This window comes from Haliotis rufescens, unplaced genomic scaffold (assembly GCF_023055435.1).
Source record: "Haliotis rufescens isolate VD_foot unplaced genomic scaffold, xgHalRufe1.0.p SCAF_3, whole genome shotgun sequence".
NCBI classification, from domain to species: Eukaryota; Metazoa; Mollusca; class Gastropoda; order Lepetellida; family Haliotidae; genus Haliotis; species Haliotis rufescens.
The window spans coordinates 16,849,045-16,921,133 of record NW_025964001.1 but is presented as its reverse complement, the minus strand read 5'-3'; the positions used below and the strand labels follow the sequence as shown (position 1 = coordinate 16,921,133).

Here is a 72,089-nt window from a genome sequence, read left to right as displayed (position 1 = left end):
CGCCAGGAACAGTCTTCCCCTGAAAACAGAAGATATTAATGGTTTACTTCGGAAGGATTTAGTTTTGTCAAAACAAATCGCAGCCCCGGGGAACCACAAGTGAGTCAGAATTTGATCAAGAATTAACTAATATGTGACAAAAACTGTGTGCATTTGTGAATTATCTATATTTTCTTACTTGATAAGGATTGCCGGTGTGTGGCTGCAAACTCAGTTACTGGAAATTGTTGATGGCAAAAAGTAGGCATGAATAATGGAATCAGGTTCCCGTTTATCAGCCTTCAGAAATGCGTGTGGTAACGCAAATTACTGATGTAATATACACTATGGTGGAATAAATGTATTAGTGTTGATATAATTCACTGAAAGGAAATTATGTTAATATTACATTGTGCATGCTTCTTACAAGAAACACGTGTTCGTTGGTGCTGGGTGAAAATGGTGTTATCATATGAGCTCTAGTTCGTCATTACTCCAAGAAGTTACCTAAAAAAGAATATAATATTTATTATATTTGCAAGTTGGTTTGCCTGTCCAATTGATCAGTATTATGAAATTATAGGGATGATTGATTAAATTTCATAGCATGAATTTGATCAGATCAGAATTATGCAATTAACACCATAAGAGAATGCATCCATGTACTGGATAGAGTAAATCTTTAAAAAATATTTCCTTTCATGCTATTATGATTTTTATTTTAATATAATTTAAACCGAATCCCTCATGATAGAGATGTGTGATCGTTATTCATTAAAACTTTACATTTCTTTCCTATGATGTTTTATAAACTATTGATGCTCACGGTATCATATATGCCTACTTGCCTACTGAAGAATACAAAGTGTTCATTGTACCAACGTATTTAGAAACTTCATCAACTATTTTTTTCAACGGAAATAAAAAAATATGTTCACAGTGTAAACCAGTTGTACAATTAGACAATGGCCATCACATTGGTTATATTATATTTGAATTATTATTTTGGCCAGATGTATCAATAAATAGTTATAAAAAAATTACTAAATTATATTGCCTTCAAACAGCACTGCGTACAGCTGCAATCATAATTTAAAGACGCGTGAATATGAGTAAATTTAATTTTGACTTTTCAAATAAATCTCCTCTCGATTTTCCACACTATTGTGCACAGGCCGTTATGACAGACCTTAGAAGCCCTATAACATGCTTCATTGCGATAGGAAAAGTCTTGATACACGGACGCATATGTGTAATTGATGAAGAGATGCAACATTTAGTTAGGTCAGCGACTATAACGACTCTCAAGCCGAAATTAAATAAACCAATTAACAGACTTGCTTAAAATTCATAGAATTTTAATCCAATTGAGAATTTCCATAAGTACACATTGCAAGTAGATCGCGACCTCTGGCGTGGAAAATAGGGTGCTTTGGATCAACGCCACCTCATTACCGTCGTGTCAATAACACAATGTAAACTGTAGCCTTTCTCATTTGTCACTTTCTTTGTCCAGGGAATAAAAAACCCAACAAAGCCACCCCCCAAAGAAGATTCCAAGACTCCAATGTGATACACTATCAGTGGTAGTGGCCCAACAGCAGATGGTTTCAAAACGAGGCCTTCGAGCAATACGAAAACTGGGATCTTCTGTCGAAACACGGAGCCTCTCACCACCAATTTTCTTCCGCGCTACAAACGAGGACCCGCAACTCGCCAGGACCCTAATTTCACAGAGGCAAAGTTTGTTACAACTCTTTATGCGCACGCAACCAAGCGACGAGAAACTTGTCAACTAGGCTAAGCCGATGCCTGAATAATTGTCTGCGTGAAATTCGCGCATTGAATTTCGCCCGATTCATTCACAAAGGGAAATGGCCCGCGCCTAATATGTGTTCTACCTGATCATTGTGTCGCCAAACTGTGATACTCGCTACTATAACAGAGATGCCACTCTGGGACCACTCGTTTCTGAGCGTCATGGAAACGAAGTAGAAAGGGGGGTTATTGTAGTAGGAGCTCTTATGCAATATGTTTTTCTGTCCTAATTATCATGTAGTTATTGAAACGTGAATATTAATGGTATTAAATGGGTTATAATGTCGCTGTGCTCGAACGAACTGGTTTAACATCAATGAATATTACATTTGTGAACGAAGACATTATCGAAGTGTTGAAGTTCTCCCGATCGGATTTTTTTTCTATTTTTCACATTTTGCCGAAAACCTTCCTACAAACAAATCCGACTAACAATTTATAGAGGCTCAAATCTGTTAGAGCGGCTCATGTGCTAAAAAGGTACTTGAACTTGAATTAAAGCCGTACTAGATTATTTAATTATGAATAATCAGGGGAAGTAACTCTTCCATTTAACCGAAAGTTATGTCCCCTTTCATCATCCAACACCATCTGTAAAGAATACAAAAAATATGCAATTTCATCTCTGATAGGATTGATCAGAACCAACCAAACCCGCGAGACTGGGCGATCATTGATGCAAACGTTAGGTTGATATCAATCATCCTTACGCAACCAAAACAATTGTCAAACATCCTTATCACAAACTCTACGCAAGGAACTTGTCACAGGTGCATAAGGACGATAGTGAAACTGACACTGTCTTGTTTCAGCTCATGTAGACGGTTACTCGCAATGGGACCGCTGACTGCATTAGCTTAACAATGAAATAGGCAAATCGATCCGTGTCTGTTTCATACTCTACAGCAATGTGTTTTCTTCTCCATAATGTTATTGTCTATGTCCATATCACGCGAGCACGTTCGATAACTCCACACAGCACGCTAGAACAATACATGGAGGTGTGATTGAGAGAACTCGAAGAATAATCAACCAAGAACTGTTTACAAAATAAACTCATGCAATGCAGTCAAAAGGCCTCTTCAAACTAAAGTATACTTTCAGCGTCAGATTTGTGTTGTAACTTAACATATGTTTATTTTCACTCAAGAGGTTTCGCCTAATAAGGGCAATTTATACTAACTTCGCTGCACCTGCCTTCAAGAGCGACGCTAATTGAAACAGCTAACACATTAAAGGAGCCAGCTTGTTAAACCATGTTTACGTCGAGTGGACTCTATTTACTAACCTTAGAATTTTTAAAATCGATAATGTTTTTTGCATCTGACATTTATTTTGATTGACAACTGGTACAAGTGTACCTAGCAACCCCTGATGTTTTGAAAACGTGAATATATATGTGATATTCATTCACATATGCCTTTTTCGTATCAGGCTTTCTTATGTAATTTCGGGGCCTCGAAAATACTCATGTTATTTATAAGGCTGTTTTGATGAAACTGATTATGTGAATCCAAGATTCTGTTTTGACCTTTAAAACTCAAAACATTTCTTTTGATGATGCTTTCACTTAATTATTTCGTATGAACATTTTTGAATATCTTTACTACTGTTTCTCTCATTACCCTCATAAAATCATGTAGAATCGTAAATTCCATTCTTACATGTTTATCTGTGAAAGATTGTCACATTTGTAATTGGACACTGAAAGCCGATTTTCTATACTTGGATAAAATAGTTCATAAATCTTTAATCAACATTTTATTGAACCGTATTCTTTGAAAAAGGTCTATAAAGAATAGGAATGTCCGCGAACATCGCTAACATACTGTTAACTCCCTCTTGTAAAGTTCGAATTGAAAAGTTTGAAAAGTTAGACATTGACATACTGTCCCCAGGGCCCAGGTAGTATCAGAATCGATTACATGTTGTCAGTTTTTCCATTTACTTCGAATCGCATCGTATGTGAGGTCAGCATCCAAATATTTGCATATTTGGCCTTAAAAACCAGAAGTTGGACAAAATTGACATGTGCAATGAATCCCACGTTTGCCTTTCATGTGATGAAATCATCCAATTTCACTATCTGTCACTACACAGCTTGCACGAACATCACGAACCGCGCTGAAATCAGGTGTCATGAACATTGTGTTTATTGAGTTAATAATTTGCCTATCATTCCGAGAAGCTGGGAGTGTAAGGTATATAGCCCTTGGCAAAATTGAAATAAAACACTAACACCCATGAGACAAGCAGAATAGTAAATATACTGCCGCGGGCACACAAGCAATTTAAGTTTCTCACCTCGAGTAGGCAACAATTGTTGAGATGACATCCCGTTTTGTTATCGCTTGCTATGGCTTGTCATTGCAATTATATCATGTCATTTTAATTACTGGACCGTAAAGTATTAAGGACTGTTGTAAATGGATCATAGTCGAGCGTAACTCTATATTTAGGCACCCGATCGAATCAGGCGCATATTCCAATTACAGAATTTGCAACAGCGATGATATGTCAACAAAAACGTTTAAACATTTATTGAGTGCAGTATTGACGTTGTCTTCAATTATTTACATTTTTACATGAATGGAATTTTTTCTCAGGGGCGCTAGTCATTTGAGGTTTCCATTTCATCTGTACAGTATTATATGAAAATAAGATACTATTACACTCGTACAGCATCGCCCTGCTGTAATTTCACGCCTTTTATCCCCAAACAAAATCCAATAATTGTCATTAAAGACTAAATGTGGCATTAAAACTATTGGTCCTACGACCGTTTATCTTTAATGCACCATCTCTGAACACGAGGCCGATGCTGCAGTATTCAATGTATTCATGCGCGCAATCAGCCCCGTGTTCATGGACTGTGGAGACACCACGCCGAGCTGAGCGTATTCCCGCGTCCGACCCTAACAAATGCTTGGAGGTCACCGCTGAATTTAATGAATCCGGGGTCACGACTATATTTGTTTTGCATAAAGCCGACTGTCACGGGTACAACTTAATTCGGGTTGGGCTCCGCCTCTCTAATCACTCGATCAGACCGCCATTGAAAAGAGGCTCGCATCCGTGGCAGTTGGCGCATGCGCAACAAGCCTCTCAGCTGGCAGGCTAGCGAGATTGAAGGTAAAGGGGGTAACAGTAACTGCATTATCGTCTTGTCTGTCGGGGTAATTCCGCGCTGTTCCTGCTGTGAGGGATATGAAGTCATTGTGTTTCAACCATCTGTACACTTAAAGCCAGCAGAATGTACGATTATGCCCTTCAGAGAACCAGCACTCAAGAGAGAAGATCCAAGCTTTCAAATTCCAGCTCAGTTTTAGAAGCAGACATGGATTTTGTAATGGTCACTGGTCAAAAGTTGAAAGTAGTGTAATTGAATTTTTTTTATTCAGCTGATATTGTAGACGCCAGGGGTTTTCTTTTCATTTCTGTATGATATTTTTTTGAAATGCTAAAGATTAGATTTTTTTAAAAACTGACACCTTACTTGTGTGTTTTTAGATCTCCTTGATTCCAATAATTTCCCGTACTCTGCTTATATAGCAGATATTTCTTATTATTGTGGAAAGGGTATTGTCGCTTTTATCTATATCAAGAATCCACATGAAATTGTCATTTCTTGAATACCTTTCAAATGATTGCAACAGTCGTTACACTGTTCTATGAAGACAAAGGGATTAAAGACGATGCGTATTACATTTTCTGCAGAATTCTTTACAAAATAATTTCGCTCTTCAGTCATTTCAGTTATCATTGTTGCTTATTTGAAGGTGTGATGAACGGAATTGCTTGAAAAATATAAATAATCAAACCAAAAGACCAAGTATTTTGTCATGCAGGCATGACATTCTGCAATGCCCCTGCGTATTTAGTATAGCTAACGATACAACACAACAATGGAGTAGTGAAACAGTTAGGTTTTTTCATGTTGCTTTTCTGCCAACAATTTGTCTGGTATTATAAGAAACGTATTGCACGTGGACCTCAATCCAACAATATTTGCATGTTTCGTCATTACAATGGACAAGTCGTCCTGCTCAGCCTGTGCGGGTTAAAACAAGTATAAACCACTCAGATGCAGTCAAGCAAACCGACACAATAATCATTTTCAAAATGTAGTAACAATTAGCAATGAATCCTAGTTGCTGCGCTTTCTTTTGATGTCATTGTCTTGCCGGCAACACCTTGCTTAACAACTTTCTTAAGTCTGGTGCGCAAGTCTGGTGACGCACGTGCAACGAGGTTAAAGTTTTGACCTAGGAAACGAGCCAAACTAATGCTAGGTCTCCTACGACTTCTGACGCTACTTTTGCTTACTCCTGCTGACAGCGGGCATTGATGAAAATGCTACTTATCACCGAATGTACCTGCCCCCCCGCGAAGGGAGGGGCGGATACGCACTGGAGTTACCCCCTCTCCAAAACCCTTGACTGCACAGAAACAACGCATGTTCAGCGGTGACACTCGCTATCGGGCTGAGTTGCTTTCAAACCGGCATAAAGCTCAGTTCGACTATATACTGACTTCAGCTTGGTGTGATTGTAGCAATTTGATGAAAAAGAATAGAAAATCGACCCCTTTCCTGATGTTTTGTTGAATTTAGTTTTTCGGGTGGTACTTGAAAAACTCACGTTAAGAATTTTGCTGCGTCTGAAACACGTGTTTTCCGTGAAAGGTGTTTATAGAAAACCAGCCTGACTAATCAGAAGTCGGAATTTAAGGTTTTTTTAAATATGGCAACAGTTCGATTTAATTTAGGTTGAAAAAGAGTCATGTTTGTCTAGTGCGTGCATATTTGCTAGTTAGATTTGGGAGTAATCGTTTGCGTTGTGCGAAATGTTTCTAAGGTGAGTCTTAGTATGTGCTAATTGTACAGTACTTTGTTGTTGACTCATAGCATTGACATTCAATAATTTTGCACCTTTGTCGCATCCAGTATAGAAACTTCAAACCATTTGTTGAAGTTTCACCTGCTTCTCCGATTGATTAATATATTACACCACTGTTTATGTAATAGTTAAACCTTCAAGTTCCTTTCTGTTACATGAAGATAAAATCATTGGAGTATTGTATTGCTAATATTAATATAAAATTGCAGTACACACTTAACATGTCTTCTTCGCCATTTCCATCATTTAAAACTTCATGCAATAGAATCAACCATGTCATAATGCATTTATAAGAGACCATTCCATTCGATGTTGTTACCGTTAAAATAGTAACATAATGTTGAACCGTATGCTTTGATTGATTACCGGAGAAATAGGTAGCGGCGATTGATTTATGGAGATCGATAACCACTCGAAGATGGTTAAATATTGATTCCAGATGCAACATATGCTATATATACACATGACACTGATTCGTACTACAGTGGTTTGAATCAATGGCTGGGGTAATACTAAAAAAATCAAAGTTCACGCTAAGTTTTCAGAGAGATTCAGACCACCGGTCCAGGATGAGCCAAATGTTCCAACATTACATATCGATTTATCCATAACGTATTTGCAAGCACCCTTGGTGAGACAGACCACAAACCAGTTGTTACAAAACCACTTGATGTATAATGTTAAAGGAACAAGTACAACCACTGCAAAGTACATCACAGTCACTACACGAGAAAAGCAAACAAGTATATCAACTGATAATGTTTGGGCTTGATAATTTGTGAATGACGTAAGTTTCCCAAACCAAACTTTGATCTCAAGCAAAACGTTTATGTTATTTAGAAAAGGGAGTGTTTAAGATACTACAAAGTGAGTTTCACAAGACGTTTGTTTTAGGTATTGAACTTCAACGTTAAAACGAGATGTGACGCATATTGATTATCAGTGGTGGTATTTCTCTTAATCTAATATTAATATATGCCATTCTAATAGATGACAGTAATTCCAGTAGAAGGAAGCGTGTCTTCAAAGATTTTGTCGCTTTTATTCACAGAAGAAACCTCTCCTGTCATGTTAGTCCCATAATCATGGTACGCCCTTCTTCTGAAACATTTTATTATATAATTTCTAATACTTCAAATGTGTGTTCATTGCCAAAGCAATGCACGTGGAGGGGGTTTCTGTCAAAACAATTTAATAATATTTGCAATGATATGCATGCTCAGGTATATTTGTCATGTTGTTGTCATGTTGTTTTCATTATATTATGTACAATATGTACATATTCTACCGTACAAAAATAGAATGAATATGAAATCCCACAAGCATAAATCTATTTATTTAGTTACGCTATTACAATGGAAACATTTTAGGGTATATAATCAATGTCTTGCCTAAAGCTGTAGAGGTATTCATATTATTTCGATAATTTTAAAAAAATAAACAAAAATAGAAAATGTAAACATAGGTTCAGCATATATATAGGTCCGTGGGTTCAGTAAACCCGAATTGCCGAATATGCGATTTATTATATTATGGTATCCATCATCATTAGCAATGACGAAATATTGACAACAGATACAAATAATTGTAGTTAGCATTGTATATAGTAGAATCAATAAGATGAGTCTAATTTAACAACGAATGTCGACGTGAACATTGTCTGAAGAAGTAGGAAATCACGCTTTGTGTTCTAGTCATACCAAACAAACTTCATATCTAAAGTCCGCAAACATCACAATACATAAGTGCAATTTGAGCTTATAGCAGGGCGTTGCTAATATTACAATACCGTGGAGTTAAATAAAAATTCTACTCGGTTCCTGGTTTCACAATTTAATAGGTTTTTGCCGCTGTCAAGTGACGTAAATTCAATTACATGCACTCTTCCGCGGTGGACTATATTGTGTCTGATGGATGGAGACAAGGGAGTAATCAGGTTAGATGTTTTTGCCCTCTGAGAGTATCTCGTTAGAAGCTGACAACTTGACTTTAGATCAACTTACAGTTATCCCACAAACAGAGGGTTGAACGCTCTGGAGAATACTCGTCACAACTATTTTATACATTTCAAGGATACCTTTAAGAGACGCGTTCATTGAAAATTGGAGGCATAAATGAAGGTTGGAGGCATAAATGAAGGATAGACACAACTGAATAGTAACTACAACTGTACAGTGTAGCATATATCACCTAAACACCATATTTCATATGTGGTTACCTGGATAGTCCACTATAGTTCATAATGTGATAGTATAAAGTTTAACAGCAAATGAATTGTTTATGTTGCTGTTGTTACACATATGTTTTCACATGGTTTCAATTCACACTTTGTTTACAATATACATCAACCAATCAGACGACGCAGTGCTTCCCTTAGAATGTAGACAACACATTTAGAATATGCTAAGGCCTGTTTAAAATTACACATCAACCTATCTTCTATATAATCTGGTAGAATTCACACATATTCCTTACATGTTTAAGAATACACCAACATGTTGATTATATATATAATGAATTATATGTCGGAGATGGCAAACCAAATGGCTCAGACTAAACCCATGTTAGGCCATGGGACTTTAGTATGCATATAGAGATGTCACATCTCAATATGATTACATTTATGCGTGGGCTTTACATATGTAATGTAATGTTATGAGGAGATAAAGTACAGAGGAAACACATATGGTATTTGTTGCATGCATTGCGAAGAAACACTGCTTATAATGTACACACCAATATGTTATGTTTTCATATCAATAGTGTCAATGAATCATACTTCTGTGCCTGTAACAAGATTAAAATTAATCATTCGTGTCAGGTATATTTAGATTCAGTTTAACGAATTACTTAATCCACGAAAGAAATATACATGTATACTATCTCTGGGGGTGAAACTCATTTGTGACTCTCTCGAATGTTGCTCCACCATTAATACTAATAATATCCAAAATTATATGATAACAACTTTTGAGCCGAGAAAACACGTGTTTCCAAACCTTTTCGGCACAATTATTTATTTATCTCACATTAAATTTTACATTCATCTAATGTCATCATTTCATTTTAATATTATTTATAGTGTGGCAAAGTAAGAACATTTATCTTAATAACGGATTTATTCATTAATGATGTTAATAAATACATTGTACTTGTACGAATGAATTCATTATGAAGCAAAATTAACCCTTTTGATATAAGTTTACTCACCTGTCGCGTAATTAATGTTTGCGTGTTATTGTTTCTCTTTTGGAATTATAAGTTTCAGATTTCAGATTTTAAATACACAACAGCGAAATTGGAAAATATGAAAATTTTTATTGACGCTTATAAATGGTATTCTGTTGGCAACATGTATAAGACATCAGTGTGTTAAACTTCCCGTAAACGTATTCAAGGCATTTGTGTTTGCAGCATTTTTCAATCATAAAAATAAACTGCAGTTGAACAATTGACAAACAAAGTTGAGCATATATAACAACCAGCAGGGAAAGCTAAACAGTGAAATTTAAATACCATGATTGTGTTTAAGCTGGCATATGTAAAACGTGATTTATAATGGACAGTGAAGTGCAGCTGTACGTATGGAAAGCGATTTCTGCAGAAATCCGTGTACGCTATCTATATGAGATCAACAATTACATTGATTTGACGTGGTTAAAATGTTTGGGTTACTTATATTTGAAATGTGTTTATACTTCAGGTGGAAATGAGATGAATTATATGGCACTCTATGTGTAATGGGTGATATGTACATGCCTTACTTGAAACGTTGAAGGAATGAATCATTGCTAGGACATCAAACGAAATATGGTTCAAACAGTTCAGATAATATAACAACTAAATGCAACTAAAATATCGAAAAGGGTTATATTTTGAGTATGAAATAGTTAAAATAGACCTGACGTTAACGAGATGCGAAATACATATTTATGTCTGTTAAGCATTGGTAGATGTGGATATATGGTGCGCACATTCTTGATTAGCCATAAAACATTCCACAACGGATGATTTACTTTCTCTAGAGTTTTTTGTATCTGCTGAAAGAACAGTGGTGGATGGTTCACGTTGCCTCTTTGTTGACATTGATAAAGTGTCGTATTTGCATATGTTCACGTTGATAAAGCTTGGCGTGCATACTCCACTGTATAAGAATATAAATCGTTGCAGTATATATTAAAAACATAAATTATGTGTAACAAAACTGAACGTGTAATGCTTCGAGAAACTATCTGAACTCTTACACAAACAGCGCATAACCGAAAGTACATTGGATTTCGAAATTGAACCAGAAAAGGGGTGGTTAAAACTCATCGCATTTTATCAAATTTTTACCAGCGCATTTGGCCAAAAGGTCAAGTTAGTGAGACCCTAACGTTTCACCCTCTGCCCCCAAGTAACTCGTCGCATGTCATTTGCCCGATACTCCTAATGGGGTAGCGAACAAACTGAATTATCATCGCGCGAGAGGGATATGTCAAGCTGGATCTGAGGCGTCCATATTATCCTTCATTTTATATCCATATCTTGCACCAATCATGGGAAATATTATTCGCGAGAGTCTGTAATTTTCTTTACATGGTTCTTGGATCTTAGATTGAATTTCGAGGCCCCCGGCGGAATTAGGTTTTTGAGCAGGGGAGTTTATCAGCGAGCGGAGCTCTTCAGCTAAAGGAGACGAAATGCACTCAGCTCTTCTCCTCGCGGAGGTAAAAACCGTCTCTCTGTCTTCTTCCTCCCTCCCATCGAATTATGGCGAAATTTGTCCCATCACTACTGTTAAACATTCCCTATCACATAAGAAGCCATTGAAGATACCCAAGGGGCTTCAAAATAAACATTACATGAATGGCAAACTATGCATTTACGAGTTTGGCATATATTTCGTCTTGAGAGCGTCTCTGAGACTTGTTGAGAGCTAGAAACCATATAGTGGTTTAGGCCATCATGGTTCTATCATCAGACCGGAGTTATAATGTCAGAGTAAGAGGACTATAGCCCTGGGCTGTCATGCTCTTCAGCAAATATTTTCGGTGTTTGATAATCATCGAAATTCACATAGTTAGCGTTGCAATTTGTCACAATTGATTCTACCCCCACGGTAAGGCTCAGCTCGTAATAAACTATGCCCTCTCTGCTAGGGCTTAGATCTCGCATGTAGCCACTCCAGTGAAATTGTTATTAACTGCCGCTTGGCGCCAAACGAAGGATAGAGGGTCCTTCGAGGTGAAAAAATAATAAGTGATTTTCTTCCAATGAATGGAATAACTTGCCTGTAGTTATGGCCGAACGGTGTAGACGATATATCGTAATTTTCAGTGGAAGAAAAGATTGATTCCACGATACTTATTCCCATGATGCCTCAAAATATGCTGGGTGAAGCTTTCTCTAAATTCTGCTTCCCATAAAAGCATCTTTTAAAGGAATCTGTAGAGCATATTCTTGTAAATATAACATTGGGACATGGTATAAAAAATATAAACATACAAAACCCGTATTTACATTATGTTACTTGGAGTCTGATGATGATGATGTAATTTTTCTTTTCAAGTGGACATGTGGTATATGTATCATTGTAACAGAATTTATAGCTTATACAAAATGAGTTCGCAATTATGTACAACAGATTATAAATTAAGACGCTAATACTTCAGGCACGTGTACTCTTATCAATGTTACATGTAAAACAATCCATGGCCAGTAACGTTAAACCGATGAATTAAGGAACAATGTAATAATATAAAGATGCGCATGGAGTGATCAGCCTGTGTGTATGATTATTATTATTAGTATTATTTACTATTTACAGATTAAAATAAAAAATGCAGCAAAGAGGGTTTGGGTGATCCTGGCACAGTCCTGACTGGCTAGGCTCATCATCTGCTCAGGTCCCTTGGTCCATCTACACGCAGCCCAGTCAGCGAACGGGACTTCTCCCAGAAAGCGCTGCCTAGTTAAACCCATCTAGAACTTTTCGGAGATCGTGAAGACTCCCCAACACTGCAGCCTTCTGCATTACCCAGATTGTCAGAACGGCTGTATTCTTGGGTGCAAACCCGGGTACTCACCCAGTGTCTGTCAGCAGATTTGGAGGTACCAAACCCAAGGCACCGAGAAAAATGGGAAGTCAGACAACTTGGTACTTGGGATGCAAGCATTTCGAAAGCGAGTTCCGCATATTTTCCATGGTTGTCCTGAATCTTGACAATCACATTAGTGTCAAAAGGGACAGAATTCAATGTTATAAATGATTTAACTGGATTTATCAAAAAGGACAAGATCAGGTTTGTTGGCCTGGATAGGTCTGAGGCTGCATACGGGCCTATTCCAAAGCAATTTGTATATATTATTTTCCATGACACCCTCTACATATTCTGGGGCGTATCATGGATGGGCCTCTGTGTCAAAACCACAAGGATGGCGAAGACTGTGATATAAGCATCGAGCCACTCCATCGTGTCGCTTACGATACTGTGCTTGTGTCAAAGCGGGACATCCACTGACAATGTGTTGTACAATCTCATTAAATTCATTGCATAATCTACATTTCATATTTACATTTAGATGCAAAATCACACATTGACGGTTTCGAGTGGGACGTAAATGGTCTTGAGCAGCAAACAAAAAGCCTTCTGTTTCACTTTTCAGGACTCTGCAGGGGTTGCTGATAGTCTCAACACACTGCACATAATCTCGATGCAGTGGTCGTACAGATAGCCTCTCCTTGAAGAACTGAGTCTGGGCCGATTTGATACGGAAGACACTCATTTCTGTACCGTCCAGCAGTACAGAACCATCAACAAAATCAAAACTGACATTGCGATTATGTCCCACATCCTTGGCTCTTTTAAGAAAACTGTGGAATGCCTTGTTTTCATCATGAGTCTTGACATGCTTCACAATATGATCCTCAGACAAACAAATGTGTACAAAAGTGCACAATACAGTCAAATAATGAAGAGCCTCCGCGTTAATCAAACAACGCCCTCCAATTATGATTGGTATATATAGGCGATTGAGGGAAGAGCAAAGGTGGTGGATCTATTGTCTGACATGATTCTTCGTGTGAGGGTGTCAATACCCTGAATCTCCTGTTTCGTCCAATCAACAGCACCAAAAGAATACGCATAAGTATTTGTGGCTTTGACTTTATTGCGGGCGTTCGACACTGAACACCAGATTTTCTTTAGTCTACATACATGTATGTACTCTGCCCGAAGTTTGTCCTTGATATGGACATTCTGGAGTTTGTCCCTAACCTGCATTCCGAGGTACGTATAGGCCTGACCTTCCAAGAGATGGTTAGTAACTCCTCTCCTAAGTAAACTGACTGATCCTTCCTCTTCTACGTTGCCACGTTTCACATGAAGAATGGTGCATTTGTCGAATCCAAAGGACATCCCAATATCATAAGAAAAGGACTCGACAAGGAGAATTTGTTTTTTCAATGTGGATCCTGCACTGGCAATAAGTTCAAGGTCATCCATGTAAAGGAGGTGAGTAAGGGGTGTTGGGGGTCTGTGCTGAGAAGGTCCCGGATGATAACCTCCCTCTTTGCTAAGCAAAAAGCTTAAAGGATTTAGTGACAACCAGAAAAGCACAGGACTGAAAGAATCGCCCTGAAATATTCCTTTTCTAACAGAAATGGGTTCCGAAGTCACCACCTGCCCCTGCGAATACATCTCAAGTTGAGTTGACCAGCAATTCATAAAAGACTTGAGTAAAACAAGTAGTCGCTCGGGGAGGTCAATACATTTCAGTGACTGCAAAATTCATTCGTGAGGTACAGAATCATAAGCTTTTCTGTAGTCTATCCAACACATTGAGAGGTTACAGTGGTAAGTTTTAGCCTCTTCAAAGATCATTTTCTGACCCAGAAATTGATCCTTACAACCCCAACATCCCTTTGTGGCTCCCTTCTGCTCCATGTAGATAATGTCATTCGAAGTGCAGTACGATGACACGAGATCTATAGGACACCCTGTAAATTAATATTATTATCATTATTATAATCATTATTATTATTATTATTATTATTATTATTATTATTTCCATGCTGGATGTGCACCATTATTATCCCTATTAATGGATTAGTGTGAATTTCATTCTATAGTCACCTATCTCAAATCCTATTGCCATCTCATCCGACAAGGTACCCATTCACTCTTTGGTGACCAGAGGCATCTTTCGAACAAGTGCCATACCAAAGGAGACACTACATCATGTACTTCAGTGAGGAACGAAGTCCTAGAAACTCTCGTGGGTCCACCCATCCATTTATTCTCCGCGACAAACCTTTGCCTGATTCAGGACCTGCGCGTGGTACATAGGACCATGTGCCACCCTATGTATACGACGTCTGGGTTCTCTAAATGCCTTATAGACCTCGATAAGGGTCATAAACAACGAATAAATATACAAACTAGATGCACACCGACACATCCCCAAAGAATAAAACAAACAAACCCGATGGCGTGAGAAATGGCGTGAATTTCGTTACAGGACAATTATCTGCGAATAAATATAAACATGCATTCATTAAACGCCTAAACCAGGTTTATTTGTAAGTACATGTTATATGTATTGTAAGTAAACCATTATCATTTATATCAATTCCAACAGCGTTCTTCTAAGCCCATCATATCATAACCATAAACCAAGAGAAACCCATCATTGTCCATGCATCTAATACTCAGTCATCCAACATGACAATTACACTTATACACCCCATACAAGTATTTACCTGTAATAGGTAATTTGGAAGGATAAGTAGCTTCCAAAGTTGTCACAGACAAATTAACCGGGTATCTCCTTATCTGTAAAAATATATACTGTAATTATCCTTTTACAGCAAATGGTATATTATTATACATATTATTGCCGGGACTATGTCGTCAGGTAAGCGAGTCAAGCACTTACGTTAATAACTATGGTCATGAGTAAATAGATTTGAAATGTACCAGCGCAAACCTCACTGTATGTATTGATAAACAGAATGATCCACATAAAATCAATTAGACATCTGTGATAATCCATGTGACATGTTGAAGTGAGTAATTACAGAAGAAAGATATTGACATAACTTTTCCGATGCCACTTACCCTGCATTGCGTAATAATGAGTGCTGGGTCGAACGTACTTAAGATTGTGCATCGAATTGTACTCACCACGGTGTAAACAAACTATTTTCAAAGAGCTCCGATATGCTGTTTTGATATCAAACAATCTTACTGAAATATTTAACAATCTGCAGAGTGCATTGTATAATTAACCAGTTAATGTGGGGCTACTACATGCGTTCATATATGCATTCCTAGTTGGGATTCCGGGTAAGAATAGGTCCTCAGCAACCTATGCTTGTCGTTAGGGGCGACTAATTGAACCGGGTGGTCAAGCTCGGTGATTTAGTTGGTTGCATGGCATCGTAACCTGACGGCGTGGCGCGTTACTCATAATATCAATCACTGGTTCTACCAAGACTATTATTACTAGGCAGCCGTCATATTGCTTGAATATTGGTTACAATGGCACTATATACGATGCTTTGTAAACAAGTCCATGGTAAAGTGTGGCTGTATCAGATTCATCGTTAATCAGAGGAGTCAGATGTCGTCTGAAAGCAGGGTTTCTGGATTATCAGGGTCCATCTTTACGAGGTTTATGTATCATTAATTTGCTCGAGGTTTTGATTTGAGTGAAAAATTAGTTGAAATTCCTTATGATTAAGGGTTTTACAGCTATTATTTGTTGACCTTTGCCCCAGCAATCTGTTATGGACATCACTTGAGTCCACACGGTTCAATTGTGTTAAATCTGCTGATTCTGATATAAATCACCGTGTTCTTGTTATAAATATTGTCAATCAATTGTCTGCATCAGTCCAAGAACTTAGTTTGCCATTTTGAACAGTCAATAATGTGACACTCGATTCGAACTCTAGTGCTCGTGATGTGATACTCGACTAGTTAGATGCATGCAAACCGGGAATGTTAACTTCAAATGAATGCGAACAAATTAGGAATGTTAACTTCAGATGAATGCGACCAAATCAGGAATGTTAGGTTTAAATGCGAGCAAATCAGGCTTGTTAGCTTCAAATAGATACGAGCAAATCAGGGATGTTAGCTTCAGATGAATGCGACCAAATCAGGAATGTTAGCTTCAGATGAATGCGACCAAATCAGGAATGTTAGCTTCAAATTGATACGAGCAAATGAGGGATGTTAGATTCAGATAGAGACGAGCAAATCAGGGATGTTAGCTTCAGATGAATGCGACCGAATCAGGAATGTTAGCTTCAGATAAATGCGACCAAATCAGGAATGTTAGCTTCAAATAGATACGAGCAAATGAGGGATGTTAGATTCAGATAGATACGAGCAAATCAGGGATGTTAGCTTCAGATGAATGCGACCAAATCAGGAATGTTAGCTTCAGATGAATGCGACCAAATCAGGAATGTTAGCTTCAGATAAATGCGACCAAATGAGGAATGTTAGCTTCAGATAGGTAGGAGCAAATCAGGGATGTTAGATTCAGATGGATACGAGCAAATCAGGGACGTTAGCTTCAGATGAATGCGACCTAATCAGGAATGTTAGGTTTAAATGCGAGCAAATCAGGCTTGTTAGCTTCAAATAGATACGAGCAAATCAGGGATGTTAGCTTCAGATGAATGCGACCAAATCAGGAATGTTAGCTTCAGATGAATGCGACCAAATCAGGAATGTTAGCTTCAAATTGATACGAGCAAATGAGGGTGTAAGATTCAGATAGAGACGAGCAAATCAGGGATGTTAGCTTCAGATGAATGCGACCGAATCAGGAATGTTAGCTTCAGATGAATGCGACCAAATCAGGAATGTTAGCTTCAGATAAATGCGACCAAATCAGGAATGTTAGCTTCAGATAGGTAGGAGCAAATCAGGGATGTTAGATTCAGATGGATTCGAGCAAATCAGGGACGTTAGCTTCAGATGAATGCGACCTAATCAGGAATGTTAGCTTCAGATGAATGCGACCAAATCAGGAATGTTAGCTTCAGATGAATGCGACCAAATCAGGAATGTTAGCTTCAAATAGATACGAGCAAATGAGGGATGTTAGATTCAGATAGATACGAGCAAATCAGGGATGTTAGCTTCAGATGAATGCGACCAAATCAGGAATGTTAGCTTCAAATAGATACGAGCAAATGAGGGATGTTAGATTCAGATAGATACGAGCAAATCAGGGATGTTAGCTTCAGATGAATGCGACCAAATCAGGAATGTTAGCTTCAGATGAATGCGACCAAATCAGGAATGTTAGCTTCAGATAAATGCGACCAAATCAGGAATGTTAGCTTCAGATAGGTAGGAGCAAATCAGGGATGTTAGATTCAGATAGAGACGAGCAAATCAGGGACGTTAGCTTCAGATGAATGCGACCTAATCAGGAATGTTAGCTTCAGATGAATGCGACCAAATCAGGAATGTTAGCTTCAGATGAATGCGACCAAATCAGGGATGTTAGATTCAGATAGATACGAGCAAACCAGGGATGTTAGCTTCCGATGAATGCGACCAAATCAGGAATGTTAGGTTTAAATGCGAGCAAATAAGGAATGTTAGGTTTAAATGGAAGCACATCAGGAATGTTATATTCAGGTGAATGCAAGCAAATTAAGAATGCTATTTTGTGATACATGCAAGCAAATCAGGAATGTTATATTCAGGTGAATGCGAGCAAACCAGGAAGGTTAGATTCAGATGAATGCGAGCAAATCATGTATGTTGGATTCAGATGCCTGTAAGCAAATAAGAGATCTTATATTCAGATGAATGAAAGCAAATCAAGAACGCTAAATGCAGATGACTGCATGCAGATCAGAGATGTTACATTCAGACAGACGCATATTTTGGTGATCTCGATCAAGACAAGACATTACTTTCAAGAAACGAATGGAAAGTCGTAGAAAGAAAACATAGCCATTTTAAGCGAAATCCAACCTTCAAAACTGAAGTAAAATCCCTATTTTGAACTCATTACACGCCGAGTTCAGCGCTCAACGGGGATCAAAATACTTTGTAAATAGTAGATTACAACTTGGAATAAAAACCAAAGGAGACCAAATAAATATGAAAGACATTATTTTGAATACAGTATGTTTGAGCCAAATTAATTTGATATTATTACAATTCCGCGTGTAAATGCATGATTAAAGCTCTGTGTGAAACCGACCAACGTCTAGGATGAATAAGACCATTTATTTGATAAAAGAGTAAAACACATAAGAAAACAACTTCTTCAGTGTAGCAATCGACTCTGTTGCAGTGGATAACGTCGTGTTCTTAAAACTTGCACTGTTTAACTCACGTGTCAAGTCCGAACTCGCTAAAACGCATTTTTCTTCCATATCATAAGTCGGTGTCGTTTCCCATCCAGACGCCTTTAATGTAAACAGTAAAGCCATATGTGAATTCTAATATGTTTCTTCAGGATCAAATCGTTAAAACCTTTTGCCATATTCTCATATAACTTTTTTTTTCTTTCTAAATAAACAAATGTTGTAAAATGCACTAGAGCGTAACACAGAGTAGTCTCGTATCCTGACGCGAGAGGCCTGACGTAAGCATATAATAAATGAAACATTACCCCCGGTGTTGTTTATTTATATGATACCTCCAGTTTCACCCTGTCGGCGCCGCGTTAAGAATGATTTACATCAAAATTGCAATGAAATTAATCATATCAATTGGAAGGTCTTCAAGAAGCCCGATCTAATTCATTGATCACATGCAAATTGGTATGACCTAACTACACATGCTTTCTTAATATCTCTACTCGAACACGCCCAACTTTTGATGCAGGTATTAAACTGATAACATCTCTTACAAGCCCAGTCGTGTTTTAACAGATAATTCGATAACTTTTAATGACGCTCGTCAATATTTTGCTAGCACGGGCCATACACTGATATGATGGGGCTGTGTTTGTGACAACCAGAAAACGGTTGCAGTTGTCAATCAAAGTCGTCATTTCCCGCCATTTTGTTTTCAATGTCAACACGCAAGATCTCACAGCACAAAAAAGGACGAAGACGAAAACTGGATATTGTTTATATTTCAACAGATACCTCAGCCTAAATAGTTCCAAAAAGGCATCCATTCCCAACTCCGCCGGAAACTTTCGCTAATTCCCACTTTTTGCTCGACCCAAAATTAATGCACCTGTCCTTTCCGAGAGGTCTATTATTGATTTTCGCAATAAACGTTAGGGGAGAATCTGGCTAATTATTTTAATCGAGCAAGCTTCATAATTGTATCAAGTCTGTATTTTGCCGAGAATAAATATTTATGTGCTCTCGAAATCCGCACAACGTTTGACAGCTGCAGACTTGGTGAACGCTTGGTTAATTTCAATACTGGTAAGTTCATACACTTTTATGTACAATATTTACGTATTTTGCCGTAATGGATATATTCCTGAACACCATTTGTGTGTTATCTATAAGAACTGTTGTTTAATAAATATTTCTTTATATTTGGAACGTAAAATTTAAATTCTCCACACATATACCAAAATCTGTCTTAATAATTCACAAGTATGTTGTCCGAAACACACCTTTCATATGATCTTAATTTAAATATAAGCCTTAATTTAATGAGTATCGCTCGATACAGGAGGATATTGCTGTTGTGTTTGACAGCCTTTGTAATATATTCTTGGAATTTGACATTTGTAATTCATTACAGGGCATCTTTGAAGGTTTTGAACAAAATAGGTACTTGTCATACAATGCATTTACTTAGCAGGATCTTGCGTGTTGATGTCGATTCACACGTATCCATATAACCAACGGACCGTTGTCGCCTATTTACACATGCGGTCGCCTTATTCTCTATGATAGGAGAAAAAACATCCGTGCAAATGTTGACCATTTAATTATACCTCATACCTGGGGTGAGAATTGAACTTCCTCTTAACACACTTCGTTTTGCACATTCTGCCGAGCCAACCTTTCAATCTTTCCTCTCTATATGTCGTCCAGATTTGATCATTTTGTTCGAGCTTTCCTGAAGTGTTGACTTGCCTTAATACGATCGACTGTGCAAACAACACTCCTTCACGGCACGGCCATGTCGACCCTGGTCCGAGTCTTAAGGGGGAGACCAACCCCTGAATGTAGAAAAAAGGTTCTTTTTACGAAGAATTCAAAGAGCGTCATACAACTCCTGAATTTTTAAATGTTTGAACAGCTTTACAACATTCAAGGCCTTAGTAAAGACACGTGGAGGTCATTTCTAAATTTGAGACACCAATGAATAAGATGCAATTCCCTATTTTGACTTATGGTGGCTGTTTTAGGTGAACAATTGACTTGTCTTTGCATGTATTTATGACCGGGGCCTCCGGTGAGGCAGGATACGCTCAAATTTTCGCGAACACATAGTATCATCGCAATTTGATATTGATTCACATGCTAATGATATAGTCGGAATCAAACAATCGACTCTGTTTTTTGCAGCGTTTCCTTATAATTCATTTTAACTTCACAATAGAGGCCAAATATGAATATGAAGTCAGGCATGCGTTTATAATTATTTCTATATACTACACTTGTGTGTAAATGGGATTTGAATGGATTTAAGAATAAATAAACTAATTGTCTTATCTTGATGTATTTAAGAAATCATATTGCAGTATGAAGTCACATCAGATCTCAATTGTGAAATAGGACCATAGCGATATGCCCGGGTTTTAGAGGGTTGTCCTCCTCCTTAATCTTAATTCAAGTTAGGATATTAGAATATGCCGAATGCAGAGAAGAAAACTTACAAGTGGGAGGGATCCTCTAAGGTTTTCGATCTCAGACTGAAGAAACAGTCCTTTGGGGTCTCACAAAATATTTACCCAAGAAGCCCACAAGAGAGCTTGAGAGGAATTCTAAAGCATCAAGTTTACCGTTTTGCCGACAGAACAGTTTCGCAATTTCTTTAAAATGTCTGAATCGGTTTTCGGCGTTCGTTGAACAATATGGGGTTTCAAGGGGGTGTTCGGCGACAAGGGGACAGGCCCTATTCGTAATGCAGTGTTGTCAGATTGCACTAAACAACCATGCCTTTTCACTTTCTCGAAACAAGTCTTTGGCCTTCATTCAAAACCCCTGTCTTCAAATTGAACCTTGAATAAGAACAGAAAAGAACCAAACCATCTCCTTGGCTTACACCCGACAGCTGGACTCACCAATTTGCCCTTTGTTTGTGCCCACAAGAAACTTGGCTTGCCATCAGTAAAGATATCTAGAGGCGATACAAGGGCGAAATAATAATATTATGCGATCATATCCTATAATGAAAACCTTGGCTCGACAAGGCACCACACAGCGGGTTTTGACAGAATAGTGCCTTCAGGCGCAAGTGACAAAATAACACTAGGGGTAAATTGCAATACAGATACATTGGGCGCAGGAACAAAACCTTCTCTGACTGAATACCCTTGTCAGGAACATTATCCAGCTACGTAGGGGAGAGGACCTGTATCCTAGAGTGCCAAGCCATATTTTGAATGACACTTTTCGGGTGGTTCGGAAACTCGATATTCCCCCCAAATGGCTTACTAATGGCCGCGCATCCCCTCCTTATGTACCTTCCGGCAGGTAACGACACTGGACGTGCGCACCCAGGTGGAAATGACACCAGGTCACGAAGTTCGACATCTATATCGTAGGCTATTACGGTTAAGCATAGCAACATGCACGGTTATCCAGCTCGCGTTAGACTACTGTGTAAGTAAGCTACAGAGAGGATGCCACAGGTGATTTATAAAGGTAAAGAAAGTGTTGCAGAACACCACTACAGCAAGTGTGTGTGGCGTGTGTGCTATCATTTGCGAAATATATATTATGTAGCATCACTGACCATTAATATCCTCATCATCATCATCGACAGTAGTAGTAGTAGTGGCAGTAGAAGTAGTAGTAGTAGTAGTGGCAGTAGTAGTAGTAGTAGTAGTAGTAGTAGTAGTAGTAGTAGTAGTAGTAGTAGTAGTAGTAGTAGTAGTAGTAGTAGTAGTAGTAGTGGTGGTGGTAGTAGTAGTAGAACATCAAAATGGGCTGATTAGGGGCAATTTCAGTTTTTAAGTTATTAAATTTGTTAGTACATGATAGGAAATTGATATTCCGAACAGTTGACATCCATGAAGTATTCAATTTCAAGTATATACCAAGAAACAATCATAAGCATCAACAGTTCATACGGACACAAATAGTTAATCTTCCTCAAACGCATAATTACACTACCATGGTACCTATTTCCATATACAATCTATAGGTATTCTACACTTTACACTTCAACAAGCATCAGCACTGTTTTGTCAAACTCAGTGATAATTCCAAGTTTCGAGTAATTCGAAAGCGAACTAAGTCTTAAGCATATGTGAGCCCACATTGGCAGAGAGGAAAGATGCACGCGGTTATGGCGCTTCAATCACTAACCAACATGAACCCGCTCCCCTATCTACAGGAGGTTACACGCTTCGATGGTGCTGTCCCCTCTGTCCGCCCCTGCCCCACCTAGAATGTAACATAGGGGTAACATTACCCTCCCACCACACACCTACATGTCATACGCCCACGCCTGGCGACAACACTCTTTTGTCTGTTTATATCATTAGTACCTGAGTGTATATCCCCTAGGGTGTAATTGAGTGTGTTGTTGCTGTTAGTGCTGTTACTTCTCCGTCTATCCTTACATGTACTTTCAAGAGATTTGTTCTTTATCATAACATTGCGACAGTAACTAACCATCGTGTTATAAACGTTCACCACAGTTTTGTAACATAATATTTTTTACATAAACCTTCATGTCAGTTTTATGCCATTTTTTTAAAAGCATTTCCGCAATTTCGTGCCATATTATAATCGTGTAATGTAGGCTGATCAAATATTATTAGTGCATATTCATATTGTATGTACAACTTTGTTTTGTAACCGGGTGTAAGCATGGACTTTTGGAATGTATACATTTTCCCATTTTTCAAATATAATAATTTAAAAACTGAAGTTAAGAATTTATTCACAAACAGATGAACTACCACTATAGCATTGGTATCATATTGCATACGATTTGAATAGTAAATCATCCTCGGTGGTATAGAAAGTAATGCATGCATCAATTTAGAAATTAATTTCCAAACAGTAAACTACTCTAGGTTATAGATATCCTACGTAATGAGCTCATTAACTACTTTGTAACTTTCTTAAAATATGAAAAGATGCAACTCTCAGTTTTAATTATCACTAGAAACCGAAGATGAAGCAAGAGAATACACATACTAATGGACAATATGCTTTGAAATTGTGATAAATTATAATTCGATCTTTTCCCTATAGAGTGTTCTTTCTGTTTATATCTACCTTGGAAGTGTTTACAGACCAAATACTATAGCCGTGAAAACTACAAGATTGCATGCTTTTCTTCCAATAGTATTCTCACTTTCCCTTAATGTGTTTTGGGAAAAGAAAGATATTGAGATAAAAGGTGTGGTATGCTTCAATGAAACAGGCCTAATGTTGGCGTGAAGGTTCCCATTGTATAACAACACTGTGGCAATGATGCATCTCGCACAAATCGTCTTAGAATCACTAAAGAACCATCACACCCACAGAATTATAATCTCTGTATAAACAATACTGAAGACCACCTTAATGCATACGTATTGAAGCAACACTTAAGATTTGACGATTAAACACATTTCTCTTCTCATCTAAGATTAACACTCTTAATGATCACAACTGTAAATAAGTTTAAAGTATATGATATAGTGCAAGCAAAGTATCCCATTGATATGTACTAGACACCTTCTGCCAGCGAGCGTAATCTTCCCACCTTGTTTCGAACTAATATTGAAACATATGATCAGCCCATGTAAAGCAAAAGTAGAGATGTGTGGGTTATACAATATAGCTGGCCCGGTGGTATGGATCGGATTTATTGCTGTTAAATCCCTGGTCCGCTAAACGTTTTTTTTTAGAGTTTACATTGATTAAACAAGTAGGTAATCACCTGAGAGAAATTCCGTTTACAATATACCATATTGCAAATAATCCCCACAGGTGCTTTGCTGGAGGGCTCAAGATGGTGTTTCAGAGCAGTAAGTGTATTGATTCTGATTTAACGGGCAATATATAGTAAATATATAACCTTAGGTGGCTTGAACATATCTTGATAGAATGGATATTACAGAAAAAATACTACAATTTGTAATATTGGTGTGCGGTATTGTGTCATTAAATATATGTAAAATAATGTGAGCTATATAAGACAATACACACATTTTTACAGTCTTGAAATGATTTTTATTTAAATAAAAATTGCACAATCATATGAAATCATAAGAAATCTCTGCTAAAAGCAGAATCCATTATACGATTCCGACTTTCTCATTAGCTTATGTACATGTGTGTGTTTTAAATTATGCACATTTATAGAATGTAATCATGAGGATATTTCAAAATGTAGAACGCTATACACATATGTCTGAAAAAAACATTGATGAAAATCATAACATGCACATTGACTTTTCCTTTTAAGAATGCATACGACAGTTGTTAAAGAACCTGGAATATGTAGATACTTCAAATATGCACAAAGAAGGATCGTCAAAGAAATAAAATATGACATTAAAAGCAACGTTGAGTGCATCAACTCTTGCATGTGTATTTGAGGATATCAACTGTTTTGGTAAAACTTCTAATTGAGAAATATATCCACGCTGAAGATGGATCGGTGTCATGTTCGTCCAGTTCACTATTACAAAAATGAATAGAGGCTTATATTAAATTTAAATAAATAAAAAACACTCTTTGGAATGATCTGCTCCCAATCGATTCATCTCATCTGAAAATGATCTGTGCAACGTATAAGTTGTAAAACATATATTACGTTTGGTTACTGACATTTCTAACTGTTACTGAACGGAAAAGTGCAAACTGACATAATTAAGGACCACGTTCTTCCTAACTTCAAATACAGCTATTATTTATATTATTTTTTAGAATATTCTATAAGTTTTTAATTCTTATGGTTTGAAATTATTTATAGTGATTTTTAACAAGTATTTTGTTTGTATAAAACATAATTTGCAGTTATTAGCTGTAATATTGAGAATTTATGTTCATGTATAACCTTTACATCGTTTATCGACATAAAATAATGGGACATGTTTGATTAATAATGCGAATTTGATTGTGATATGTTCTTGTGTATATATGCATGAACTGCTGAAATGGTAGAAAATGAAATACATAATTACTGATTTTTTAAAGCAGGGGTATTATCGGCAACTGTGTATGTCCACTGAGAAATAAGCTTCAGATGAGAATTATGTAACGATTCCACTATCAGCTAAATGATGTTAGATTATCTCTATAAAGTCAACTGTTATTCGATGCACAATGTTGCTCGAAGATACAAGTAATGTTTTAGAGTTATATTTAAAACTTTATTTATTTTCATAAACAATTATTTTTCAATTACGTAAATGTAAGTCATGTAATGTTGATATTTGGATTATTTCAATTAATCAGATTGAGGTCTATTCTATACATTTATATCAACGTTTACAAACAAACTAATCACATCAATTTTTAATTAGTTTCACTAACGATTTGCAGAAGACTCTACAATTTCGTCAATTGGAATGTATTGAGGTTAATCTTTTAATTCATAAATAAATACTCTCAGCGAATGAAAAATCATCAATACGACTATATTTTCATTTTGTACATGTTCAAATCCCGCTAATGCCACAAGCTTTCGGAAATGCATCACATCCCGCACGCGAATCCCGCGATAACGGGCGAGAGAATGAGTGCATTCATGTATGTTTTAATGCGTGGTGCCCTTGAAGGCTCCTTTCTCTACTATTGTAAAGGCCCATTACCGGATCGCAGTTTCAATAGTCTATATCAGAACATATGATTATTGAAAAGAGATGTATACGTTTAGCAATACCATCCATTAATCGATAGTCTCTGAATGAATCGCCCAATTCCGGCCGTGCCGTGTTGCAAACCAAATGTATCTAGTGAACTTGGGCGTCTTTGAAAGGCCGACCAACTGCTTGATTGATAAAAGCATTAACCTCGCTTGTTTATTTCCGCATTGCCGGAAAGATGTCTCTTGAAATCGTGAGAGACTTTCGACAATACCATGGAAATTAGGAGCTGTTTCTCACGTTAGGATGTTTACTTTGAAAGCATATTCCATAATTTGGAATGCCTATTACAAGAGGAGGAAAGTGTATAGAAAGATAATCTATTCTGATCTGAAATCTTATTGAAAATCTTCGAAAATTCGAAACGTCTTTACCATAAAAATATTAACCTAATCTTGAATTATTCTTTTTCAGTAGCAATAATTTCCAGCTTTTTTTCTGGTTAGAACAACCTCTTATTCACACCATAACTTGAACTCAATGGCTTAATTGCATCCCATGTTGGACTCGTACCATAGAACCTGCTAGACTACAGACAGTATTTCTGCATGGGATATTATCTATTCAACATTGCAAATTACAATACAGCTGTAGGTTTCGTGTGTCCATTGCCACATACGTATAAAAAAACCCAGTATGTCACATTTTATTACATTATGGAACTACAGAGATCGGTATCTCTTGTACAATAATTGCGAAATCGCACGTGTTTCATGATACGTACACCTGTCATTTCACAAATATTATCTTCTTATTGCATCTGTATGGAGTATGGTATTCTGAAACGAGTCACGATAAATGACCCCGTGTTTACAGTAGTGCTTCAGGGATGTTACCTGGCTCCTTATCTCTTATGTTAACACACGGGCCTATAAACGTCTTGCCTATTTATCAGCCCAAATAATAGGCAGAAATAAACGAAGCTTGGTCTTTATTCAGTTTACAGGATTACCTCGATGCTTCACAATAGGAAATAATATACACGGTAATAAAGGCAGTGAAATCCCTACAAAAGGACCTGTTTCTCTATTACGGAGGCTTTCGAAGCTGATACGGCAAGATACCAGATCCACCATTGTTAGCCCATGGGAAAATTTGTCGTGGAGGAGCCATTACTTATATAGGTACATGGTAGTTTAAATAACCCTAGGGTGTATTGACTTTCGATTCAGTAAGGAATATCAGTTATGGGAAGATTTGTGACAAGGAATTTGAGCTGAAGTAACTTAGAGTAGCCAGCAAGAGTACTTTCACTGAAGCGTGGAATTCTCTCCAAACATGCACCGTCTTAAGACGGTCAGTGTTTGTTATAGTATGAGTAAGAGCTTCAATAGAACGGCTCACACTGAACGTGAACAAGGAAAGATTCCAGGGGTGTAAGCTACATATTACACTTCGTCTTCGACTTATGAAACACTATATGACACTGGTGATACGTACGTGTTGATTGTTTGCTTAAGTGTTTGTTATACACACCCCCATATAGAACAGTTCACGCTGTACTAAATTTAAGCCAGGGAAACATATTGAGTACATTCAAATCCAAGTAGGGTATATCATTTGGCATCGGGAACCTACGAGTACTTACCAGTATTTGTGACAGTAAGACACTATCAATAATAAAACAAATACACGTATCACATTGTTTCACTCTATTCAAGTTGTCATTTTAATCTCAATACAACTTGACGATGTGTACTATAGAATCGACTGATATATACCACTCAACAGAATTTAAATGACATCCGAATCTTTCATATTACTGTAGTCAATTTGTCATGGCATGATATATTAACTGTGGCAGTATGAAAGAATCATAACAAATGTTATATTTGGGATAACACTCATGAAAAAAATCGGTGTTCTTAACTTCCTTTGAGAGGTATGCAAATTTGATGACATTGTGTTACTATTAGATCTAAAATATGGAATTGGAAAATAAACTCTCATGTCTTCAAGTATATTGTAGTTTGAAAGGTCAGAAGAACATCGCTGATGAGAAAAGTATTTTGAATTACTTTTTTTAATCCGTCAAAATAACTATTATCGAATGTCATTTGTACTACTAAGATTAATCTGATTCTGGCAAATACTCGGCAATTAACCCCATGTGTTTCCTTTTCACGTTTCACCAGAATGAACAAACAACATGCATATTTATGAAGTGTTCAATAATTAGTTATCAGCCGTTTCAACATAACGCTCGTTGGTGCCAAAACGTTAACTTTCTGACTCTGGGTTGCATGTGCCTTCGTCCGGAGATCTTCACTTTGCGCTTAAGGCCATGTTGGACTGTTTTAAACATTTATTTTTCAATCTGTGCGTGCGTGTTAGAGAGTCATGTGACGTGACCTAGGTGTGCAGATTGCGCCGATCACACACCTGTAATCAACAGTACAGGTAATGTGATGGCGCTCAGAATCTGTTTACTGTTTGAGAAGGAACGAGTTTCAAAGGATCAGTTCAGTCTAGTTTAAAAGAAGCTTTACTTTCAGTACATAATAATTTATTTTTATAATGGTCATTTTCAGATAATCCAATGGTTCTGTTGGTGATGTCGAATGTGCATGTTAGTTCTGTTACTTGAATGGACTATTGTGTTATCAACGTGTCATGAAACAATAAGGGTATCGATCAAATTGTGCTTTTTAAGCAGTCAAGCATCTATCCGTTGTCATTTGTTATGGGGCGGTGGGGTAGCGGTGGTTAAAGCGTTCGCTCGTCACGCCGAAGACCAGGGTTCGATTCCCGACATTGGTACAAAATGTAAAGCCAATTTCTGTTGTCCCCCACTGTGATATTGCTGAAACATTGCTGAAAGTGTCGTAAAAGTATATTCACTCGCTCACTATCGTTTGTAATATCAATGTACATGTTTGCTTTCATATGCTCAATTCCTAAAGAAATACACAGCCGAAAGAATGGACGTCGGCACCTGAGTGATGGATTCCAGCGGCCTGCGTGGCAGTAGTTGACGCTGGTAGGTGGCGTTGGTGCAAGTGCGACTGGACGATAACTCTGTCTTGACGTCACGGCGTTACACGCGGACGTCCACCTCTTGGGCGATCCTGCTCACCATGCCTATGCATTACGTGCAATAATCGTACGGGAGATGACACCAGCTTCAATCATGCCCAGTGCTCTTTGACGATCGTTTATGCTTAATCTTGTTATGGTGCATTCCATGTCATTCAAAGAACTGACAGACTTTTATTTGTTTGTACTGGGTTCCAAAGCTTAATAAAAATCAGCTCAAAGAGGGATATTATTGTTCAGTACATGTACCATCAAATCCCTGTCTCAAGAATGAACCATAATCCTAAATACAATCAAGGAAGGGTTTTTGAGTATTCGCTGAAAGTATTTGAGACAAATGGAATGAATACTATGTGGATTCTTAAAAACGCAAAGGATTTGTTTGACTTTTTTGCAATATCAGAAAAGAACCAAATTCAATTCTGTCAAAATATTTGATGAAAAGGAAATATGGTCAAGAAGTTGAACTTAAGCTTCAGGTATATCGATGATCTGACATCGTTCAATAACCATGAAATAGACAATTCCACTGATATATCCACCTGAACGAGAAATAAAGGAGACCAACGAGACCCGATTTATGCATAAACTTTCAGTGACTAAGATCTCTCCACAAGACTGTATGACAAGAGGGATAACTTCAACTTTCACATCTTCAACTTTCCCTTCATGTCGAGCAATATTCCACCAGCTCCAGCCTTTGGTGTTAACATTTAACTTTTGAGGTACAGTCGAGTAAGCTTTCAAAGTGTTTTATAGCAGAAATGTGGAAGACATTGCCAAATTTGAGGAATCAGCATCAATCTCCGAAGAATTTCACTTATTGTACTTGTACTATAATATTATGTTCCCGTGGGGTTTTATTTTCAAGTATGCAATTGACTTACCTTTGCCTGTGTTTGTGTCGGGTGCCACCGATGGGTCAGGATACGCTCACCTTTTGCCTGACACCTGGTATCATCACAGTTTGGTAGTGATTCATAGCTCATGATATTGTCGGAATCGTTCAATCGACTCTGCTTTTAGCAGAGACTTTTTGTGGCTGTAGAGAGGATTTTCCCGTATTTATTTACCACCTTCAACACCCAACAGTCATGTTTTTATTTAAAGTGAATATGTTGTTCTTAGCACGTGCTCTGTTAAATTTTCGAATGCATAAATAATGTACAGAACGTTTCTAGACATGTTATTCTTTCAAGGTGTGTCTTTTGTTGAGTAAATATATCACTTTTATTGTTTATCAACTTCGGAAGTTGCAACATGAGATGTGCGTTACTTATGGAACTTAGAATATTTAGCGTCAGAGTGCATGAAAGGGAATTGAATAGAATGAACCGAGTGCGGCGTTAAAGAACAAAATATTGAACTCTTCAGTGTATGTGCTCAGTGTGCAATATTGTGTGCTTTTTACACTTCTCACTTCCTGATATATGTTTTCTGAAGTCTGTACATCGAAAACTACTAATGTGCAATTTGATAAGAGCTACGTTTAGTTATTAACACGCGAAAATACCGTATATAAATTTTTCGATTTTGATTTCACTATAATTCGGACCGCCTCCTTAGTGCAGTGGACAGGAGCAAAATGTTCATGTGCGTCGCTATATAAGGGCAATAATCTTGAACGCGACTTTAACCCACATTTCACCTCACCTCAACTCAACTCACCTCACCTCACCTCACCTCACCTCACCTCACCTCACCTCACCTCACCTCACCTCACCTCACCTCACCTCACCTCACCTCACCTCACCTCAACTCAACTCAACTCAACTCAACTCAACTCACATAATTCATGTAGATCAGATTGTATGTTAGTGTCATTCTGGGATTATGTTTCATGTTTTGTTTGTGCTTTCTCAACGTTACCTGAGAAACAAACGTTTGTTGTGTGGGATTATGCATAGCATTTTGTGTATAAAGAAAGATGGCATTTCCATAACACAGGCTCCCATTTCGATCATTCAATAAAATTATTTTTAAAACAGTATACGATTTGTATAAAACATTTAAGAAATACAGTGACTGTATGTGCCATTTTTAACCGAGTTTGAAGTGAACGAGTCCTTTCTTTGCGCAATCGCATATTTGGAAATATTCATTTACCACTTCAGTAATGTTGTCATTGCCTTTGTCTCAGAGACAGTACTTTACTTCTCCAAGAATGATATTCTTTCACCACGGCATGAGTAATTACACTTAAGAGTAAGACAATGGGGCCGTGATAAGTTCGAAATAGAGCACCAGCAAATTAGAAATCTCCCCTGTGTGGAGCAATGTATTAAATGGCTTTATACTGATAAATTCGAAGAAGAACAATCACTACTACGTTTTTACACAATCGATACCTACTTTGAAGTCAAAATAACATTACCATTATTAGACTAAAACAGTTCACTAGGAATCAAATGGGGAAGTTGGTTTTGAAACAACTATTGCTTTATAGATTGCAGCAAGAACATGAATACAGTTTGACATGGGTTTGGTTACTATTCTGGACATGAAATTTCTAATTACATAGACCTATCAGATTGAACAATAACGGTGTGGTTAAATCACTGTTCCAAGATTATGCGGGACCATTTTGCTTCAAATAGAACATATTGGCCAACATTCCCTTTGTAGCTTGCCTGAAACAAAGGTACGATTCAAAGATATTGACGTATTATGGACTATTTTCAGATAATTTGAGTTGTTTCCTGATCCGTGAAATGAAAGCTGATGTGTGATTTCCCTGCAAACAGACGTAGCAATGTTTGTTGCATGGTTGAAATACCTCAAACGTTTTGTATCCGTTGAAACTTCCGCGGAATATTTTTCAAAGAGATCATAGTCTTAGTTGAGTTTAAAAAACGAAACAAAGCAATTTTATCGATAATGAATTATGTCCTCGCTCTGATTTTGTTTTATTCCGATATGTGCGCATTTTTACTGGCCTTGCCACAGCAAACAATTTCGAAATATGCACTCACTGGCATCTACGACCTACAGTGTACAAATGCATTCTCATTCCTCATGACTATTAAAAGTATATATATATATATATATATATATATATATATATATATATATATATATATATATATTAAGCATAATGGCTGATTTAAGAACATGTTTCAGGGGGATCTTCTGGAATACTCACCGTAAGGTTATTAGATAGGTTTTTCATTTTATGCAACTGCAAAATGAAGAAGCACTGAATTCGGCAGTACGACGTAAACATCGCAATCACTATATATCAAGTTTGATTAAATTTGCATCTGTCCTCTGCATTCTACATATTAGGTGGTTCGGTTGTCATTGAAACGTGTTTTATTTAAAAATCACTCCAACAGACAGCTTAACATCTGAAACATCCGGCTAACAACGTTGGCGTCAAAGGAATTTTCGTGGTTTTGTTTCTTTTTTTATTTTACCAGCAATATACAATTCGGCAATATACAAGCTCTTTTACTATGGCCTGTAAATAATCGTGTCTGGCAAATTAGTGGTTGATATTATTAATCAATGCCGTACGCAGTCGGAGTACAAAGACACGCTATCAACTAAGTCGCCAAGCCATACTACCAGATCCAATTTAGTCGAATCTTACGATTAACAGTAGGGTACTGGGGACCTTTTCTAACCCGAGTACACTCGAGTGAAATTCCAAGGTCTGAAATACGTGACAATACCGTTTAATCTGAAAACACATTATGCCTGAACTGAATCCATTATGAACTGTACATGTCAGAGACATATCTATGCGTAATATGTTTATTCTCATCGATCATCTCAATACCTGTCAATACCTTTCAAGGTATGTAACAAGTATTATTACAATCCAATCTGAATAAGATTTGAAAAACATTAGATATCAGTTATTGAATGATGCACTGGGTACACTGAATATAAGACATGCCAATATGAAGACTTGCTCCAGAGACCCGTGAAGATTCCGGGGTAGAATAGGTCTTCAGCAACCCATGCTTGCCGTAAAAGGCGACTATGCTTGTCGTAAAAGGCGACTAACGGGATTTGGTGGTCAGGCTCGCTGACTTGGTTGATGCATGTCATCGATCCCAATTGCGTGGATCGATGCTCATGATATTATACACTGGATTGTCTGGTCCAGACTCGATTATTTACAGACCGCCGTCATATAGCTGGAATATTGCTGAGTGCGGCGTTAAACAACCAACCAACCAACCAACCAACTTGCTCCATATCTGAATCTGAGCTCGGAAGCCTCTTCTTGCACCTGCACTGTTGTTGAGAGTTCATTTCTGTCTGAATAACCAATGCTAAAATACGGCTCCATATGCTTTTAGTAATATTTCCAATGTGGAAATAAAACTAATTGTAATTTAGCATATATTATTTAACATATATCATTACATTATGTGAAAACGTTAATTGAAACAACTGACTCTCGATAATCCAGTATTATTTCAAATGTCAATGGCCATATGAATTATACATGCTCACCACCTACTTAGGAATTCAACTATCCTTAAAAGAATAGTGTTCTAATACGTCTTTGCACAGTTGCTGCTACTTAGTTAGCAAGTCAAACCGCAAACTATTCATGGACAACCAACTTCTTTGTAGCTTACTGAAGCGGAAAGAGCTACAGATGTTGAAATCCATATACATCTTGCTTTTCATTATCAATTCCCACCCACTTGATGTCACTCAAACAAGTCATATTGTGCATCTGAATGCTATGGACAATAGGTCGGTCACTATAGGGGTTTCGATTAAGACAAGACAAGATGTATTTCAATATAGTCCTTCATCGCGAGTGTACTAGTTACTTGCAATACATGATGGGATCATCTCCTGTGGGTCATGGCTGGGTCTGGGTCTATTAGAGAAAAGAGAATTTGAGAAAAAGGGTTGCACAAGTACTTTTCTTCCAAATTCATTGAAATTGTTATATCATTACTGGCGCTTTTCTTTGTCGTGAACACATGTTCGAATACAGTTGGTGTTTTATACCTTGACTGTATTTCAAATGTGGAAACAAGTCCTGATTTACTGAAGAAACCTTTCTTTTTTTTTGTTCTTTGCATTATTTCAAATGTTTCAAACTAAGAGAAGAGACGAGTGTACGTTTCCGACTAAATCATAAGCATGTGTATATCAATTATCATCAAATAGTGAAGATTATCTGGTGTTAGCGAAAAGTGTGGGCATATCCTGCCCCACCGGTGGCACTTGTCACGAACACATGCAAGTCAATTGTTCACCTAGAAGAACACGGGAACATATGGTACAAGTCGAAATTGAGAAATGCATCGGACATCATGTTTGTCACTGGAGCCTCTAATTTGGAATTGTTCTCCACGTGTCTATCATAAAAAAATGTTTGAAAGCTTTACTGAGACCCTGAATGTTGGAATCTTAACAATACAACTTCTGAGCAAGAAATGTATGATGTTCTTTGAAATCTTCGTAGAAGAGCATGCTCGATTGTAAAATGTACACAGCAAAGGTTGGAGCTGCTGGAATATTGCTCGACATGAAGGGAAAAAATGACTATTGAACAGTTGAATATACAACGCCAACTCTAGAGAATATCTACGATTATCAACCAGAGGGCGTTAAAGGAAAATGGCTGTGAATATTATACGAATTATAAGGAAATCGGTGATGACACCAGGTGTTCGTGAAGTCTTGTGGAGAGATTTCTGTCTCTCGGAATCTTTATGCATATAGATCAAAATATGAAAATGATGAGGCGGTTTCACTGGTCTCATTTCCTTCTTGTTCAGATGGGTAAATTAGTGGAAGGGAAATGTCTCTTTAACTGTTATTAAAGGATATCAGATCATCGAAGCTGGAGCTTACGTTAAACTTCTTGGCCAAATTCCCTTGTTTTGAATTTGCAATCCCGAGCAGATATTCCGATGTATATGCATAAAGAATGAAATATAAAAGTAGGGGAGCACAATTTGTGCCCATGGGGGGACGATATACCCTTTCCATACCCAATAGAAATCTCTGCATAAAGCAGAGTCGATTATACGATTCCGACTATATCACGAGCATGTGTTTATGAATCACTATCAAATAGAAATGATAGCAGGTGTTCGCGAAAAGGTGACCGTATCCTGCCCCACCGGTGGCACCTGTCACAAACACATGCAAAGGCAAGTCAATTGTTCACCTGAAAAAAGACTCGGGAACATATGGTACAAGTCAAAATAACGCATGTGTTGTTTTGTAGAGAACTGATGTTTTACAAAATAAGTGAACAAAACTAGCTGATGGGACACATGTGCTACTTTCAAGTTGTACAGGAAATAAAGAAACACCGATTTAGACTTTAATTTGTTATATAGATGCATGTGTTGTTCATATTTTCTTCCATATTGCATACAGGCGTATACAATGAGTTTGCAAATGTTGGAAATGGCATAACGAGATTTTATGGAAGAATTCATTGAGTAATGATGTCCTTTACTGTTCCCCAAAACGCATGTCGTGCATAGTGTTGAAAATATTTATATTTAACCATATTTATAAGAACTTTGAATAAGGTGTTAGCATCCAGGATCCATGTTTGTTATATATCCAGTGTTTGTGAAAATATAGCCTAATACATTAAACATGCTGACTACCCTCTTAGAAATTCCAATCTCTATTATGGTAGAGTGTGCCGATACATCAACAAAGTTACTTCAACTTTGTCAGCAAGTCAAACCGCCAACTACTAATAATGAGTAACACCCTTCTTTGTAGCTTATTGAAGCGAAATCCATGTACATCTTGTTCTTGATTACCAACCTTCACCCACTTAATGTCATTCGGACAATTAATGTTATGCCTCTCATGCCATTGACAATGGGTCTCTTTTAGGGTTTCGAAAATACAAGACAAGATGTATTTCAAAATATTCGTTGTCCTTCTTTATCGCGTGTATACTTAAAAAAGAGAATTTATGGATTTCAAATTCTTTATTATGAGGAACACAACGCATCGGAGTATGTTACTCCTTGAATCACCTGATGAAGGAGTAATAAGCATATACCCCAAAACGTTGTGTTCCTCATAATAAAGAAGTTAAGATTCCCCTCTCTCTCTCTCTCTCTCTCTCTCTCTCTCTCTCTCTCTCTCTCTCTCTCTCTCTCTCTCTCTCTCTCTCTCTCTCTCTCTCTCTCTAATATGTACCTCCAGCATTTGGCCAGGGTTACTGGATAAGTGATTTAAAGGAAAGGTTTGCTTAAGTGCACTCTTTCCCTTTTTTATGACAAAATGTTGAAATACGAGTGCCATATGCTTTAACTATATATTCAGTGTCAAAATTAAATTTTAACAGGAAAGATATCTTTTCACACTAATGGTGAAGAAGTAAACTGACGAAACTGAATTTCGTGTTGTTGGCATTATTTCAAATGTGTGTGTGAATCTGTGACCACATAAAATAATAATGATGTCTGTCTACCAAAAACACTTCATTAAAATGAAGATGAGCAATGTGCCAATATGACTTTGTGAAGATAATTAACTTTTGACAGCAAGTCAAATGTTAACTCCTAATAAAGAACCAACTACATTGTTGTTTACTGAAGCGGAAAATGAAATTTACTATATAACTAAACCTATGATTGTCCTACGAAAACAAAAGGACGATGCTCTTTTCTTCACTGCATTAAGTATGTAAAGCATCTTTACAATTCAATTATCCCAACATGGCAATGAGTCACACCAACCGATTTGGAGTTTATTAGTTTTTCGATTAGGAATTCAAATGAAGAATTCTAATTTCTATACATTATTTATCTTAACTTCATCACAAAGCATTTGAAATGTTAAGAACAATATCTATATTCCCAATTGTGAACCTTTCGTCCAAAACCAGAAACAAACGATGTCTGGTTGTTTTAGAAAATAATGATTTTATCATTTCTTGTTTCTTAGCTCCAAATATTAACAAACAATTAAGTACATGTATAGTTGGCAAACACTTAAAATGATAGTTGTATCTAATTGCATTTAAATAATGTAACTAATACATTTCTGTTTCGACAACATATCAAGGACAATATATATCGTTCATATAATAGTGTTATGTTGTGTACTGGTAACGCTCGTGACACGATAAAGGTAGTGAAATAATTTCAATTAATTTGATGGCATCTAATATTCTAATATAAACGTTCAACAAGATCTATAATATATGGATCTTTCTACGCTGTGTGTGAGATTCCGATCGTGCTTTTTGTTCTGTTGAATGTTTTCGGATATAATTTTATGCAGCTCTCACAACTAAACTATAGGTTTCTTTCCGTCGCGATCAATGGTTGATTGCCTTCTATAGGGGATACAGAAATGAGATTCCAGAGGTATATGATTAGGAGTTATCATCAGTGTCACGCAGGCGTGTCCAAGTCACCCGTATGCCCATTTCATATTGTAATATATTCACACGATTCCGACGATATCATAAGCATGAATCACTATCAAATAGTGATGATACCACGTGTTCGCAAAAAGATGAGTATATCTTACCCCACCGGTAGCATCCGTCACAAAGAGTGGTCAAAAGATAGGATTGACTACAATTTATGCGATCTGTTTACTTTGTTTAACAATATAACCATTCTAAAACTGGTTCACTTACAACAACCAATATGGTAAAAGCTATAATGTTATGTTGAAGCATTGTGTCCTCGACCTGTCAGTCAGCTATAACCCACACTACTTATGAACCTTATTAAATTTTCATTATTATGAACAGCCTTGTTACATAAACTGTGAATGGCATTTTGAAGTGATACACATAAAGAGAATTTATGGATGTCAACTTCTTTCTTATGAGGAACACACCGTTTCGGAGTATATGATTACTCCGACAACAACCTGATAAAGGAGTAAGCATATACTCCGAACCGTTGTGTTCGTCATAATAAAGTTATTCGCGTGAAAAAGTTCCGACCATGTTTTTAGTTTCAAAGGCAATTTCATCGTGTGGTACATAGACACTCTGTCGTTGTATGTTCTGCTTTGTCGAGAACGTATCTGTGCACGGAATGTGAAAAAACATGCGACTGATCATCACAGGGGGTATTTACTGTGGTCAGAAAAATGACCGGGATAATTGATGCGATTTACTCCAATGTACAATAGCTCCGCCAGTCCCGTCGGGAAGACAAGCTTTAGTAAGGAGAATGAATAATGTATCCAGCCCGTATTACTGATAATGGCCCCGTTGCTTATTGAAATTGACATGACAAGCCACAAAAACTGACGATGTGACATGTCTATTTCTTTGTTAGCGGGGACACAGTCGGATTAATGTTTCATTTCAATGACATGATATTACAAAGATGTTATTTTCAAGTAAAATGTACCTGAATAGCGAAATCGACAACTTTGTGATAACAGGTCTCTTGGTGCAACGTCTGCCAATCATATCATATGGTTGTGGATTTCAGCTAGGGTAATATGTGTAATTTGAAGGTATGATTATACGTGAGGGATTCCGGGACTTAATAGCCCGATCGACACATGCACTATATACAATCAGGTTGGGCTCAATCTCACTAACCATTGATATGGACAATGATAGGAAATGGATAGAAATTGTCAGGTGCGGATAACGTTTTGTGGACTATTGCCACTTAGAAAATTGAAATAATGTTCACACTAAATATTTTCGGAAATATAAAGAGTGCCGCATTCGCCTTTTGGCTCTTCCGAGTTGGTTATATGTAGTTTGTTTAATCTATGTCGTTTGATGGTTTTTATTACATGGAAGACGGTTATTTTGTTCATTGTCGATTTTGAACGTTGTTAGAGTGATTCATAAACATATGCGTGTCGTATGCGTCGATATAGTCGTCGAAATCGTGCAATGGACTCCACTTTTAGCAGAGATTTCTTGTGATTATGGAAAGGGTTTTGTCACTTTTATGTTAATACCATTGCAAGTGGGTATACTTTAATTTCACTTTAACGATAGTTCATTGATAATGGCAAGTTCGGTGTTACAGGCTCTACCTATGTGGAGAAATAAACTCGAGGCGTCAGCAAGAGGAACGACGCATTAACCACTGGGCTATTCTCGTCGCACTTGGTACCAAGTATTCATTAGTCAGAATCATATCAACACGTATTCCTTTGTCAGAGCGGTCAGAATCATATCAACATATACAAAAACACTACATTAAACCATATACACTAATATATAAAGCAATGTAATAATTTTGCATTTATTTTGAAATTTTTCATCCTCATTGTTCACCAACACCTTACTTAGTGTGTTATTCGGGACTGATTATTCTCTGATTACGTTTTATGTTTGCTATGGTACAGTATCATCATTTGAAAAGCTGGTATTGGAGCGATTTACATTGTTGGGCCTGAAATGAACAACTTTGCTTTGAGGGGGATTCTTACTGCAAGTCCACTTTTGACACCAATCATTGACAACCTTTTTATCCTCCGTGGGAGTTAATAATAGAATATCGTTTGTATACAACTCAATACTAATTTAAACAGCATATATATTCAAATAACACTTCGTACTTTCTACGGTGCCCCATCCATGGCGTAAAAGGCGACTATAAGCTTCTTCCCTCGACGTTAGTTAGTTGAAATTTCATGAAATATTGCTTAAAACTGAAACTGGTAGTTTTTTATCCTACACCATTCTTATCCTTTACAGCATTCCACAATATACACGACAGTAAACAACATTATTATTTCAGAGAAGTGGGTAGTCGCATTCAGGTCACCAAGTTCCTTATTTCCCTCGGTAACAACACACTTAAACAATATAAATCCGTGCACGACTTAGACATGTAAATCCGTGCTTGGGTGAACAAGCACGGCCGTTTGTTCTTCGCTGTCCCATCGGAAGTATACTGTCAATTGAAAAGAAAGGAATACACTTATCCCTGAGAACTCCAATAAAGCATTGCGTATCGCCTGCCTTCGAGGTTCCTACGGGATCTCACACTGACGTATATCACGATGACCCGAAGTGACCATTTTACATAGTTGAAGCCTTGGGATCTGTTCACATGGCATATTTATCAGGTTTTTAATGTACTGAAGACGCTATAGGTCCCACAATGTGTTCAGGCTCCAAATACAATCTTGTCATTTGCAAATTAGTCATTGTTACAAATTAGGATAGTTCGAACAAGTGAATCACTTAACTGTTGACACCTATCAGGGGACGTGTGCCAACGCTATTTCTTTATTTCGAATTGTTGTTTGATATGTTCCTAGATTAATTAAGAATTAACGCTGTTTGAAAGGCTTCCTTTGGGTTTAAAGTCTTGCACTTGAAAGTATACATACGTGACGAACATAAATTCTTAAACTCACTGTCATGAAAATCTCTTCACAGTGGACTACAAGAACACGAAAGAATGTCCAGCTGAGTGGGAGGTTAGCCAACTGGACAATACACAATCCATCACGATTTTGGTTGCTGAGTAGGTTGGTAAATGGTATAAATAGTAAATAGAATTCATTGTATAGAAAACGCGTGGGGTTTTAATGCCAGATGCAATCCTGCAATCAAAAATACTTCTTCAGCCACACCTCACATGGCCCCAATTCCAGGATTTGGCCTTTCGACACCATTTGGTTTTTCTATGTCATGCGTCACTTTTGACTATCCCCTTACATTGTAAATCCTGATTACAATAAAATACTATACAGTGGTGTCAACACATTCTCCTACTCATTCATTCACATGACATATGGCAGCTGAAACACATACCTGGAAATGGAAACTAGTCAACAAACATGGCGCTATAGCCCACACAAGGAACGATAACTCTAATCTTAAAATACGGACAATCTTGATATTCATTTTATAACCAGATTATTTACCAACAAAACCTGAGAAATATTGTTCACCAATGAAAGAAATTATTGTACAAACCTCTTTGTAATGTCACGCAAGACTATGATAAACATGTTTATAGCGTTTCATGGCCTTACGCGAAGATGGAGATACATGGAGATACATGGAGATGTAGTGCAGTCGAAACGAAGATAGGCTCTACGACTCAACGATCAAGCCTTAATCAAAATATAGTTATCGACCATGCTGTTATTAGGCGTTATTAAATTGTTTACGTGTATTCGTGTTTAAACCACAGGTGCAATGCTTTCCAGCATCACATCTGATTGGTGGTGACAGGTTGCGTGCGCAACCATCCGGGCAAGGTGTTCTAATTTCCTTTAAGATTACTAAAGATTAGTCAACTTTCACTGGGCAAAGTGAATTTTAAGAGGACAATGCTGCTTAGCGCGTGAATAACATTTTTAGACTTGGCTTATTATCATTGTGTCCTCGCAATATCGATGTTAATACAATTTTCAAATGTCTCTTTTTGATAAACATCAATCACTCTGATATTAACTATCATCCTAATTCCATATTAATCATTAAAACGTGAATTATAGTTTGATTAGATGATGTTTATTTAGGGTGGACATTTTATCATGCTATTAAAGGTAACCATTTTTTGAGAATCTGATAACAAAATCTGATAAATAAGTGCAAAATGTACACATCCATACATGATAAATATATGCAGGTATAAAAGAAAGGCAAACGGTACACCCCTTTGACAGAGAGGGGGAAATATGTACGAAGAATTCTCTCATACTCAAAGGCCTTGGGGGGCGAAAGGTGGGGGGCGAAAAAAATAGCGAGTCATCCGTTGTACGAGACCAGAGAGGTACCAATTCTTTAACATGACGCCTATTAGGAGCCTATATGGACTATGAAATCCCATTGTTTTACTTTTCATGTGTTTGTGACGAGTGCCACAGCTGGGGCAGGATACGGTCACCTTTTCGCGAACACCTGCTATCATCACTATTTGATAGTAATTCATAAACACATGCTCATGATATGGTCGGAATCGTACAATCGAATATATATTTGACAGTGATTTCTTATGAATATGGAAAGGGTTTTGTCGCTTTTAATTAAACGAGTTGTCGAAATTTACCGTAAAATAATATTTCTCTTGGATATACTTTATTTGAGCTTCACATTTGCATATTGTTCCGTATACCTTCCGTCATATTGTGCCCTTGCTCCTTCGTAACGATCTCTAACTTTTTTTCACTCGCTATTTTTAGCCCATTCGCTATATTAACAGGGCGTTTGGGGGTCTTGTACTCCAAACAACGGCTTTTGATAAATTTATTTTTGATAATATGTCATGAGTAGTCTACATGTTTGGTGCAATTTGGCACCGATGGATGTTACCGATGGGTAATGGTGGAATTTCACTTTCTAGTCCTTTGTCGTTCACTTTCTAGTCCTTTGTCGATGTTGACGTGTAAAGTTGCATTATTATGAATTGTTTTGAAATTCAATTTCAAGATTTAATCAAACTAAATCATACAGATACGAACTGAGTCATTTTCTGCTTATTTCCAGCTTTAGTTTTCCATAGTCAGGTTGTTGCGTGAAGCTATTTAAGCAGCTTCAAACAAACATTGCAGATAGATAGTCCGTAAAATGCAAGTGGACCACTAACTGACATTACACATTCACACACATACACACACATACGAACGCACACACTGATGTATTACATGAGGGACATAATACGTTGTCTACACGATGATGAACATAGAAAGCTAACAAGAAGTATTTAACTTTACGAAGCATTGCGAGAAAGTTTTACCAGTTTAATCTCCCTGTGACCAAAACTTGTTGTTCGCAGGGTAGTGAGTTCTCTCCCTTTATCACCACCTACAAACAGTTACTAATGCTAATGACTAAATCAAACAAATTAGGATACTCCATCGGTTTTGAAAAAACGTTGACCTGCCACACAATTCCGCTATTGACACACGAAATCATAGCGAAATAGGCGTTATTTTAGACGTGTACTCAGTAAAACCTCTCCCTGATTGTTCCGTGATTATGGCGCTGAGAATACGATGAAATGAGAAAATCATTACCGGTATTGAGACCCCATAGGATCAGGAAAGAACACCCATTTCATTTCATTTTCCCGATAAGCAGACTAGATTAATGCAATATCATTTCTGGCGTACAAGCCATTCTGACACAAAGCTTCTTTTCGTCCCAGCATACACTTTCCGTGCATGCTGGCTGGAAAGCCATTCGGGGAATTATGTTTTGGGATGTCATAGGAAATCACCAGTCTAAAGCTACTCAGACCATAGTGTATATTGTATCGCGAGTTACACTCGGGCCGACGAGGGATTATTATAGTATTATATTCTTCTCTCATTTCGTGCGCTGTCAGATTTCAGCTTCAACTCCATCTCTTGACAAAATATCAATATGTCTGCGCATGCCCAAACCATTCCAGCGAGATGGGCGCATGGGTTGCGGAGGTGTCGGGGGAAAGGGAGACGGATACTTTCACTTTTTAATTATGAAATATCATACCGGTGTTTTTTCATTGGTGATTGACGATGTAATACAGCTCAGTTTGATTGACAGGTTGGACAATGATGTCGTTAGCACCCCACCTTCAGCGCCTATTTCGAAGCTCGAGTCGAGAAATAAAAAATGCGTTATTCACATAATCTTGCAATCTTCATTTTCTCAAAAATGGATTTTATGGTATTTTGCTATAAGATGACAGGTATTGATCAAACTTGGTCGATTTCGCGAAATTTCATTAAAAACTATAACGGTTTTATCTCAAGGGTTTACGGTGTGATTTGCCTTGTTGAGAGGAAGCTACTCCGACTAACTGTACAATGAACCGAAACACTGAGATTTGTTAGCATATATTTGCCATTACGGTTTCGCGTCTTGTGTTATGTATAGATTCACCACCCTTAATGACCGAAAAGACGGTATCGATTGAATTATCTCAGACGAAAGTTGCCAAACTTTGCAGTGATGAACTCTTGGTTGTTTCTAAGCCAATGAACAGTCTATATCTGGTTCAGGATACTATTTGCCTTTCATTCTTAAGAAGAGTTGAGGCATATCTGTACATATATTGTTCTCCTTAACTGTGTATATTCTTCAAGCATTATTTAGGTTTTATGACAGTTTACGTACAGAACCAGATGATTTTATTCTTCTGCTCAGAAGACATTGTTATGAGGGTTTCAAAATCTTCCGTCTTTATGTTGTGGACGAAAACAAAACGGTGTTTCTTTCTTCTTGGAGATAAAATCATCACCTCCTGTATAAACTAAAGTGATTGTTTTATTCAACAGCCGGTGTCTGTGGTTCGTTTGTGACGTTTCTTGCCATGATATGTTTCTTGGTTGTTTAAAATATGTATATATTACATAACGTCTTTTGCTCGTATATATTTAAAGTATGATTGAATGAAAGTGAGTGAGTTAAAATTTAACGTCACATCGGCAATATTTCAGCCATATCGTGACGAGAACTGACACATTATACATAGATTTACATGGAATAAAAACGAAGCGAAGGACAGTAGAATAATTCGAGTATCACAGTCTCGATTTTAAAACTAGCTGAGAACATTTAAACGAATACTATGAACAATACTTTATAAAAATTGGCTTTAAATCACCAACAACCAAAGTTAGGCCACCTTACTAGGGACCGTGAGGACTTACAATACTTCTGCTACCTGCACGGTTCCCCAGCAGGATTTACACCAACCCTTCCGCTGCTGCTGATGGTACGCAATGAAGCCATTAGTTACAATAAACAAATATTCTACATTCATAACTGAGGTATGAATAATGTACTTTGTATGATGTGGCGTTACATATCCTCTCAGGGGGACAATAATTTTACGCTACTTCAACCCCCTTTGAGGATACAGCCACTAACCATCTAAGTCACAATTATACATTTCCAATATAAAATATAGCTATCTACACAATTTAGAATTTATCGATAAGTTTAATTTATTTTTGAAAAAAACTATAATTAAATGAGAATTAATAGTATTAAAAAGATCCTTAATTGATGATGATTTGAAAACCAACATAACTTTTTCTATGTAGACATAAGCACTACAGCGCCTTCATCTCACGTATTTATGATTCTGGAATTTGGATTCTGGATTCCGGATTTTTCGAAAGTTTTTTGTATATATCTTGACCTGTGGCGATGAGCTCTTGACCTAGATTTGTGACTGTATTTCTTCCATTTGGTAAAAACCAATGGTATGTCCAGTTTATCAGGGTCTTCTCTGCATAATCAGACAATTGATGGCATTGCCTTTGGAAATATTGTTCCTTCTTTACAAGACAATTCATAAGGCCTTTACCATGACTGAATTGTATATGTAACACATGTATACAAACGACTCAAACTTAAAAGTCGGCGTTTTCTGTTTGACTTTCTCCTTGGTAACAGCCTATCTCTGGCTTCAACGGTAGTTGGGTAGTTAGATCTATTGACTTCCCTTGGCTATTTGTTCTGAGTAACAATTAGGCTTGAAAACTAATCAATTCGGCTTTGTAATGTTATTTGGCGTCATAATACCTGAATCCAACTTTACCTGTTATCATTAATATGTGCTGAATCAAGTTTTATGGGCGTTTTGTTGTGTATAAAAACCCGAAGTTCTTCACAACTAACATGTCCAGCTGCATCTCAGGGAAAGAACTCTCTGTGGATTTATTGCAATAATGAACTAATAGCATGGGATGGATAAGTTTAAAACTTCTCCCGTCTTTGAATGTTAATTAAAATGCACTGCGAAACTTCATAAAGAGACTGTTATATTTCCTCCCCAATTGCTCTTAATATTGCAAAAATGTCAATTTCCTCATGGTTGAAAGTGACAAGTTCAACTTTGCTAGGATCTAGAAAATCGGACAAATCAATTACCGAAACTACTCAATCAAATTTAGCAATTTGTCGTCAGTGACCTGTCATATCCAATGGGGGTTGAATGTCTAACAAAACGGGGACTTTGAGAAAATTCTGCTAAATAATTAGCACAATACGGAGACACTGAGAATAGAGAACAACCAATCGCCTCCCCAAATCCTATTCTTCCAAGTTGGCTGGTAATATTTGGTTTAACATGCTATTAACACATCCAAAGTTGTTAATAGCGTAATTATAGCTCTGAGAAAGGAGTCGTTCCTTGTGCAATGGTTACATGAATCCTTGTACTATGTTGGTCACTGTTCCACCAGTTATGCTTGTCCATATTCACCTACCGATTGTAATCGCAACCACGTAGTATTGTATATAATAGATGTTTAAGTTTACAGTATACATGTCAGATATTAAAATAAAAATAATAAACTAGTAATAATTAACAATAATTGTGAGAAATGAGACTGCAGAAGTGAATATCATTTTCAGTATCTTAATGGTTTATAGATGCCGTAATCCGCATCAAATTGTATTATGGTATTTATGTGGAAATGAAATATACTACGAATATATAGGTGTATAATTTAGTCACTGTATACTAGTATATTGCTATCAGGATGAAGATAAAACACCTGAAGACTATTTTGGTAACGGGTAATCGCGTGTTTATAGAAGTACCTGAAGACTAGACTTTTGCATAATTTGTGTGCTTAAAATATATTCTTTTTATACATTTTATTGTCCTTCTGTTTAATGATCTTTGAGTGTAACAGCTTGTGTTCGATCAATGGGTTGTTTTCGTACAAATAGGTTTTTTTCATTTTTTACAATAAAATCACAAACAAATGACTAACTACAAGTCTTTATTAATTATTTAAACATAAGGGAAATGTATCATAAGAACACATTCCTTGTCAAGAACATAAGAAATTAAATTAATTAAATTAAACGATTATATATATATACATTATTAGCGTATCTGTAAAAAAACTTGTTTCACAAAAATAGTCATGTTCATTGTGGTTTGTTTATGCCCATTATCTGTGTGGAGACCTATATTGGCATAGAATGTATAAATATCCTTGATGAAAGTTTAATTAATCATTATTCCGCATATGATTAATTTCATGGACTGTTACTTAACAACTAAGCATTTTTGACAAATGTATTATTTAATAATTATTGGCCAAAATTTCATTATGAATTGTAATTTCGTTTGCATTGACAAAAACATATGTAGGTTCATGTTTGTTTTCAAAGTTTCTTTAAATGTTTTAGTATACGACAAATATAAAGATCACAACTATTTATGCATATTTTATGTAACAGTTATAACTGCCATATAAACATTTTGACATCAACACATCTGATACCTTTAGACTGCAAATATAGGTTTGAAAACTATCTTATAATTAAATCAGGCAAGTATGGAAACTTTTTTCGTGTGTATCACTTTCGTTGTAACCATATCATAAAAAACACGGCTATCTTATGTTATACGCTAGCACGGTTTATCATCACATCATACATCCAATATCAAATAGGCTAGGCTTTCGATTACTTGTAAATTCCAAATCTATGTCGATCTGGTTCACACAAATGTATTTACATATATTGTATATCCGTCATATTGAAGCAATACATTTACTGCATACGTATTGATTTACGTTAGGTTGCTATGACTACAATTGTTACCTAATGTCCACGTGAACCCCGGGAAGTATTTTACTTGACACCGTGAAGTCTTTGCCCCCGATATATTATTGTAATTATTATGAAATTTGCGAAGAACATATGTTGCTATTATAATACGCCTAATTACATGAAAACCATGCTTAGGATATGAGACTTCTTCGTGTTCAAAAGAATACATACACGGACTTATCAGGAACAAGTCTCTGTTAATCATAAAATCGGATCCACTTTTTATCATCGTACAGAAAACAAATGTATTTTGTAATCTGGCAAAATCTAGAGAGTTATGCTTTTAAAATAATTTTCTAATGTTTTCCCGAAATATAATTACCTTTTCCCTCAGAGGGATTAACTTCTCATTTACAACTTAAATGCATATCCGGCTTCCTAATAACGCAGAGGTTTCTAATTTCGGTTGGCGGGCGATCTTATATCCGCAAAGTGTACAAATGTGTGGGTCACTTGATACTCTGGCAATTACGACTCGCTGTTACCTACAGGAGTGGAAGACACTTGAGGAAGGGGGATTATTCCATATCATGAGGATCGGGGGAAAGTCAAAACCATCCGTCAAGTTGAAAGTGTATGTTTTGCAAATGTTGAGACTGCCCCGAGTTCCCACGAAAGCAGTTAAGGAAAAGCATGACTACAAGCTTTACTCTCAATTGCTCAGATTCCTCGTCTAGGGTTTTTTCTTTCCCTCCGGGTGAGATTTCCGTGTCTGGAGCTGAGGATATTGTGGTCTTGTGTATGTTTCCACTTGTTTTGTAAACAGACCTACAGAGTCACTTGGTATTGTTTATCGTTTACTCAGCTGAATACGGTGTAGGCGCGCACAAGTGAATTACTCAACCGAAAATACCAAAATCGTTCAAGAGTGGGGCTTTTTATACGATTAGGCGATCAGTAAATATACTGCGAGGGATAATGGAACGGTCCTTTGAGGTACTTGCTGTAGTCCTGGAGGATACAATATACAACAATTACGTCGGGAAGTAGTTAGCATAATAATGTACCATATACTGTGTCTAGTGTACATATTAACACAGTCTTCAGCAATTGTTGATATACCCGCGCATAACTTAATGCTGATCGTTCATCATGAACAATACATTAGCCTCATGAAAAAAGCTTTTAGATCATTCCTTCCGTTGTTATTTATCAGGCAGTGATGAATTGTTCTGCAACTGAGCTGTTGAATGCCCAGCGCTGGATATACGCTTCGGTACCCTGGAAGGCGAAGTTTGGTAATTTCTGTGTAATGCCCAACTCATTATACAACAGGGCCATACCAGCCTTAGAACCCACCATCAGCAAGCTTATTTTGGTAACAATTTTCCATTCGACTGAATTCAATGAAATATGCGCAATGTAATTTTCGGTATAATTATGATTCTTTTAAAAGTGTCATTCTAAAAATCTCTTCAGGAAATGTGACGATATTAGCGACTTCCTTAACTTTGTATTAAAAGTTATTTCTTTGGATTGCATTGTAAAGAGAATTAATGCAATATGAAAAGATTCCAAAACCCCTATTAAGGCACAATGTGACATGTTTGTAAAAGTTACCAAATAATGGTGAAAACAAGTTGGGACAAATGTGAATGCGCAATTAAACACGTAGAAATGTCAAGTTTTTAACTAATGTGACTGAGAGGGTGTCATTTTCATGTCAAACTGTTGAAAAAGAACATTGAAATATTTTGTTTCTTTTCAATGGTCGAATTCAGGCGGTAAATATCATCTTAAAATTATATCTAATTGTTTAATTATACACAACTTCAATGAAATTCTTATCTAAGCGTTTTAGATCAAAAGTACTCAAGAAGAACAGGGACAAAGAGTTGTTTAATGTTAAATACATTTCATGCGGGTTTTGAGTGTTTGTTACAATTAGGATACTATGATCAGCTCTGTTACAGGCAAAATGTTATTTTGAATGGTAAATTATAAAGAGTACATGTATGACAATTCACCTTTCCAGGTTTTCCCCACAGTTATAGAAACATGAAATGTTCAAACTATTTTTCAAAAATTTATCAACGCGTTATTCTAAAAGTGCAGTATGTGGTAAAAGGCATGAAAGAGTTAATTATGACAAATTAAAATTAGGTTTCTGTCCTGTAAACGTCAGAATTTTAACCCAACTATCAATGTTAAGGAGAATAATACTAATAACCCAAAAGTACGAAGAAGTATGTATTGCTGGCATACCCATTCTCCAATACTGTAAGAAAATAATTTTGATAATGATTTCATATATGTACCTTATACATCGGTATATTCATCTTCCACGAAGAAGAAAATGTCGGAGGGAATGTGTTGCAATTTTACAATTATTTTCATATTGTTCTTTTACTCTTTTAATTTAATACCTTTTATAATTCATATCTGTTTGTCACAAGCACCTCGCAAGCGACCATGGCAGGTACTCCGACGAGAGTACATGTGAAGTCGGGCATGACATGTAATTTAATAAATTGTTGTATTTACACAAAATGTGATCAATTTCTTTTTTCTTTCAGAAATATATGACTGCGATGCTGCGGTAAAGTAGCCAACAGCAGCTCTAACCAAGCTTTGGGGATTTACGGTTGGGCTACAATTTCGTCTCGAGGGACGAATCATGGATAATACGATTAAATATTCATGGAGTTTATCAGAATCTTTTATCTGTTTGTGCATAATCCCGCGAAGTTCCATCCGCAGGCATTGTTGTTATAGTCCCTAGCGCAGCCATGTTGCCGTAAGTCACCACTGTATCCGCTTTGACGTAATCTGTGACTTGTTACGACATCTACCCAAATATTGTTACGACATCTCCCTGAAAGTGGTTCCTGACCGGTTTTCCTCATTGCATGTTTAGTCACAGTTTACACGATGTCCTTGTTGACCTGTCGTCCATTAGCTGGTACTTACTGACCACCCAAGGTGGGCACTGGCGATCAGCGAATCATTTCTGATGGAAATCTATATTGATCTTATTAGCTTTCGATATATAATTCTTACTGTCAGAGGCCACGTCTAGATAAGCATTATTCTAATCTATAGACGATTCTGAGATTTAGGCCAATACAATAATAATCAGAATCGCTTGTCATTGTAAAATAATGTAAGACAGAAAACAATTAACTACGAATAGGTTCCAGATAACTAAAATGAAACCCCGTTACTCTGGACAGTGCCGGTCCTGGGGAAATGTTAAAATTAACAAATATATTGACTAACGATTCATTGTAACGTGCTTTTGTGTATAGAAAGATGTTCCAAGCAGTAGTTATCCTGAATATGCGGGGTCCGGAATAACGGGGGGTTACTGTACAAGTAAGGGTCTTTATGGCCTTTCGTTGGGTTCCATAGACTAAGTTATTTTCCAACAGACAGACCGCAGAACTGACGTTTTGTATAACAAGATTTGACTGGATAGATTCACGTGAATGTCAGTATCACCTTGTGTCTGTGTCATAAAATTAGATTTACAACAGTGTTTTCAATTTGTGAGCCAACAGTAACGCACGGTTCTGTTTAAGTTGTATATATTTAATCGCCCACAGTGTACTGCGATTACCTTGGCTTTGTCATACACTACAAAAACCTGTATGTTAACGCATTATTTTAAATAAATTTAACCAAGAACGAAAGTCCATATAACCTGATGGTGAAACGAATCTCATTCAAAACACAACTAATCCGGGAGAATAGGCGAAGCTTCTTGCTCGAGTGAGAGAAACAGCTGTACTATGACAGTACAGAGAAAGACAGTTGATTATTAACAAAGGAAAAACACACAACCGTCAACACGACTAAGAAGGCGTCACTAATTGATAATTGATCGCCATGAGACATGAGACAAAACTCTCCACAATAGCGGTTTGTATTGGGACCGAATCTCAATATACTCATCAATATTGCATTGTCACAAGGTGATTTGGTACATTCAGCTTTATTCATCATTATTATACTTTAGCTTATGTCGTATGTTTCATCAACTTGAATGGTTTGTATGTCACGGTCAAATGTTAAAATAACGAAAACATAATATTGCATTGAATGGCAATGCCATGTTATATCCCCTATGGACAAAATAATTGCAAAACATAATAAGTTTGATAATATCAATAATTCTATCGTAGATACATTTTTGGGGACAACAACTTCATTTTTTATACTGTAATAGCGGCGTTTCGGTATAGATCCTTAAACCGTTGTCAAGGAAGACAGTGTTGCTTGGCAAAGGTATAAGGATCTATACAGAAACGTCGCTAATACAGAATAACGAAGTTGTTATCCATAAAAATGTGTCTGCTTTTTCATCTTTCAACTTCTAAGAAATGGCTGTAACAAAATTTATTATCTATATCATTCAAAACATGTCGGTGAGTGAGTAACATTTGTTCCAGCAATGTTTCAGCTACATAGCGAGAAAATAATAGATTGGGAATCCTCAATTTTTCACGAGCAACCTTTTGTTGTTCAAGAGTATTCATGTCAAGCCTTGAAATATGCCAACATTGTCACACGCCTCATTGTACAGAGGCTTAAAAATATGCTTACAGAAACATTGCGTTGTTGTATTTTTTTCTAAAAAAACGCATCCAAAGATGCCCATTTTTTTTATCATCAAATGACACTCATCCTCAAACACTGGAGCAACACCCGGAAAGATGTCTACACAGGAAAGACTATCGGTAACACAAGAAGAGATTTTCTAAACAGTGCAATTTGTTTGGGTACATTCTGCAAGTTGGCGATAGCGATGTATTGATGTGCTGTTTATGGAATTAAGAAAATGAAGAGTGACGGAATTCTGACAATCTGTGAGTGTTGGAAGTGCTTGTTGTGCATAGATAGCAACAGAGAATGCTGACAAGGGGTAAGGGTCGCTCCTTTCTACGTCGGCTTGTTGTTGTTACAGCCCTCCGGCAACTTGAGTGAGGTCTCTAAATAACACATAGGTCAGGGAAAATATACCACGGAACATCAGGCGACCACCCTGAGATGGAGCTTTGTGCTCAGATACCTTTACCATAAACATAGGTGTCTCCCGCCATGCTTAAGCCAGGGCCACTCTTGACTGTCAAAGATAGGCTGTTTGGGGCTAGAACCACAGCCGAAGCTGAGGGTTTTAAGCTTACACCCTCTCGGGCAAAACTGAATAAATGTCATCGGTTTGGAGGAGGTCTTAAGTGGGTGGTTATGATTCATATCGGCGTCCTATAGTAAGTTTAGTTCCTCTTATGTGTAAGAGCATGGTTTATCGGGTTTTTGGTGAATGGGGGTTATGTGTGTTGGGACGGGTTGTCATTAGTCACAAGCCTGTTCTGGTGTCAAAGGTGGAGGACTTGTGGTAGATTATGCCATGTTGATGTGGACGATGTAATCAGATGGGTACTTTATTAGCTCTTGATGCGCCGGAAGGAGAGGAGATCGGGGGGTCGGAGTTGGTAGCAGATGTCGGAACGTCCCCCCACAAAGAAAACTTGAGATTGGCGAAGCACCCCGTGCTGGTGGGGAAAAGAAATGTATCTAACCCGCATGCGGCCAAGACTTGAAATGAATCTCGGACAAAATGCACAACATGTGAGCGTTATTTGCCGAATTAATTACTCCCCAATTGGCTTCCGAGTCAGACAAAAATACCTCACTGCGTGAATTGTCGCTTCCTATCCTTCAACAAACCTAGCAAAATAGATTCACTTTCAGGGGGCTGTTTGCCTCATAGGTTACTTTAGATTTAACTCGGAGCCAAATTGATGAGCGGTGTTTGTTTTAAGACTGAAATACATTTGAGACGGGAGTCCCAATAAGCGTAATTGAATTCTCTCTTTGGGGAAATCTGCTACGCGGGTTCAAATGAACGGAGCCTTAGCTCCGCCCTAACAATTAGGCCCGAAATCCGAGCCCAGCTCCGAGTTTTCGATAAAACCCTTATCCGACCACACTGCGGGCACCAAGCCGGGCGATTTGGTGTGTAAACAGACCTCGCATCGGGAGCTCATTTTGCTTCCCTTCCGCTTAGAGCCTGTCAAAAATTCGTCAAAAATGTACACGGCTTCAGTATCATTTTCTCCGTAGGGGTCGGTACGAGCCCTCTCTCTTCTCAACGGAGATAGTCTGCGCATGTCAATAATCATTTCAAAGGTTGATCGCCAGAGGGTAGCACGGGTCTCGCTGAATTGAAACTTCGGCAATACTCGAAGGTGCCACTGATTCAGAAGTGTACGCCGTATCCCCGCCACATGCTACACTGCACAATGGCTCCTTGTTCCCCCACAATCCCCCAGGATGTCATCCCCTGTGACTTTGACGTCAAAAAACGTCGGTCATTAACGTCAAATATTTGACAATTGTCAGCCCGGGTCTCCAAGTGAGGTGGTGTTATGTATCTCCCGACTAAGGTCTTACAATGTAAAAAGTCTGGCGCATCTTTTCAATCTGTATCTTCTATGCTTGCATATTTCTCATGACAGTTTGGTGGGGTTTCGACGTTCGCAAAAAGGTCCCCGCACCCTGCATATGTAGGTGATATTAGCGATTCGCTCCCCGCCAACGTTCAAGTAATGGGATTTGACAGGGTAAGAAACTGTTCTGTTGTGACGATGAGAACTCTAACGTATTTAACTGCACCTGTTTCAAAATGTCTCGGTTACAGATATGCAAATTAGACTTTAGTCCCACGTTTGGCAAAGTGTCAGTTGCAAGGCAAGAAAATAATTCTGTAATATGACTTGAAATTTCACGCATCAAACAATTATCTGAAAAGTGCCCGTTGGCAATGTTCGGATCAGATGGAAAGATTACGAATTTTTTGACAAGTGACAAATTAAAAAGACATCAACATTTGTCACTTGACTACCGCCGTGCACAAATTGCCAGTATGAAATACACGACGTCAGTCCTTCGTAAGCGACTAAAACAAATCGTTTCCGATACACAAAACTTCACGTCTTTCAGAAATACATGCCAGATGAAGATATCGAGATGGATTTAAATTCTCCACAATGTATACTGCAGAGAGTATATTATCTTAATTCCACTTGAATATACTTGTATCTATCTTATCTCGGTCACGTCGCGAGGGGAACCGGCAAATATGTTTGGTACTGTTTCTTGGTTTGGTAAACTATATTATTAAAGATTTGTTCAGTTAAAGGTGTAAAATATATAAGTATAATTATGTCGAAACACCTGGTGTCTTTGAAAAAAGAAAGTGATGTTTGATATTTGGTGTTTTTCCTGATATTGACACCCTTAAACATAACGATGGCCAAGACGCATGTACACACTAGTGTAGGCGGTGGTTGTTTTTGCTGATGCACAGTCATATGACGTGTCGATAAACTGCCGGGCAAAAGAAAGCATACACTAGAAAATTGAATTTTACCAAACAGTTACAGTAACATTATCAAAACGTTACTAGGCTGAAGACAGTCGCCGAAAGATTTAACAAATATAAGGTCCAAAATTCAACTATGATACCCGAAATAACCCTTACTTTTTCTTTCATCGTATGACATCGACTGCCAAATATTTCATATGGTTCTAGAACTTAATACACGTCATCTGAATGCCATTAATCTTACTACCTCGGTTCTCAAGTGCCCATGTAAAAATATTTTGTTTGTTGTTTGACGTCGTACTCAGTATTTCAGTTTTATGACGGAGGCGTAATAGTCGAGCCTAGACCAGACAAACCAGTTATTGATATAATAATCTAATAATCTTCATACGATGACGCGCTAGCAACCAAATTAGCGAGTTCTTGGGGGCTTCTTCCAACCCTGACTAAGTAGGGCAATGAAGTTAATACTTATATAGATTATGCAACAACAAATTACGATTGCTGCTGAATATATTAAACATTCTGTTGTTATTTATTTATTTATTTACTTATATAACTAATAACGAATATATCGTCCTTTGTATGTGACCCTGGATAATAGTGTAAGCTATTTTCTACGTATGAACGTTATATGATACGAGTTGAAATTTAGTATACTCTAATAGTTCCGTACCATCGTAAACATGAATAAATTTGAAAAAAATGTTTCTTTGTCTGTTTCGAAAGTCTTTGAAAGTTATTTAGAAGTGTGCACGATATCAGCTACATCACAAAGTGATCTGAAGCTCAAAGTTACCGAACTTATTCTTACTCTTTCGTATGATGAACAAGAACAAAACTTTAAAAAATAATCCCCAGCTACAGATACAATGTACCTTTAATATCATTACCACCCTCCCAGCTAATATTTCCTTTTATTTTTAAAATGGTGATTTTAAAATTCCTGAAGTTGAGAGCACGTACCAACATCATCCTAATTACAACACCATAACGTATCTGTTCAGATCAAACACATTATGAACATGAGAAATGAAGCCGTTACACCCACATACCCACAAAATCAAACGTAGACCATCCCTAACAAGCTAACGATGAGTCCCGCCCCACCTCATTAGTAAACCCTAGGGGTGGGGCGGAGAGCGAGGGGGTGTGGTCAGCCACACAAAGTAATCGATCAGCATCAGAACACACCATGGTCTATCGCAAAGAAGCATGTGTTACCGTGTTATGGTGTATGCCCGCTGAAAACACGCTATTCTTCGACCGTAAACTGTGGGTTCGCTGAAAGCTGTAGTCAATTTGCAACTTTACGTTGTAATGACTTTTTATTGTGCTACGGGTTTAGTGAAAATATATTTGATTTGTAAACCGATGAATGGATTAAACATATGTTACATGAAGGCACTAAGGCTGAAACTGTGCTTTATATATTTCAGTATGTATAATATTATGCTTACAATAATAGAACATTATATGCCTAAGTGGATAAATTGCAAAACCGAATGTAGTTTCATTAAAACAAGAAACGAAAGATTTGTAATTTAATATAATACACAAAAGTGTTGTTTGTATTAGGGCAGTTTCAGTGACCCAGAGTCCTATCAGGAAAATGAGAATTAATTTATTAAAATATACACTTATATTTTGTTTTAATTTTGGTGTCGTCTTAAAAAAACACAATTTCAACATTATGTGAGAGTTAAAACGAAATGAGATAGCATCAATGCATTGGCGTTTATTGTGTGATTATAATAACCACCTACGTGACAATGGATGGACATACGTGTATTCTTATTTTAACTTGCAACATGACCGATGATAAATTTTATGATACTTCCAATTTATAATTCTATTTCATTTTTCATTTTTTCGTCAACGGTTCATTTTAGTTCCAAACATTATCATCAAAGTTGATGAATGTGTTATTAATACTATGTAATATTTCAATGTTACAACAGGTGTATCAATTCATTTTGTTGATGATATTCAAGCATAGTTTGATTGTGAACATATGGTTACAATACATGACATATGTTTACCCGGCATACTGTCAGCAAAGACAAATTAACAACAAAATCCAAACAGTAATGGTTTGGGGAGGGGAGGGGAGGGAGGGGGGAGGGGGGAGGATGAAAAGGCATTTTGTTTATTAAATGCAAATTAGGGATAACAATAACACATTCATCTCACCAGAATGTATGCTATTATATCAAAACATAATAGTTTTGAAACAAACGTCAGGCATCAAACACTTACTTTTTATGCACATTGTGTGAGAGTGCTATCGGTTGGACAAGACATGCGTACCCTTCTCGCGAACACCTGGTGTCATCACTGATTTTCAATGATCCATTCACATACTTTTAACCGCTATTTTGCCTTTGCGAATCTGTTTCGGGGGATAATCGATACTGGTTACTCTCTGGCGTTGACGGTTTTTATGTATATTTGAAATTGGTTATGAAACTTGATATAACAGACCATTGTTAAGAAGGTACGCCTGCTAGTTATTAGTCTTTTAGTTTCTTGATATACGAAAGGGAAAGCGCTACACATCACTCATTTCATATGTAACTTCTTTATAAAACTACCATTTGAAATTGCATAAAATGGAGGGATTTGTTTTTAGAAACATTTTGAGATATTAAAAAAAAAAAAATTTAAATTTGTGTTCAATCGAAGTAATTCAAACTTTCATTTTGTCCACAGAACCAGAAGCAAGAAGTAGCACTTCATCGTGGCATCTCCCAGTTGTATCATGTTGAGAACTGCGCTCGAGCGCAGCGAGGTGAGACCAGTTTACGATCTTCGTGATATGAAAGATTCTATTACGACAAGTCGTCAATGAATCCTTGAACTTGGGTTGGAATTATCGACTAGTATGGATGTGATCACGTCTTTGTCATCAAGGGAACTTGACTTAATACGCGTGAGAATGGAAATGTGTACATCGAATTGCAGTCTAGAGGAGAGGAGAATGTTAAATCACTTCGGTGGAGTGTTTGCATTCAAATATTCTCCTACAAATAGATCAAAGACCATTTGAAATATGCTCAGAGCTGCCTAAGTAGACTCTGACTTTTATGTTTTCCAATCTCTCGGATACATGTGAACGACCATAGTACTTATGCAGAGGTTCAATGCATGACGTTAGCTTGTGTGCTGGGTAGCGTCATCAGCTTGCGTGACAGATGCTAACGTCTTCCTTTAAACACGCTGCTATAGTATTACTCCTACAATAAAGCGACACAACCATTTCTATTTCCATAAAACATTGTCTGATTTGTCCATTGTACCATTCCGACTATGAGATGAGGATGTGTTTATGAATCACTGTCAAATAGTGATGGTACCAGGTGTTCGCGAAAAAAAACTATTGACGTACATGTAGATATGTTTTTCTATGTAAAATTATTTCGTGCGTTTTCACTGGTAAAAAAAACACAAAAAAACATTAATACAATCCATAAGAATGGATGTAAGATGGTGAGATATATATCAAATACATGCATCTTGTTAATGAATGCCTTGAATCCAGACCGCCTCCGTGGTCTTGTGGTAGAGCGTCCGCCCGGAGAGCGGAAGGTCCGGGGTTCGATCCCGGGCCGCGTCATACCAAAAGACGTTAAAAGATGGTACTTGTTGCTACCCTGTCTGGCGCTCGGCATTAAGGGGCTAAAACAAGGACTGGTCGGCTCGGAGTCAGTATACTGTGTCTGAGTGGGGTATTCATGTTAATCTGCGGCGTGGTATCTCAGTGAGCTAGCACTATAAATCGGCATCAGTCCGGACTAGAACAAGCAGCCACACAAACACATACTCGTACATGCACGTCGCTATATAAGTGCAATAATCTTGGACGCGACGTTAAACCCAATTTCACCTCACCTCACCTCACCTTGAATCCAATGTACGTAACCTTTCGTATAATTCACCCTCACTTTACACATTTACTATTGAAATACGTTTCACTTCCCAAATCGTAATTTGATATAGAATCTTTTGAATCCAATGTACCTAACCTTTCCTTTAGTTCCACTCTCACCTCACACATTTACTGCTTAAATAGTTAAATTTCCAACATATGTAACTTGATGTAGAATTCCTTGAATCCGAGATACACCACCTTTCCTATAGTTTTACCCTCATCTCATCTTCCAACGCATGCAACTTGAGAAAGAATACCTTGAGCCTAATATACGTAACCTTCTTTGAATCCAATATACGTAACCTTCATTGAATCCAATACACGTGACCTTGCCTATAATTTCACACTCGCTCACACATTAAATTTCCTGTTTACACCCACGTGCAATATGTCACGTACGGACGATAAAGTATCTCTATTCTTGTAGCAATATTCGATATTGCAGTTTGCAATAAAAGTTATTTTGCTGGATCATATAGTTGGCTTCATTCTTTGGAAACTAAACCACTGAAGAATCGACTTGCATATGCACGTGTGTTCAGTACACGTAGTGTATAATTCACAAACAACCGGAGAATAGACTACAGAAAGAGTTGGTAACGGGTTATAGATTGTGTCTACGTTTACTGCAGTTATTGTTTGCAGATTCTCTTTCTCAAACTATTACTGAAACTAGTTTCTGGCTAGAAACTGAATTGTAATTTAAATATTAGTTATCATGACGCGGTTCCGTCTTCAGTATTAATTTCGCCATGCATGTAAAAGTCAAGTCAATACACCTGTGTACTGCAATGTTTCTCAATCACACACCAAGTCCGGATCCAACAATAGTGGGAGTGATCAAACAGATATCACTCGAGACGAATCCGTGATGACACCAGTATTAAATGATGAAATGTTTCCCAATCACACACCAAGTCCGGATCCTACAATAGTGCGGGGTGATCAAACAGATATCACTCGAGACGCATCCGTAATGACACCAGTATATAAATGATGTTTCAACACTTTTGTAAAGTATTGCGAAATAAAACCAATTTGCAGATCACTAGTTTCGTAGTAATGTCTTTGTAATTCAACCCTGCGGTTTAACTAACGTAGATTTTAGCTATTGCTCTTTTTTCTACCATTGACTTTGGTCAACAATTTGACGAAAAACGTGTGTTGCCACGGCGACGTAGATGATATTCTGTGGAATTAACAAATGTATATTTATTAACACCAAGACTAATAGTGAATCCGTTTATGAACGAAGGTGTAAGTATTTCATTCACTTTGTTAATCCGCACATTCAACGTATGTGTGATTGAGTAACTTTGCGTTAAAAGGGGTAAACTCTTTTCTTGACAATGTTTGTAAATAAATGGCCATCTACGTGGGCACGTAATATTTAAGTGATTCATAAACGTGATCTATTTTGTCGTATATCGGTGGTCTAACTAACCATTTCCACAATTAGACGACAAGTTCCGAGTGGTCCAACTAACCATCTGAACAATTGAACGCCAATGTCCGAGTGGTCTAACTAACCATTTCAACAATTAGACGACAATGTCCGAGTGGTCTAACTAACCATTTCAACAATTAGACGAGAGGGTCCGAGTGGTCTAACTAACCATTTCAACAATTAGACGCCAGAATCCGAGTGGTCTTACTAACCATTTCAACAATTAGACGCTAGTACTAGTCCTGTATGTGGGCTTTTGAAGTAAAAGAGGTCCGTACTAACGAGATTTCCCTGTATATATGTTCAAACAGTACTCGTTCGATAGGTAGGGTTTCTGGATTAACGGGTCCGTACTAACGAGGTGTCCCTGTATATATGTTCAGACTGTACTCGTTCGGTAGGTGGGGTTTCCGGATTAACGGGTTCGTACTAACGAGGTTTTACTGTATAAATGTTCAAGCAATTATCGTCCTGTAGGTGGGGTTTCCGGACTAACACGTTTTCCTTGTATATTTTTTTTTTCGTAATTCGATATACAAAATGAAAAATGTAAAGCTGCCAACATTTCCTTAATCGGCGTTAATATTGTTTTTGTTACATGTAAATCCGACATTTCACATTTAACTGAATAGGCATTTGTGATGTCGTGTTGAGGCGTTCCCACTGTTGACAGTAGTTAGTGCTCAGTAGAGATGTACATATCAGAGAGCGGATGTATATAGCACTTGTAAATGACTCGTGAAGCATATGTCACTATAAGGTCATGTACATTTCATCAATCTGTGTCCTGTGTGAGGCGAGATAGATAGCCGATAGTGGCTGTACTTCAGTGAGTTAATCAATACGTGTAGCCACACGACCGATCTTATCAGAGCTGCTGTCATGTACATACTGTGCAAATGGAACGATCTGTTGTCACGTGTAATGTCTGATAATGCGCGTGTAAAGCATTCAGTGAGTCCGCTCACACTACGGACTCTTGTTAAACCGGTCAAAACAGTTTTATCTAACGGGTCAGTGTTAAAAGTTGTTTACGTATACGCAAACCCTGGATTATGAATAGATAATTTGGTATTGTCCGGAATGTGCGGTTTCTAGACTAGGTGAGGTTAAATAGGGGTTAACGTCGCGTTGGTGGCTGGTGCACATATATAGCGTCATGCAAGCGTGTGTGTGCGGCTGCTTTTACTAGTCCGGTTGGATAGTGCTTGCCGACTGACACACCATGCTGCAGTTTAACATGGTATGTACTGACTACGAAACGACCAGTCCTTTTTCTATCCAACAACGCCTTTTGATAAGACGCAGGCCACCGCCTAGTCTGTTATACAGACCCTGAAACAAATATATCCAATACAGCCCATGCAAGTTTATAATGTTTGGCAAGTCTAGACAACTGCAGTATCAATAGTATCTGAAAATGAAGAAAGTCTTTGGGCTCCTTTTTATTATATTTTATAACTATAATTAAACAACTGAGTTTTTTCTGTAAAACATGTTCATTTCAGAGACTAGATGTGAGTGTAGCCACCGACCTTTCGCTCCCCGGGTAGACGCTCCATCTATAACACGGCAACAAGGGGGAATCCAGCTAAGAAAACTTCCGGAGCATCCACATGCAGTCGGACCCCGTTATCCCGAGATCCTTTAACTCGAATGTACCGATATCTCGAACCTATTCTCCGGTCCTGATCATGACCACCTCACTACATAAATATATATTGACTTGACCGCTTATCCCGAATTTGTGAGAACAATACATAGCTTTATCTCGAACCTTGGACTCGGTCCAAACTTTAACTTTACTACAGAATTTTGTACCTTTATCTCGAAGTTGGCATTTGCCACATAATAGTTTATAGAAGCTCAAATAAACATTTCATGTGAGCAATTCTCCGAGATATATCTAGTACCTGTCCTCCAGACCCGTGAAGATCCGGATTAGAATAGGTCTTCAGCAACCCATACTTGTCCTAGGAGGCCCCTATTCTTGTCGTAAGAGGCGACTAACGGGGTCGGGTGGTCAGGCTCGATGACTTGGTTTGATGCATGTCATTGTATCCCAATTACGTGGATCGATGCTCGTGATATCAGTCACTGGATTGTCTTGTCCAGACTCCAGAATATTTACAGACCGACGTCATATAGTTGGAATATTGCTGAGTGCGGCGTTAAACAACAAACAAACGAACAAACCTGTCCTCCACCAATCATGTGACAACACTATCAACGTAAATTGCATTAAGACCAAACTGTTCAACCAATTATTTACTTACTTTTGAATTTAATTGTAAATTAAGCCGACTGAAGCCTATGGATGTCTGCATGACTCGCTGTCAGTATTAAATCTGCCACATAACGATCACAAAAACATCCCCCAGAATATATAATTCATTGGAATATGAATTCGTAGTTTGGTAGGTTTTAAATTTAATCAAATACTTTTCTGAACGAACTCAACAAAAATACTGGCAAGCATATTTTGTGTGATATCGTCTCGAAAAAATATTTTATACAGCGTGTATTATACAACCGAACTAGATTATCTTGACCATCTTGACCATGGTTGTCCCCGCTTGCTTAAATTTGAGAAAGACCATTTATATCGAATTCAAGATGCCATATATACCGATGTGTCGAACCAATAGGTTTCTCTTGAACCATCGGAAAATCCCCTGTCTCACATACACTGCTGGGTAAAAGAACGAATACATCCCTGTTGATATTGGCTAAAAATGAAACAAACATGAAATGGTTATTCGACGGTGCTGTATTAATACGGGTATCACCGTTGTGTTTTCAGGCTTAAGTTTGACGTGTTTCAAGACTGTTTTCAGCCTAGTAACGTTTTGATAACATTTGTAATTATTTGGTCAAATCCAATTTTCAAGGTCATGTATGCACTTTCTTTTGCCATGCAGTTTCTTACTACCAAGCCATCCACTTGGAAACTATATGGCAGCATTGCCTTTTCTTGTGATTATAATTACAATTTAGTGCGTCAATCGCTGCCTTTAATTTGACATACTTAATACATATAGGAAGAATTGCTGGGCAGGACTCCTATACAGTCCCCAGTCAAATTGTCAGGATTAACAAAGGATAATTTCACCGTCCGGATTAGAGACGTTTATTGAATGTGACATCAGTTGCGTTGTTTCTGCTTCGTCTTTTTATCATCTTTATCAGCGAATTGTATTAATTTAGTATAAGCTTTACTTTTAAAATCCAAATCTTATGTGTATATCTTTCAGCCTACTGTTCGTTTTATTATTCTTTATTCAAACAATAGCGTGAGTTGATATATCTCGACGCAAACGTATAATGCGCAAATGCTCGAGACAAACGGATAATTATCTCTCCTTGCATTACGCTGAATGCTTGGTCGCGTGTGTGCTGTAGGCAACGAGAACGCGTAAACTTCCGTATCGCTTCAAAAACCAGATCCACAGTACTCCGTGTTAATACTATTACCCTCGTTCAATGAACTGAAAGAAACTGCTAAACTGGTTATACAAATTATTTCTTCTGCGCAAAATCTTCAATTTATGTACGGTTGGCTTGCAAAGCATGCTTTAAATAATGTAATTAGGAAGAATGGTCGCATTATGTTTAATGAGCCTTGATAATTATGTCTCATAACAATATTGTAAACAATCCTTTATTAAGTATATCAAATGATAGCTCTTTATGCCCCTCCAAGTATTTGCATACACCAAAACCAAGTGCGCGTCCTTTGCTTGCCACAAACCTTTTTTCACAAATGTGTTTTGAAATTATTTGTCATTGGGCTCTTATAATGACGAGTGTACGTTAGAGTCGTAAGACTCGGGTAATTCCCGTCGACACTGGGGATCTGTCTAGACCGATCAAGAGGAACAAATTGTGCTTTTAAATACAACAATTTAAACACGACAAAAACCAACACAAATATGCGCTGAACGCCACTTTTCAATTGGTATCTTGTGATTACGAACGTATTGGGAATGATTTCCAAATAGTAGTAATTTTGGCCAGTTGATGTGGTTCGTTTACGCTCTTTTGTCTCTTATTTCTTAGAGTGACTATTAAATTCGTCAATATTCCTAATCAGTAGTATAGAATTTTATATAATGATATGATATAATTAGGTCTGGCACGCTTGTAAGCGTCACTGGAGTCACAACTCTTTATCAAACCGCTCATTAAGAGGGCGATTGGTGCGATGGACCAAAACCGCGGCGAAACCTCCCCAAGACAAGACCCGTGTCCATCAGCGGGCAATGTCCATGCTGTCTCTCCTCCAATAAGATCTCAAGATCCAGTGCCCAAATGAAAGGCCATTTTAGCAAAATTATTGTGGATTATTGGCTCATCGTAAGCAGTGATGAACGTCTGAATAAAGCTTTATGTTGGCTAAATTGAAAGCGTCAACTACCGCCTCAACAATTATCCTGCGTCGTAGAAATTGATCGTAAATGGTGAAAAGTTGACCGATAGCGAGCGCTCATCGTTATGGCGATTGTATGTCCTGATCATGTAATGGAGTCCACATATTCGTACAAGTAGCTTTAGAATGAAGCATATTTTCGAGGAAATTAGATTTTAGGTTAGAAGTCAATTACTAAGGTGACGGTCGTCAGAAGCGAAAACCCAGGGGAGTTTTTCAACCAGGGGCTTCCTTTGTTGCTATCTCCCTATTACGCATCTAGTCAAATCACGTACAATCGCTGCCCAATAAACTCTCCCGACCTCCTATATTTGGACACGATAATGAGTTAGAGAGTTTGCTTGTATGTATCAAAGTGTCACGCTGTGTATATAATATTGAAATTCCGCGGGTTAACATTATTTTCCCTTACATTGGTACACACGTGAAACAGTTTAAAGAAGTAGCATTTAATATGTAGCTGTAGGAGTTTTAATAATCACTTTTACCAAATCCGCGTTAAATCTTTATTCCCATGAATTTGAATGATCGAATTAACTCTTTTTGTGTTTCTTAAATCCGACATGTTAAACGTATATCAAATCATACGACCTTCAGTGATGTTTAAGTTAGACACCAAATGAATATATTTAATTTTTTTATATCAATAATATACCAATGTATATACCAATGTATTCTTGGACTTTGCAAGCGTAAGGGATTCCTCTTATGCAGCAGCAAATCTGAAAGATCAGTCTACCCATGTAAAACGGGCATATGAAATATCTTCCAGAAACTGGCCTGTATCATAAGTTGTGAAAAGGTGTTTACTATTGTCTAGATGGATTGGTTCTGTATGTTGTTGTTGTTTACGGGGGGGGGGGGGGGGGGGGGGCGTTCTGTCATATATCTATTTTGTCTCTGTAGAAGCTGTCTGTCATGTTTGATGCTTTTCATCTCTATTTTCTCTTTTACATCCAATGGAATCTGTTTTGGCACATAACCAAGACTGATTATTCTGTGGCTATGGCGTTTTAAATTTACCGCATCTGGGGCGATGTTTTTGACGATGGACTAAATTATGCCGACATATTTCTTAAGAGTTTCTATTTATTTGTAAGCAGCGGAATCTCTGCTTTTTTAAACACAGCAGAAGTAATTAAAGGTTAACATGTCGTTTTTAGTAAACGCGCGATCGTGTCACCGGATTGTCTGGTCCAGACTCGACTGTACACAGGTCGCCGTCGTAGGACAGAAGTTTGTGGGTGTGGCGTTACAACCAGACACTTCCTTTTTTAATTCAAATTGTGTGAGGACGGAGGCTACAGGTAGTGCAGGACATGGCTACCCGGTTCGCGAACACCTGGTGTTCATTCATAGCATGTTCATTATTATTTTGCATTTTAAGGCCAATGGAATATGTTCGGCAGATAATGGAGACTATTTAATCTCTGACGTGGACGTTTTATATGTCGTGTATGGTTAATTTGTCCTCGTCGCTATATTATGGCTGAAATATTGCCCATGCGAAGTTAAATATTATCCCACTCACTGTTGTTCTTTAATTCTATTCCAGGTAAGTTGAAGTGTTTCGCCATCAATTATTTTCATATTATTTGCTGGTGTGTGTAATGTGATTTTAGTCTTTAATCTTTAAATAGCAATATCATGGTAAATTCAAAGTTTGTATTTTTCCCAAATTGTTTTTTTTTTATGTGGCATTGTCGGTTTGAAATCTGAAACACATTGTGTAGCTACTCGTTATGACAAAGTTTCAGCTTTCTTGAACTTGTGTTATCGTAATGATTCTGAGGATGTTTCACAATTTCCTTTTCTTAAATTGTAAAAGTAAAACCTCAAAATGTGTTTAGCGGTATGAACAAGCCGTGTTACGGTAACGTACGTCCCCCTGAAGTCTCAGGCGTTTCCTTTCATCAGTTCAAGATTAGAAATCCAAAGTTAAACGGACGGCATACCATTTCTCACTTAAAACAATATTCTTATACCAAAAAAATAGAAAAGAATATTTTCTAACATTTCATGATAATCGAGAAATCACATACATCGATGATTTCCATAGCGTAATCCTTCAAATGTACTGCGAAAGTTGTACATAAAAGTTATCGGAAATGATAGACAAATAACTGTAACATCAGTTCACAAACTGTGCGTGCCCTCTGTTTTTCCTAGTCAGGGTAATTGGTATGACACATGTGCCGTGGAAGCCCTAACAAAGCTTAATTTGACAGTGTCAGTCAGTACTGCATCATTGACGTCGACCCATAAAACCATCGTCAACGGCGATAATGGCCGACACTCGTCACGTGACAAAGTGTTAATTTGGCATTAAAATATAAAATCAAACACCTCGTTTTACGTGACCCAATCAAAGGGTTACCGTCGAGATGTCGCCTTCGACTGAAATCTTTACTGGTAGAGTTGATGGATTATCGAGGAGTTTAATCTTTCACCTGAGCACGCTACAGATGTCAAATGTTCAAGCTCCTAACCTTAGACTCCAATGTCATACCGTTTTTTACCTAATCAGATTTGATACATTTTTGAAGAAGGAAGGGCCAGGGTTCAAACCATGGACAGAAATACCTATCAATGATTGATAGGGCAACGTGTAATGAAAATGAATGATTAACATTTGAACAAGGGGCCGTCCTCCCAAGATAGAAACTTGTTCATTAATTGATTGTTGAGTATCTTCCGATAGTACGTCCTCGTGTCTGAAACCACGAAACGAGCTGGTTTAAATTTTAATATACCTCAGCGATTACCCTCATACCGTGGCCCCAGGGGTCGGGCAAAGCGAAGCTCCCTGATCAGTTGATTACGTGAATGCGTGTTATGATTTGTGTTCCTGGATTGAGATTTTCCATGGCTTGTAGAATCAGGAGCTCACTAATGTTTTTAATTAGATTAATCATTCGGTCAGGGTTCGCAGATGGTTAATCAAACGAGGTCGCCCCAACTATTGTTTCGTGTCTTTGTGAAGGCAGACATGCAATTGGTGAGGACTGACCCCATGAATGAGAGTCGATGCAGTGCGCGGAGGTCAATGGAAACTTGCTGCAGTCATTGGTAGTACAATGGAAACTAAAATAGGATGATAGCTGCAGTGACAACCTGCTTTAGTCAGTTGTAAAACAACGGCACTTGGGTAACTATTTTGCAACGAATAAGAGTATAGAGACAAAGCGTTTTGAAAACTTGCTACAATGATAGAAAAATGAATCGCGGTAAGGTATGATGAAAGTGCGCGTGGGACGCTGAAAATGTGCTGCAGTGATTGGTAAGACAACGTCACCCGGTAGGTATTTGGTGGTGAGCGGAGTAGCGACATTGTGTCTGTGTCAATGACGACCCGCTGTATAGATTGGGGGGAAAAATGTGATGTGATGAATGAGGGTTACTGTTGCGACAGTGGCGGAGGTCACTAAATCGTGATGCAGTGATGTTTAGTGATGAATGATGGCTACTGTTGCGACAGTGGCGGAAGTCACTAAACCGTGCTGCAGTGATGTTCAGTGATGAATGAGGGTTACTGCTGCGACAGTGGCGGAGGTCACTAAACCGTGCTGCAGTGATGTTTAGTGATGAATGAGGGCTACTGTTGCGACAGTGGCGGAGGCTACTAAACCGTGCTGCAGTGATGTTTAGTGATGAATGAGGGTGACTGTTGCGACAGTGGCGGAGGTCACTAAACTGTGATACAGTGATGTTTAGTGATGAGTGAGGGTTACTTTTGCGACAGTGGCAGAGGTCACTAAACCGTGATACAGTGATGTTTAGTGATGAATGAGAGTTACTGTTGCGATAGTGGCGGAGGTCACTAAACCGTGATACAGTGATGTTCAGTGATGAATGAGGGTGACTGCTGCGACAGTGGCGGAGGTCACTAAACCGTGCTGCAGTGATGTTTAGTGATGAATGAGGGTTACTGTTGCGACAGTGGCGGAGGCTACTAAAACGTGCTGCAGTGATGTTGAGTGATGAATGAGGGTGACTGCTGCGACAGTTGCGGAGGTCACTAAACCGTGCTGTAGTGATGTTTAGTGATGAGTGAGGGTTACTGTTTCGGCAACTGACAACTTGCAAAAGTGTTTGGTAACAGAACGTACCCGAGTAACTGTTGTGATGAAGATGTAGACACAATGCGTTTTGGCAACTGAAAACTAACTACAATGATTGGTAAATATGACACGTCGACGGAAGAGAGTAATGGATCCAGAATATCTGCCGAAACAGATTCCATTAGGCGTAAAGGGCAAAATGATGATAATTATACGGACAAAACAACGTTGCTCTGGTGCATGCTGCATTATGAAAGAAAGGTCATTCACATTTGCTACAACGATTTATAAAAGAAAGTTCCCAGGTAACTGTCTTATTATGAATGAGAGTAGCGAAAGTGTGTGTCGGTCATTCACACTTGCTACAGGGACTGGTGAAAGAAAGCGCACGGTAACTATTTTGTTATGAATGAGACTAACGACAGTGCGCGATTGTCGTTCAAACCTGCTACAGCGATTAGTTAAAGACCGTAACCCAGTTACTGTTTGGTGACGGATGAGAAAAGCGACAGTCTATGTAAGTAAATAACTCTTGCGAAAGGGTTTCGTTTATTCTTGACCCAAGATTAACTGTCATGAATCAGATTATCGATACAGTGCATCGCAAATTGTGTCCGATTGATGAACCCTATATGCTGAAGTTTGTTAAATTGCTTTCTGCTCAAACTGTATCTACCTTGGTCGCGTCATAATGAAATACGTTCAAAGATGGTAGTTGTTGTTACCCTGCCTGCAACTGGCGCTCGGTATAAAATGGGTAAACCCAGGCTTGGTCGGCTCGGAATCAATATGATGTGTCGGAGTTCAAAACTTAATTGCTATGTGGTATCTCAGTGGACAAGGACTACAAAAACGACGCAAGTCCGGAGACACACCAACACACGCGCACTCGTGTCGCCATATAAGTGCAATAACCTTGAAAGCGACGTTAAACCCCATTTCACCTTAAAATGTATCGCCATGCGTACATTGCGTATTCTAGGATCTTAACTTTGAAGTGGTTTCTTCGAAGTGTTTCCTTCCACGTGAAGTTATTGCTAAAATCAGCTTCATGTTTGATTTGAAACCACTGACTTACCAATCAGATCTGCGATTTCTCCACAGCCATGGAATAATATATATTATTTGTACCATTTATAGAACATGGTGTTGTTGGTATATGGCTTAAACATCTTGCGTTGGAAGTTTTTGCAATCCTCGACAACAGCTGCTTGAAAACATTATGATGAAGATTAACCGCTCATCTTAGGACGTTGTATTACCCTGTCTGATTTTAAATTAAGCTGACAGTGGAACAAATATGCATTCTAAGGATTTAAACTTTCTTTATCTGGGATTAAACAATTTCGAAATTGTACGTTATCGGGTTATTGCCATTCTCCATTAAAAATTAGAGTAGACTGAAAACAGAAAGAATTTGTACGTCCTTTTTCAAAACGACATGAAGCTACTTAATCTGTGGTGACAAGTTGTTTATTACGTACACATTTATATGTGATCTAGTGATCGATTTAAAATCCATATAGTCCATTTCATTGCAATTATTAGAATTTTTGAGTAAAATATACTTATAATACATTTACCGCTGTCTCGTATGGTTATCCATTGACAAAATTCCGTTTCCCGAACATTATCCATTTCTGTGAGAATTTTGGGCGATGGGGTAGCCTTATGGTTAAAGCCGTCGGTCGTCACGCCAAAGTCCCGGGTTCGATTCCCCAAATGGGTACAATGTGTGAAGACCATTTCTGGTGTCCCTCGCCGTGATATTGTTGGAATACTGATAAAAGCGGCGTAAAAACATACTCACTCACTTTATGAGTAATTGTACGAGACCTGTTATACATCCCCTGTATGATGGCTTACCTGACAGGTATATGGAAAACAAACGGATTAAGATAAACACCCACCCAAGGTAATTAGTGTCACCTGAAGGCTTCGTGATGATAACGGATCCCTACACATATAACTCAAGCTTCCTATGGAATTATGACACAGATAGGTTACTTATCAACGATTTCCGTGATCTTCAACGTCAACAAGTACTTAACCCCCTGTGTGCCATAAGGAGTGGCGTTGCTGGCATGAGGTAATACGGCCATCGAGAATAACGCACCGCCATTTGCGACGTTGAAACGAAAGAATTCTTGTCTGTTATGTCATTCACGGTTTAATTCAGAGGTAGTTCTGGGATAAATGAAAAAGGTGTTATACTATTTGTGTTTAAAGCTGTAATCAAAATATATTTTGAGATCATTTTAAGTTAACTGAGTGAGTAATTGTAATTAACATCAATTATGAAAAACAAAAACAAGCTCGTGGCAATGTTAGTCTTATGGCTGATATCGTATGTTTCACTTCACTAACTCAGTGAGTTAGGTTTAACGCCTCTTTAAGTAATATTCCGGCAATATCACGGCGGAAAAGCTATTCGAAAAGCTAGCTGAGCACATTGTACCCATGTGAAGAATCGAACTAGAGTTTGACAACGTTAAGCTACCCCACCGGACTATAGCACATATGTTTATTCGTGTGTTTGTATTTATATTATTTGTATACTTATAATCTTACATAATGTTATATAATATATATTTTATAGCTGAATATAGCTGTGGAGGCGGAGCGCATTGATACCCCTCTAATTTGGTTCATTTCCAGATGGTCTTCAAAGATTCATGTTTCTGTAATCATAAAGT

At 37.7% G+C, this 72,089-nt stretch overlaps 1 long non-coding RNA gene across 1 annotated transcript; it reads left to right on the top strand.

Moving 5' to 3' along the window:
- Positions 1-13,532: 13,532 nt before the first annotated feature.
- On the top strand, positions 13,533-59,146 carry LOC124111947. Its single transcript, XR_007223244.1, has 3 exons — positions 13,533-14,191; positions 50,712-50,932; positions 58,238-59,146. It is a non-coding gene; the product is annotated as an uncharacterized LOC124111947 (long non-coding RNA).
- Positions 59,147-72,089: the final 12,943 nt, after the last annotated feature.